This window comes from Rhinoraja longicauda, chromosome 2, assembly GCF_053455715.1.
Source record: "Rhinoraja longicauda isolate Sanriku21f chromosome 2, sRhiLon1.1, whole genome shotgun sequence".
Taxonomy (NCBI): Eukaryota; Metazoa; Chordata; class Chondrichthyes; order Rajiformes; family Arhynchobatidae; genus Rhinoraja; species Rhinoraja longicauda.
Window position 1 is genome coordinate 51766784 of NC_135954.1, and position 59097 is coordinate 51825880.

General features: G+C 41.5%; 1 protein-coding gene across 9 annotated transcripts; it reads right to left on the bottom strand.

The window, feature by feature from the left end:
* Nucleotides 1-435: 435 nt before the first annotated feature.
* On the bottom strand, nt 436-55813 carry LOC144604584 (regulation of nuclear pre-mRNA domain-containing protein 1A-like). 9 transcript variants are annotated; one of them, XR_013548742.1, is made up of 9 exons: nt 55539-55813; nt 39070-39199; nt 35452-35558; nt 35263-35360; nt 20480-20606; nt 20190-20365; nt 19964-20051; nt 18706-18849; nt 2549-2659 (listed from the first exon to the last, which is right to left on the bottom strand). XR_013548742.1 is itself a non-coding variant. In XM_078419204.1 (7 exons), exons 1-7 carry the CDS (start codon nt 55687-55689, stop codon nt 2510-2512), a joined length of 939 nt encoding a protein of 312 aa, XP_078275330.1. In that variant the 5' UTR covers nt 55690-55813; the 3' UTR covers nt 436-2509. The 9 variants fall into 9 exon arrangements, 4 of the variants coding, with proteins under 4 accessions (XP_078275330.1, XP_078275360.1, XP_078275353.1 ...); XR_013548744.1 differs by lacking the exons at nt 18706-18849; nt 19964-20051 and adding an exon at nt 446-844 and having other exon boundaries at nt 2419-2659; XR_013548748.1 differs by lacking the exons at nt 18706-18849; nt 19964-20051 and adding an exon at nt 16237-16373.
* Between the last annotated feature and the right edge of the window lie 3284 nt (nt 55814-59097).

Sequence of the window (59097 nt, forward strand, 5' to 3'; positions counted from 1 at the left end):
ATTGCAAAATTACTAACCATGCCAACTACATTCTCATCCAAAATGTTAATATAGACGATGAATATCGTGGACCCAGCACAGCCCCCTGTGGCACACCCTTTGGGGAAGTTGGATTTTGGGAGGAGAAGAGGTAGAATAGGAAGACAGAAGATCTTCCGAGCCCAATCATCCATATAAAGGGAGCATAGCTAACAGCACTGACCCATCCACACCAAATTTGTGCTAAACCCAGCAATAATTGCCTGAAATTTACTGTTCACCAGAATTTTTTCACACAAAGGTTTTTTCAATTCTCTTACAATGTGAAATTGACATTTTCCACATTTAACTTTATATACTGCAGCGTTAAATGTGTGGTCCCTTATAAACAAAGAATTTAATTGAAATCAGTCAAACATTCACAAAGTACACCTTGCAAGATGCTCTTTTATTTTAAAAGTTTATTCATAGAATACTATAAATAAAATCATCTGTAGTTCTATCATTCTATAAATATTATACTTTGAAGAACAGTTTGAAATGCATGTAAATGCACTAATACAGAAATCATAATAAAATGTGAGTGGCTATATACCGGAGAGCGAGAGGTCCAGCCCATCCAGCGGTCACTTTGAGTGTTTTTCTTCTTTTCCCAGTACAAGCCATTTGGACTGTAGCAACGTTGTTTCTGGAAGCTGATTTTGTTAGCAAAACAATTCTTTTACGTTTTTGTCTCCTTTCTTTGCTAGGAATTCCTTCGCTCACACATTTCTTGACTGAAAGGTGCACTCATACACTTTGTTTATGCTTCCATCAGAAAGAGATCGCATTAGAAAAGTCTGAAGAGTTACAATTCACAACATACCTATATTTTGAAAGATGCAAAAGAAATTCAGCTTACAAAATATTAAAGCATCATGTTTGCAGGACTTGGAACAAATGTTTGTAACACAAAGTTGCCAGATTCACCTGAAGTGAATATATACAAATATTTTACAAATCTATCATTAACTGAAAGGGAAAGTTTAGAGAGCAATAAAATACATTAGGGCATAAAAGCACACTAACACTGTGATGTTTGTCTGAACTTACATTTTTCATTATTTTTACAGATGCATTTTAATACATTTAAACTAGGTAGGATGATACCTAAAATCAAGACAGCAGGAGATTTCAATCAGGCAATTTAAGCATTCATTTATCACCGTCCCTCAGTGTAATTTGAAGACCCGATTAAGTATAGGGATATACTTGCCTCAGATAGAATGAACTTTTTAATCCTGAAATATTTTTTTACGGTTTGAATTTCAGCAACTATATGTGTGTGCAGCTGAGAAATATGCACCCACCCTCACTCACTCCATTTAAAGATAGCCATGTCTATAACTTGAGGAGTTACATTCTGGCTGTGAGGTCCAATAGGAGTTAGCCCTCTCACTAACAATACTATAATCTTACCTTTCCGGCATTTTTGAAAACTCTTTCTCACTGATCAAGTTACACCAAAATTTATTTACATTTCCGCCCAGTGTCATTACACATAAACAAAATAGAAAAATGAAACTGCTAAGAAACAGAAGTTTATGCACATTCACAATAATCATACCTTAGGACTCAAAACATTGCATTCAAATATCACTAATCATGTTTTATTTTTAATATTTTGTTCTACAAATGGTAGTCACATTAAAATGTAAATAAAAACAACTTTATTACATTTTATAAACTAACAGATTGTGAAGGAGAGAAATTAATGCTTCTTATGGCATTCTTAACCCAAACTCTGCTTTGTGTACTCAATAAAGTTAAGTTGTAGTATAAACACATGGCATAGAAGCAAAGTCCACCAACTCCAACTAAATTTAGGAGGCAACATTTGATGCAAGCTGACCCATAGTGTCAAACATTAAAGAAAATTGCATCCAATCCATGCTGTATGTCCCTTATAGAAATCTAATTTGTTGCTCTGCATTTGGTTAGAAAACCCCTGCATTAGCTTTGTTTTCAAAGGGAGCAGGGACAAAGATTGTTGAGTGAAAGTTTTATTGTGAGTAAACATTCGGAAATGTAACTTTAAAGGTGCTTAATGTGTATTCTTGATGTGATGGATTCTTTTCGTATGGAATGAGTTGGCAACACCTGGCCAAATTACTTTTGAAGGTAATTATACACTAAGCAGCCTCTTGATATGGTCTTGATGATCCAAATCAAAATTAATTCTTTCAAACATCTGAAATACTGTTGGATTTATCAATTACATTTACTCATCAAATAAACAGTCACAAATAGACATAAACTGTGTACAGGTAAATGGTCAGTCTCCTCTGTGATCAAACAGCAGATCTCTTTTTAAATACCTTTATTTTTATTCATATTTTTGCTAGCATCACAACCCTGTAGATATACAAAAATATCACTGCAGCAAAATAATTTTCTGACCTTTTAAAACAAGAAAAAATATGGGAACTCTGAGAATTGCTCACTCCTTCCTTGATGCTCTTTAAAAGTCTTTTAAGTAGAAGAATCCATATCAATCAGTCGAAAAAAGATCGCCTGCAGAGGGCAATGGGGCCAAGCCACCTGTCACATTGGGAAGCTGAGACAGATCTGGTAAGCTCTGGATATGGGACTTGAGCTCTTTTCGCACTTGAGTCACCTTGGCCAATTTGCGCTTGTACTCCTGTGAAACACAGAAAGTTGCACATGATCACTCAATGGAAGTACTTGCAATTTGTTAAAGTCAGGATGAATTTCCTGACCATCCAAAGGGGTCAGTGATGACCCTACTGATCTCCACAACTTGCATCTACATACCATCAGAACATCCCTTGCAATGTCAACGGGGCACTTTTACTTGCTTTAATAGGGAGGGTGGAAAAAGCATCTCAACAAAAATGGAAAGTTTGCCACACAAGCATGAAACTAAAGATAATCTTGTGGTCAGGGATTGAGTTTGCACTCATTTGATTAAAGACCTCACACCACAGAGGAACTATCACATTGCCAGGAGAGTCCATCTGTGCTGTAGGTTATAAAAGCAATGAAATAAATTAGATTTTCTTTGCATCAACCAAGGTATCAGGACTGTAGGTTTTTTCATTGTATCTCAGTGCATATGACAATAATAAACCAATACCAATAAGATTACATGACTAGAAAAAAAATGAACTGCAGATGCTGGTTTACACATAAGGACACCGCGCTGGAGTAACTCAGCAGGTCAGGCAGTATCTTTGGAGAACATGCATATGTGACGTTTTGGGTCGGGACCCTTCTCTAGACTGATTGTGGAGCGGGTGGGTAGAAGGGGTGTGGAAGAAGGCTGGGAGAGAGTAGGGGCAGGCCAATGTGCGGAGGGTAATAGGTGGACACAGGTGAGGGTTTTTAAAATCGCTGATTGGTTGGAACAAAAGCCAGAAATTAAAGCAGAAAGTGTGAGACAGACTGAACAATGCAAATTGAGGGTGTTGGGGAGAGAAAAGGGAGGGTGAGTGAGGTGGGTTGTTAGAAGTTACCTAAATTTGGAGAATTCAATGTTTGTACCTTTGGCTTGTAAACTACCCAAGTGGAACACGAAGTGCTCTTCCTCCAGTTTGCATGGGGCCTCACTCTGGCAATGGAGGAAGCCCAGGACAGAAGGTCAATATGGGAATGGAAAGGGAAGTTAAAATGGTTAGAAACCCAAAGATCCACTTGACCTTGGCGGACTGAACGCAAGTGTTCGGCGAAGAGGTTGCTAAATCTATGCTTAGTCTTGCCGATGTACAGGAGGCCAAATCGGAAACACTGGATGCAGTAGATGAAGTTATGAGGTGCATGTGAACCTCAGTCTCACCTGGAAGGATTGCACGAGACATAATTGTAACTCTTCAATAAGTTCGCCTTCTGCTTTAAGACAAGGGTTTTTTTGAAAAGCAAATGGTCCTTTGTTCCATTGACCATTTGCTTTTCAAAAAAACCCTTGTCTGTGTCCATCTATCACCTACCACGCTCTGTCCTGCCTTTCCTTTCTCCCAGCTTTTTTACCCTCCCCCCATTTCCCCACAATCAGTGTGAAGAAGGGTCCCAGCCCGAAATTTCACCTACCCATGTTCTCCAGAGATACTGCCTGACCTGCTGTGTTACTCCAGCACTTTGTGTCCTTTTGGCTAAATGACTACCTTATTTCAGCAAGTGAATGGGCTTCCTCCCATTGCCAGAGTGGGGCCACAAGCAAACTGGAGGAAGAGAACCTCGTTTTCCACTTGGGTAGTTTACAAGCCAAAGGTATGAACATTGAAGTGAACACGAAGTGAAAACCACCACCACGAAAAGCTGCCAATCCCAACCAAGGAACAGCTACCACCTGGTCACAGGTGTGACTGGAACACCTGGAAGTCCCTCAATAGGCTTTGTACAGGGATGGGCCGATGCAAGACCAATAGGGGCTGTGAAGATGCGGCAGACACAGAATGTGAATGTGGAATATTTCTACGATCCACGTTACACCTACTAAGATGCCCACTTCTTGGTGAACAATGCTGCCTGGAAGATCTAGCGGTGGCAAACGAAAAGGCAGTCCACTGTGCAAGAGCCTGGCCGAACATTTGAAACATAGATGATGGACACGAAGAAGATTTCAGCAACGCAATAGTTCCCATTGATCCCCATGTTGGACTCACCAATTCCCCCAGCCAATGTTTTTGCTATGCTATTAAAACCTGCTGTTAATGCAAAAATATTCACAATAACAGAACTAAATAAGTCTTTCTGAAATATTATTTCTTTATAAAGGCAAGATTATTCCTTGAATATTCCCTGACAATACTATTGTTTAGTTTAATTTAATTTAAAGATACAGCTTGGAAATAGGCTCTTCGGCCTACCAAGTCCACACCAACCAACGATCACCTGTACACTAGTTCTATCCTGCACACTAGGGACAATTTACAGAAACCAATTAACTTACAAACGTACATGTCTGGAATGTGGGAGGAAACCAGAACCCTGTTGAAAACCCACCGGCTCACAGCGGGAACACTCAAACACCGTACAGACAGCCCCTTATTCAGGGTCTCTAGTGCTCTATTGCTGCGCCACTGTGCCACCATATTAGAGTCATAGTGATACAATGTGGAAACAGGTCCTACGGCCCAACTTGACCACACCGGCCAGCATGTCCCAGCTACACTAGTCCCACCTGCATGCGCTCCAAACCTGTCCTAACTGCTTCTTAAATGTTGGGATAGTCCCAGCCTCAAATACCTCCCCTGGCAGCTTATTCCATACACCCACCATCCTTTGTGTGAAAAAGTCAGCCTTCAGATTCCTATTAAATCTTTTCCCCTTCACCTTGAACCTATGACCTCTGGTCGGCAATTCCCCTACTCTGGGCAAGAGATTCTGTGCATCTACCCGATTTATTCCTCTCATTTTATACACCTCTATAAGATCACCCCTCATCCTTCTGTGCTCCAAGGAATAGAGACCCAGCCCTCTCAACCTCTCCCTAATGTACAGACCCTCCAATCGTGGCAACATCCTTGTAAATCTCTGAATCCTTTCAAGCTTGACAATATCTTTCCTATAACACAGTGCCCAGAACTGAACATAATATTCTAAATGCGGTCTCACCAACGTCTTATACAACTGCAACATGACTGACCTCCTAACTTCTATACTCAATACTCTGACTGATGAAGGCCAATATGCCAAAAGCCTTTTTGACCAACTCATCTACCTGCGGCTCGACCTTCAAGGAACTGTGCACCTCCTAGATCCTTCTGTTCTACACTCCCCTGAGGCCTACCATTCACTGTGTCGGTCCTGTCCTAGTTAGACGTCCCAAAATTCACCACCTCACATTTCTCAGTATTAAATTCCATCAACCATTCCTCAGCCCACCTGGCTAATCGATCAAGATCCTGCTGCAATCTTTCACAACCATCTTCACTATCTGCAAAACCACCCACTTTTGTATCATCAGCAAACTTGCTAATATAAGTATAACAAATTATGAGAGGCATAGAAAGGGTAGTCTGAACCTTTCTCCCAGGATGGAAAAATCAAATACTAGATGACATAGCTTTAAGGTTAGAGGAACAAAGTTTAAAGGAGATTTGCTGCGCAAGTTGTTTTACTCAGAGGATGAGTGCCTGGAACGTGCTGCCAGAATTGTGATTGAAGCAGATAAATTAGTGGCATTTAAAAGACTTTTGGATAGACATATGGAGATACAGGGAATGGAGGGATATTGATTATGCACTGGTAGATAAGAGATGGTCTTGGCAACATGATTGGCACGGACATTGTGGGCCGTAGGGCCTGTTCTTGTGCAGTACTGTTTTGTTCTTCATTCTTCCTGCCTGAACTCTCATCTCTAAATTAATATTCAATCTCTATTAAACACATGCAGAATGCTATCCCCATTTCCCACTCATTTTCACCCACGTTCCCACCTTTTTTGCCCAAAAGTTTTCTTTTCCTCCAGTACCCAATCCCAACATCTTCCTGTTCCATCGTCCTCCACCCTGATGTTATTTCCAGTTTCCTTTTCTCCATCTGGGCTCCATCACTTAGTTTCAATCTTTAAATGTTTTCTTTACTGATTTCATTTCCAGTCTCCAACACCTAGGAGCTCCCTTTGCCTGACTAATTTCCAGCCTATTTTTCTCATTCTTTACCCCAATGTGCACAATCTATGAACCCATAGCTCTTGTGAAGGCTCACCCTCTCCCCAATGATCTCATCATTCTATTATCTTTCAGACTTCCCATTCTCTGAGCCTTCATTTATTTCTCCCCCCTTTCCCCTGTTCTTCTGGAGCTTGCACTTTGGCAGTTTCCTTACTTTGTTTCAAACATAAATTCCTTGACTATGCTATCCGTAGAATGCCTCCAGGAGAACCAAAATGCTTATGACAAAATTATCTGTTGTGTATTAAATAGTGCTGTCAACTTTAATGTGGAATTCATTCATTGCCACAGAAGGCTGGATGGATATTTTTTTGGCAGAGATTGATAAATTCAGTTAGGTTATGTTTAGTTTAGTTTAGAGATATGGAGTGGAAACAGGACCTTCTTACCACAGAGTCCACGCCGACCAGCGACCATCTGTACACTAGTTCTATCCGACAAATTAGGGACAATTTCCAGAAGCCAATAAACCTTCAAGCCTACATGTCTTTGGAATGTGGTAGGAAACCAGAGCATCTGGAGAAAACCCATGCAGTCACAGGGAGAATGTACAAACTCCATACAGATCGTACCCGGATTGAACCCAGGTCTCTGGCGCTGTATTCCACCGCTGTGCTACTCCGCTGCCCTCATGGATCAGCATTACCTTATTGAGAGGTGAAAGAGGAATGATAGCTATTTGCCCAATGTACCATTACTGGTAGAATGGCCAGTGTAACTGGGATTGATCTCCTCAGCAGAGAAAATTTGGCAGAGATACGGTGTGGAGAGGTCAAATATTGTTGATAATCCAAAGACAAAAGGCTTTTGAAAAAAATCCACAAAGGATAGCAAAGTGGCGCGCAGTGCCAGAGAGTGGGCTTGAACCTAACCCCAGCTGCTGTCTGTCCATGCAGAGTTTGTACAATGCCTGGGTTTCTCCGGTTCCTCCCACATCCGGGTGTGTGGGTTTGTAGGTTAATCGGCCTCTGTAAATTGCCCCCTGTGTAGGGATTGGATGGGGAAGTGGAATAACAAACCGTTGGCGAGTAGGAAAATTCAATGGGACAGTTCTTAGGCCAGGATCCACCCAAATTCACACCCAGATGAGACTATTCAAAGCAGTTAAGTCAGCCTTGCTCAAGAGATTGCATGTCCTGGGAGGGGAATCAAGAGCCGGAGGACATTAGTTGTAGGTGAGAGAGGCCAAGATTTAATAAAAACCTTTAATAGAAACCTGAGGGGCCACTTTTTCACTCAGAGGGTGGTGGGTATATGGAATAAGTTACCAGAGGAGGTAATTGAGGCAGTACAATAACATAATTTAAGACACTTAAGGCATTAAAGTTGGATCTTACTTAAGACTCAAGCTCCAACATTGTTTTATTGTAGCTGTATAAGAATGTTTAGTCATAGATTCAGTCATACAGCCCAGAAACAGGCCACGTGGCCTAGCTTGCATGTACCAAGATGCCCCATTTACACTAGTCCCACCTGCCCACATTTGGCCTATATTTCCCTAAACCTTACCTAGCCATATACCTATCCCAATGTGTTTTAAATGCCACAATAGTACCTGCCTCAACTACCTCTTCTGAGCCAAAAAACACAGATAGATGCCTTGCAGCAAAAATGACCAGGTCTGATACATATAGAAATAACGCCTTATCTAAATGTGGAGAAGGCCGCAACATGCCCTGGTTGATTCATTTGAATATCGCAAAATTATCAACTGCACCCTGGCATTAATTTTATAAAACAGAATATCTAATATAAGTGACAAAATTATCAACACAAATGCTAGGTGCAGGAAAATTGTGCCCAATGTTGGGGAAGTCCTGAACCAGGGGCCACAGTCTAAGTATAAAATGGGAGACCATTTAAAACTAAGGTGAGAAAAAAACTTCTTCATCCAGAGAGTTGTGAATTTGTGGAATTCTTTGCCACAGAAGGCAGTGGAGACCAATTCACTGGATGAATTTAAAAGAGAGTTAGATAGAGCTCAAGGGGCTAGCGGAATCAAGGGTTATGGGGAGAAGGCAGGCACGGGTTACTGATTGTGGATGATCAGCCATAATCACAATGAATAACGATGCTGGCTTGAAGGGCCTATTGGCCTCCTCCTGCACCTATTTTCTATAAACTCCCTAATTTAAAACATTGTAGTGATACTGTGATATTATTCCTTGTTGGGTTATGGGTGTCACAGTTTTCAAGAGAGTTAGATTTAGGTCTTGGGGTTAAAGGAATCAAGGTAATGGGAAAAATGCAGGAAAGGGGTACTGATTTTAAATGATCAGCCATGATCAGATTGAATGGCGGTGCTAGTTCAACGGGCTACTCCTGCACCTATATTTTTATGTTTCTATGTGTTATGGGTCACACAGGAATATATTGCCACTAATATTTTTAGCTAAAAAAGCATTAGATTTTTCAATTCATGAAAAATTGAGTAGGAACTACTAACATTAATGTTAATGAAACTACATTACAGAGATAAAATCACTGGTGGACTGCACCATTTCTTTTTAAAAGCACGTGGAGAATACTTGTTAGGCTTTGTGGAATTCCATTTAATATCTCTATAGACTTGCAGTATTATCTAGATGGCGCTGCAGTGGGGGCAACACTATGTTAATGATGTGAAACATGCATCACTTGTGCTGTTTTGTCTCCCAAGAAATTGCGCAGTTGTACTACAAGGCCTCTAAAGAACCTATTAGCTCAAATCAACATCACCGTGGCAATCAACATTAAACTCCAGTAGTGTTGCTCATTAAGTAAGCAATGTGGACCTGTGGAAAAGAACAAGCCAGGATCCCACTGATTTACAAATTTGAAGGAGAAAATGGAGTTGGATTGGACACACCCTCAGAAAACCTGCCACAAACATCATCTGGCAAGCCCTGAAATGGAACCCGCAAGGAAAAAGGAAAAGAGGTCGCCCCAGGAATAGCTGGAGAAGAGGTGGTCAGGCAGAAATGTCTGGGAGTGGGCTCAACTGCGGAGATCTCGAAAGAACCGCCAACAACCAAGTGAAGTGGAGGACGTTTGTCAATGGCCTATGCTCCCTAAAGGATCAAAGAGCTTAAGACGAAGAAGTGTAGCTCATTCTTATACAAAGTTGCCGTTGTTTCAGCCACCAAGTAATGCGACCTAGTGGGGTGTCCACATACTTCATCACTCTCAGGTCATGTGTGTCTTGCCCACTTCCATCATTTCATTCTTTCCACTGCTCTCTAGCTGCTGATCACCCTTCCCTGCAACACTCTACCTCAGCTCCATGGAGTCCAATAGCCACACTGTCTGAGACTTGCAGCCACCTCCTCTCACCAGAAAATCTCATAGGATTACTCACATACTCACTCAATGTTAAATGAGGAGGTTAAATGAGGAGGTGATGAGTGGTAGTGCTCGGTAGTGCTCTGTTGCTGAGGTAGGATTTGGGTTGTGCACGTCATTTCAAGAACCTGATAGTTATAGGAATGTGGGACTTCAAGCATCTGTGCCTTTTGCCAGATGGCAGCAGCTTCAAGAGGCATGGCATGGATGGTGGGATCCTGCTCCCTGAGGCAGTACCTCAAATAGATGCTTTCCATGGTGGGGAAAGCAGAGCTGGGCCATCCAGGCTGATCCACCACCTTCTGCAACCTCTTGCATTTGAATTGCAGGAGACTCCCAGGATGCACTGCACAGCAGCAGAAGACGTCTGGGCTACCGCACGGAAACAAATGACTGAGGGGGGGTAGATGCCAAGAGCAGAGAGGAACTTGGCACGGGGCCGCAGAGAACAAACAGGGACCTGGCAGGGAGCTGCTGAGAACTTAGTGGGACCACGTGGAGGGGCGCCTGCAACCAAGTACGGCGGCAGGTCTTGTTCGCCATTGTGAGAAGATAAAGATATACTAAGACCTTTTGAAACTTCGTCGGCACCAGAAACATGGCGACTCTTTGTGTACTGCCTAGGTGAATTTTCTGCTGTATGATTTTACTCGATTGCAAAAACAAAGAATTTCACTGTACTTGCGTACATGTGACAATAAAGTATCATTGATTCATACAAGGCCATGATGCAATAAGTCAGTATAGATTCGATAGTGCATCTGTAGAAGTTTCTTAAGTGCATTCGGTAACATACCAAACTTCTTTAAACTTAAGTAGAGGCATAGGTGTGCCTACATGATTGCATCTATCTTCTTGTCCCAGGACAGGTCATCTGAAATGTTAACGTCCAGGAACTTGAAGCTGCTAACTCTCCACTGACCTACCAATGAAAATTGGCACATGGTCTCCTGGTTTCTTCTTGAAGTTAACGATTAGTTCCTTGGTTTTGTTGCCAAGATGTCTTTGTTGCAGCATCACTCAATCAGATGTTTTATCTCTCTCTCTCCTGTACATTGATTCATAGCTACCTGTGATTCAGCCAACCAGTGGTGTCATTGGTGAATTTATAAATGGCATTGGAGCTGTGCTCAGTCATACAGTTGTATGCAAAGAGAGAAGCACCTTTGAGATGTAACTGTGTTGATGGTTAGAGCAGAGGAGACACGACCAATCTGCACTGAGGTGCGCTAATGAGGAAGTCAAGGATCCCATTGCAAACAGTGGTACAGAGGCCTGGTTCTTGGAGCTTAGAGATGAATTTGGAGGAATTGATTGTGTTGAATGCCAAAGGTCAGCATGGTGGCGCAGCAGTAAAGTTGCTGCCTTACAGTGCCAGTAGACCCGGGTTTGGTCCTGAGTAAGGGTGCTAGCTGTATGCAGTTTGTACATTCTCCCTGTGACCACGTGGGTTTTCTCAGAGATGTTGTTTCCTCCCACATTCCAAAGACATACAGGTTTGTAGGTTAATTGGCTTGGTACAAGTGTAAATTGTCTCTAGTGTGTGTAGGATAGTGTTTATGTGCGGGAATAGCTGGTCAATGCGGACTCGGTGGGCCGAAGGGCCACTTTCCACGCTGTACCTCTAAACTAAACTAAGGTCAATGAACAGTAGCATAACGCATGTGCTCCTATTATCCAGATGGTCCAAAGTAGAGTGGAGAGTCAATGAGATAGCATGTGCTATTAACCTGTTGCAGTGAAGGGAAAATTGAAACAGATCCAGTCGTTTCTGAAGTGGTAGTTGAATCGTGCCATAACCAATCTGTTGAAACACTTCATGATGGTGGATGTTAGTAGTTATTGAGGTAGGTCACCATGCTCTTCTTGGGCACCACTACATTTAATTGCCCTCTTGTGGCGAGAACCTGAGATTGCAGAAGCGAGAAGGTTGGAGGTGTCCTTGAGTAGTCCAGGTAGTTGATCCGCACAGTTCTTTAACACACTGCCATGTATGCTGTCTGGGCCAAATATGTGCAGGATTCTTCTTCTTGGAGGGTGCTCTGACATTGGCCTCATAAACTGAGATCATCGTGTCGTCAGGAGCTCGGGTAGCTGTGCTCTCCCACTGTTCTTTCTTTGAAAGGGTGCATATAAAGGAGTGAACTCATCTGGAAGTGATATATATTGCCAGCTATATGGCTTTGCTTTGTAGCTGGCAATATCATGCAAGCCCTTCCACAGCTATTAAGCATCCCTTTTCGACTCCAGCTTAGTCTAGAAATGTCTCTCTGCTCGTAATGGTCTACAAGAGATCACAGCTGGACTTCTTATATGACTATGGATCACCATTCCTAAATGCCACAGATCAGGCCCTTGGTAGATTATGAATCTGCTATTTGCAGAGCTTGTTGTTGGGCAGAACTATTTTTGGATAGAAATGTTTTTGCCCATAAAAAGGCACAATAAACTTGATTATCACTGAAGGACAATGTGCAGAAGGCATCAACGTTTTATAAAGTATGCAAATGGAATACAATGGATCGTTTTCAGATTTGTTTTTCCCCAGAATCTATCCCCACCCTCCATAATGACATGCAAGCTCCAATTGTCAGTATTAGATCCACCTTCAGCCCAGTTGCAGGGCAGTCTGGAGTGAACCAAAGCATTTTTTTTGCTCCAACACTTACATCACCTCCAACCAGCTCCCTCAATATTATGGGGCTAATCCACAGAATAAGAAACAGTCCAAAATTATTCGCCTCCAATCTACAACAAATATCATGCCAATTACATTCATTGACATATAGCACGCAGGCATTGCTTGCTTATGTGCACAACAAGAAACCGCATTACATATCATTCTCAATAGCTTCATGAAAGCTTATGAGGATGGATGGATCTAGCCTGAAAATTTCTGACTGACCATGGTGCTTCACCAACCTACCTCCATGACAGAACATGATCCCCCAGAAAACATGAACTATCCCTTTGTGGCACTGGTCAATAGACAATAGGTGCAGGAGTAGGCCATTCGGCCCTTCGAGCCAGCACCGCCATTCAATGTGATCATGGCTGATCATTCTCACTCAGTACCCCGTTCCTGCCTGGTCAAAGAGATGACATCAACAATGAAAAAATCAATGCCTCAAATATGTTAGCTGAAAGTGTTTGAAGACCAAAATTTCAAACCATGTCAAGCTCATGGTCTACCAAGTAGAAGTGATATTTTCTCCAGTTTTTGTTGAAGGAACAAGGAACTTACAGCACTGCTGAAGTACCATCGAACAGTTTCTGCAAAATCCTATGAGTATGCTGGGAGGACAAATAAGTGAATGTCAGCAATCACCTCAGTCCCCAGCCATACAAAGGGATGGAAGGAGGCTCTAATCATACTGAAGGGTCTCGACCCGAAACATCACCCATTCTTTCTCTCCAGAGATGCTGCCTGTCCTGCTGAGTTACTCCAGCTTTTTGTGTCTATCTCTAATCATACTCAATTGGTTTCCATGGTTAGGGTACATTTACTCCATTTTCATTTAAAACCTCAAAACTAGCAGTCTCCTCTTACCTCTGTCACTAAGCAATTTCCCAGACGGAGAAGATACAAGTCCTCCTGAAAATCTAAGTCTTCCTAAAAAAAATATCCTCAATGACATAAGACTGCATGATAAGTATTCGAAAGGCACAGAGTACAGAGTACTAATGCCCAAGTGTGACCAGCGGAATGGAGAAGTGAAAACCCAATTCACCCACCCATCTAAGCTGCAAGTTCTACCAGCTCTTCCTGCATTAGAATCTGCAGATCACATGCTGGACTTCATCACCAGAGAACTCACTGAAATGTAGTTTAAAGCGATTATTTATTCTAATTCACTGCATAAAAAGTGTAACGGTTAAGCCTCAAGGGTTATGATAGGCCTTTTCAAAGTTGCAACTGATATTAGGCAATGATCCTCTGACAACTCTAATTTTGCATTGGCTTTTAATTTCATTTAATCTTTACACCTCATATTTGAACCACAGAATATTGCCTTAGATGCTGTTCACACAGCTGATTGCACTAGCTTTTGTTAGGATTGTTGCAAGTCAGATGGTTCAAATCTCATTCCACAAATCTGACCAAAAGATAAAGACTTGCTCCAATGTTGTTCTGAGAGAGTGCTGCACTGTTGGTGGTACCATTTTTCAGATGTCAAACTGAGATCCTGCTGCTCTCAGATCCCAAAGATCCCAAAGTGCAGCTACAAAGAGCAGGAATTATCATTGATGTCCTGGCTAAATATCTAGCACCCAAATCAACATTTTTCAGATGGGTTATTTGGTCATTATCAGACTAGTTTGTGGGATCTTGTGTTTAACCTGGTTTCTGTTTCCATCAGTAAAACAACTATATATCAAAATGTACTTTATTGTCTACGAAGCATTTTGACATGGCCTGAAATATACGTGAAAAGCACTAGGTAAAATATATGCTACAGAACATAAAGAAAATCAAAAATTAAACTAAAACTTAAATGACTACTTCCATCGTCCGTTTAATTTAGTTTATTGTCACGTGTACTGAGGTAAAGTGAAAAGCTGTTTTGTTGCCTACTACTCAGTAAGCGGAGACTATACATGATTACAATCATGCATCTGTGGGAAAAAAACTTAGTGACCAAATGTAATGGTTGGACTGACAGTCATTCACCCAAGTCATGCATCTCATTTCAATCAATAGATTTAATTGAAATGCAATTAATATAATTCATTAATTGAAAGAGACATGCAACCTCTTTTAGCTGAAATTATAACAAATATTAAATTTGGCAGTGCAGCCAGTAGCTTTTATTTTCCCAATTTGAGTGAACACCTTCTGCATTGTCAAGTGACAAAAATCCACTTAGAAAGTTCAGGCAAAGAAATTGATATTACAAAATTTAAAGGAGATATTGAGAAGAACAAACTAAAAGTTTGGAAAAAAAATTCAAAACTCAGGGTCGAAATGACTAAAATAAATAGTCACCAAAGATTTAAAAAATGCCAAAACTGAGGCTTAAAATGCTGGAAGGTGAAAGAGCTGAAAGAGGAATGATTGTAGTAACTTGAATGGACTTTATGATGTAGGAAACAGTTTTGGATGTATTTGCTTTCAAGTTTGACAGGTGCTAACCAAAAAAAGCTTTGGAATAGCTACAATCAGAAGAACAAGTTGTTGAGTTATGAACTGTGATACAGCCACAGACACTGATGAGTGTAATCAGTAAGCACAGAATGGACTCAAGTCCAAAGATAACAGCTGCAGTAATTCTAATGTAATTCATTAGAATAAAATAACATGCAACTTGTCATTGTATGCAACAAATTTCTAAATTGAATTAAGTAAAGATAATTTGAGTTTGAATAGTTAAACTTTATTTGTTAAGTGATACCACAGTACACCATTGCTTCAAGCTTTTGATCTTGGATTTTTCCTTCATGGTAAAGGATTCTCTTTGATAAGTCTTCACATGGAACATCATTTAGTAATCTATGACAAGAAATCAGAAGAGCTGGGAAAATATTTTGAAACATCGCAGAACACAAAATCCAGGTTTTGCAGTGAACAAATGGAAGTATATAAAATTGAGGGGATAAGATAGTACATGTATTTTTCCATAGTGACATGGAAAATACAAGAGGGCATGGTTTTATGTGGACAAATTTATGTTTAGGGGGCATCTGAGTTGGCATTTTATCCACACTGAGGGTATCTGGATTGTGTTGCCTTATGAGGTGCTAGAGGCAGATGCTCTTGTGATACTTAAGAAGCATCGAGTACCTGAATCATTAATGTACAGAAGGCCATAGAGCTAATGCAGGTAAATGGGATTAAACAAGATTCTGCAAAACCTGCAGCAGTTGATAGCTCCAATGTACAAGTGATTCTGGATGAATAGAAACATAGAATAATAGGTGCAGGCGTAGGCCATTCGAGCCATTCATAATGATCATGACTGATCATCAAAAATCAGTACCCCGTTCCTGCTTTTCCCCCATATCCTTTGATTCTTGGTTCTTGGTTCTTTGTCCTCCAAAATATTCCAAGTGGAATTTAAACTGGAGATGGAGCCCTAAGAGCTAAATCTAACTCTCACTTGAAATTATGATGACTTGTTAGGAATATTTCTGGAAAAGGAAACACAAAAGTACTTTTAAAAGTGTGACCAGGCAGTTAAAATTGACCTTCCCAAAAAACACCAAGGTGTAATGATGACACAGCCTCATATTTCTAGCAGTGATGATTGAGTAGAATGATTACCATTTAATTAGTAATATCCAAAGCTGTATGAATAAACTGTGACTTTCACTTCAGCTGCTAAAGATGATATGAATGAGCAGTTAACAAAGGGACTGCCGATGCCGGAATCTGAAGGACCTCAGCGGGTCAGGCAGGATCTGTGGAGGGATGGACAGACAACATTTTGAGTCAGTACCCTTCCTCAGAGAAGGGACAATTCTATTACGGAAGCAAAACATCTACATGGTCCTGTTTAACCTGCTTTGAACAAAAATACACTGGGAAACTTAATTTAAGCTATGCTAATGACTTCTCACAGACATCAACATTTTGATTCATTGGAAGTACACATATATGTGGAATTAAAACAAAATATTCTTGTTAATTCTGTCACAAGAAGCATCCAAGAGTAGCAATTGATATGTCAAAGTTGCAATTTAAAGTGACCAATATGCATTTGATAGTTTACAGTTGTGATTAGAATCATAAGCATACCAAATGGCATAAATGCACAAAATGGAAGATTTATATTACGCCAATCTGAATGTTCAGGCTACCACAATCTGCTGGTCAGACCCAGCAGTATCTGTGGGGGAAAGAATTGTCGATGTTTCGGGTTGAAGCTCTTGGTTTTGACCCAAAACATCATCAATTCCTTTCACCCCAGAGATTCTGCTCAATTCCGTTGAATTCCTCCAGCAGACTGTTTATTGCTCCTAATTCCAGCACCTGCAGATTTATCTTTAAATGTTGAGGCTTCTTTCAATGTCAAGCTACTGAGCAATGCCAAGTCGGAACAAAATGATCAAAAGGGAGGGCAGTTAGCCACAGGTAAACGTTCCTACTGTTTTGTAGGTAGAGACTGGCAAGTGTAAGAGCTGGAGTAATATTCCCCGTCTCAGAAAAAATAAATGTCACCCCAGGGCTGAGCTGATGAGTAAGAAATTTCAAAAAATTGTTTGCAACGAATCACTGGAGCTGGTAAATGATGGGCAATTGAGAAGGGACATACTCAGAATTGTAATGTTCTTTTTCCAACATGCATAGACATTTAATACTTTCTAAGAATTCTAAGAAAGTTTTAAGTTCTGAGACTCACAGGGCTTTCAAAAGCTTTACAGCCAAGTACTGTTGTCAAATGTTGTCATTGTTGTAAGATGGGAATTATGAGCCAGATTCACACAAACACTTCTGTAATAATGACCAGATAACCAATTTTCACTAGTTGAGGAATAAACATTGGCCAGAACAACATAACGCTCCCACTCTTCTATAAATAATGCATAGTATCTTCTGCATCCACTTGAGAGATCTTAAGTTATTTTGGTGTTAATGATTTATCTAAAAGAGAACACTCATCATAATTTGGCACAAATTCAATAACACACTGGAAAATCAACCTAGATAATTATGCTCAAGTTTCTTGACCACTTAACTTTCCATCGGAGATATGGTTATCATAAATGTACATAAAGAATTAAATATCAGGTAACTAATACACAGACTACATTACTGCCTGTATTCCTTTCTTCTCCAATTACTTTATAAATTACAGCACAGTGGATCAATATAGCAAATGACATTCATACTATTTCTATGACAGGACCATCCCAATAGTCCTATTTCCTTTCACTTAGTCTACAGATCAGTAAATTCTTTTTCCCCCCTCGAACATTAGTCCAATTGCCTTTGTAAAGGTGCAAACAGATGTCTCACCACTTGTTACGGCAGTGCATTCTAGGTCATGATGCTGTACTGTATAAATACATTTTCATAATCACCATTCTCTTATGCCAATCATCTCCAATTACATGCCTTCCAGCAAATTACGTTTTTGTATAGTAGCAAACATTACCCCCAATCGGTACATGACGTTTCTGAATCCAGGCCAGAGTCCACAAAATATGCAAGGTTTGGTTTAATTGTCTCCTTATACTGAAGGACTGTGGAGGTTTGATTCTCATTTTATTAATCTTTTGTTTTAAGCTTTAGAGATACAGCGCATAACCAAGCCCTTCGGCCCATCGAGTCCACACCGACCACCATTCCCCATACACTGACACAATCCTGCATGCTAGGGACAATTTACAATTTATACCAAAGCCAATTAACCTACAAACCTGGACAACTTTGGAGTGTGTGAGGAAACTGGTGCACCCCACGAAAACGCATGCAGTCATGGGAGAACGTATTAACTCCATACGGACAGCACCCATAGTCAGATCAAACCCGGGGTCTCAGGCACTATCAGGCAGTAACTCATGACGTCACCATCCCCCCTCTCTTGACAATTTTAATAAGCCTGCAGACACAGGTTATTTGGCAAATGGACACAGATACATTTGAAGCTAAATGGTAATTCCAAAATCAGAAACCAAATACTGTCATTTCTGTAAGATCTGGACATTGGAGAAGCAGGTTTTGCTGCTTCATAACATGTATTTTGTTATCCTACCAGCTGTTTAGTAAAAATATAATTATTATATGTACCAGAAAATCCAGGTAACTGCTTCACGAATTTAATCTGAGATGTAGTAATGAACCAACAATCTTATTTTAAAAATTGCTTCATACCGCCTTCATCCTGTAAGAGTTGCCTACCCCAGCTGTGAAACTGTAGGTAGATTTCAAAAACTAGAAATGAAACAAAAATTGAGGAAATAATAAGATATTCTAAACTATGCACACATCAGTTGGAAGACAAAGCAGTCAGTCCACAAATTATGATGTCAAGAATTAACTTTTGGTGAAAGAGGGAACAATGTTGGTTAGAGCTTGAAAAGATGACACCGTTCTTTGAACAATGCACATGATTTTCAACGCTCATTTAACGGGCAGGCAACATGTTAGCTTAATACCACATAGCAGGGATTTCCTGTAAAATCAGGAGTCAGTCGTACAGCACAGAAACAGGCCCTTCCACACAACTTGTCCATGCCGACAGATGCCCCACCTGAGTTAGACCCATTTGAGCTTCTAAATGCTCAGCATGCACTACAGGAAATAATTCTAATGCTCTAAAAGCTATAGCGAAAGTAACACATAGCACCCAGGTAGAAAAACAATTTTCATGCTGCATTGTTTCTACTGCTACAAAGGATTAACATTTCTGTAAATGCTTGACTTGAAGGTTAAAAGTATTAATATTTTATCAGAAGCAAACCAATTATATAGCAGCACGCAACCACATTCCCCAGTTAATATAGTTATATTACCATACTGTTTTCATGAACTTACAGGAGTATAACATGGCCATTCAATGAGGATTCTTCAATTATTTTCCCACCTCTTGAAAATGGTCCATTTACAGGAATATCTACAATTAGCAGTCCCCTGGCATCTCACTTAAATGGTCACTATTCTCCCGAGCCTGGATGGTGGGCGTCGACAGGCTACCTGACTGTAGGAAAGCATCACTGCCGATTTCAAATAAGGTCTCATATGGTGTCCATACTTATGAGTCGAAGAGCAAACGGGGAAGAGAAACTTGCCTGACCATAGCATCGCTACCCCAGAGGTATCAAGATTGTTTATTGGCCACTGTCACTGCCCTGACTATTACTGAAAAGCTTCCATGGAAAAATGAAAGTTATCCTGCTTTTTTGGAAAATAGGTTCATTGAAAGGGCCTGAGAACAACAAAGGCAGTTTTCCTTTGGCTCTAACTTTCTTTTGGCTCCAGAAGTGTTAATTATTAAAATGGGGTCTGTACTGGGCTATCCTGCTCAAAATGAGAACACAACACATACTGTTTCTTTGTGGTTTGTTTATTTCTTTAATCAGAAGACTGTCAAGAGACTGAAGACCAGCAATGAATGGCATATCCACGCCCACCATCTGTAACAGAAGCTATGGATAGTTAATAACATCAACTATGGAAGCAAAAAAGGCAATAATATTTAAGTACTTACCCCAACATCCTAAAAATGTGGATGGCTTTAAAATAAAAAAAGTAAGTTAAAAGAATTTACGCACTTCCAGTTTACGTTCTTTCTCTGCTAGGATTTCGTTTTGACTACGGATGAAATCAGCCAGCATACGTGCCAACTGCTTGCGGTCTTCCAATTCTGCAGCCAATCTGCCATTGTAGTCTGCCAAGAGCATGCAGGCGTCATCAACTGTTTTTGAAAGTCTGTCTGCAGAGTCTTTGTCTAAATTAGAAATCATAAATCACATATCATTATACTCATGATAAATTTGAACAACTGGTCCTTTAAAAAAAATCAAGCAATCAGTTATACATTCTTAACAATTTTTCTACTTACCAGTTATTTTGTCTAATAGAGAAACATCTTGAACTTCCGGTGGCAACGAAGCAATCTTCTGACGAACAGCTGCATCACCAGAAGCTGCATTTTCCAGTTCTTGCAATGATTTAATTAGATCTTCAGTCTGAAACCAAACAAAAATAATAATGAAATGAAGGATAGTCTTGCCAGAATATCATTCAGACTGCTATTTTTTGTTGACAGCACACTTTTCCAAAGTTCAATGTGGAAAACCTACTTATATTTGTTCAGAGGAATATTGATGGGATTGGCATACATTTATTGTTACATAAAATTGAAAGTCACACTCTGCATCAACTAGATTATAGGTTTATAATATGGACACTTGGCAACATATAAAGAACAAAAAGGTTTAGAGAATGTGCATTGTAAACCAAGTAAACATTGGCTAAATTCAAGGTTTACTTGATCACGAGTGCTCAACAAGTTAGAAGTATCAGCCAAGTGTCATATTACAGTGTAGTATTTTTTGATAATTAAAAAGGGGCATATGGGGAGTGGGACATACAGTGAAAACGGACATACCTGAAATATCAGTTTAGTGAAAAGAATATCACGTGTCAGTCAGTAAACATTGCTTAGTGATGAACCTTATAATTCCAAGGCTGGACATATCAGAAATGGCAATAGTCACAAAATAGATTAAATATGCCATAGGTAGTTAATCTTCATAAGTGTAATTGAGCATTTGCTAATATCAAGTTTGATTGGTTTTGGCAAATAATATACAAAGCAATATTATTTTAATCTAAAATACTGATATTAAACTAATGGAATAGGCACAAAATTACCACCAACACATTTTAGTATGTAGGCAGCATATCTTGTTTTGGTCTAAAATTGCCGTGAAGGGAATAATGAACCTCAGAGTATTTGGAAAGTAACATCACATTACTCTACAGTCAATGGCTACAAATTGTGGTTTTTCCTTCCCAGCATCCATCTAAATCTAAGAAAAAAACAGGATTTTGAAATTCTTTTTCTGTGGTTTTACGCAGCATTGGCTGAGTTTGCAAATGGAACCATGCAGAAATTGATTGCATTCATAAACATTACATTGTGATGCATGACAGCTCAATTCTCATGTGCATGAGAATAAAACATCAGTTGTCAAGAAATAACTTGCAGTACACAGCTGGGAAATTCTGTGGCCCAGTACATGTGGTTACATATTTATCTTTTAAGATTCCAACACAATGGTTCAACCCTGAGGAAAACTATTCAAATAATTCATCTTTTCTCAACTTTTAAACTTTGAAATAAATCTTAGAGGGATTGAAACAAATTTAAGGGTATAAAGCAATTCTCCAGAAGCATTTTCTATGAAACAACAATGGAAGTTTTGTAACAGCCTCAAATTTAATGTTTCACGTACAAAAAACGATTTCAAATTGATAACAATTTATCTGTGACTAAATAATAACATGCATGTTACTTTGAATACAATGGGTTTCAAGGAAGATGGTTGTGAAGAAACATACAGTTCTACAGCACCAGACCCTTCTGCCCACAATGACTGTACTGGGCATGATGCCATTAAACTAATCTCTGCCTACGTTTGATCCCTCTGTTCCCTACACATCCACGTGCTTATCTAAAAGCCTCTTTTGCACAATCATACCTGCCTCCACCCCCACCCTTGGCAGCATGTTCCAGGTCTCCATGTTTAAAAAAAAACTTACCCTGCACATTATATTTATACTTTCTTCCTCTGCCCGAAAAGCTATGCCCTCTAATTCAATTTTTCCACCTAATTTTGGTGTCATCTGCAAACTTACTAACCAATCCATCAAAATTTATGTGTAGATTATTTATAGCAGCAGGCGAACACAAGCTTGCTTTGCTATTAGGATCATGATTCAGGGCAGCAGTGGCACAGCTGGGTGGTCGATGATTAGCATGGACTCAATGGGCCGAAGGCCCTGTTTCCATGTTGTATTTTTAAAAAACACCACCACCCTCCTGGCAGCATATTCCACACACCCACCACCCCCTGCGCAAAAAATAATGTCTTGCACATCTCCTTTAAACTTTGTCCCTCTCGCCTTACAATCACTTCTTTATAAAGACTAGTAGATCAAACTCGATGACTCTATACTTTTGGTTCACACATTTTGTTTCAAATGCTTGCAAATGACTTAGGTGACAATCCTGAAGTTACCATCCAATGTCCATGTTGGAATCTCGTTGAGTCTTTCAACCACTGTTGTCGAGAATAGTATCTATTCTCCAACTTACTTATCCTCTACCATTACTATGGCCCAAGTGTACTTACCTTTGGCAGGCCCAGGAATGCCCTCCTTGTGAAGTCATCTGATTTCTGCACCTGACTACGCATTGCAATGCAGAAGTCAGAAACCAATTGGAAATCAGATGCCAGTAACATCTAACTTGCTGTTCCACCAAAGAACTCAGCTGCGATTCTGGGGGCAGAGAAGAAATGTCCTGAGCTGATGCACCCCTTGTTATCAATGGCATATAAGAAAGGTTCAAGAAACTGACAGTCAAAAGGCTCAGGACTACCTATCTGAGGACTAGTTATTCCTTGGGGGTGGGGGACATACAACTGCAATGGCCAGCTCTTAAATGCTCAATGTCCTAGAGTTACAAGAAGTTCAGCCAGGGGGACAGTTCAGGGGTGAGCTGGAACAATGATGAGTGCATCACGTTCGATGAACCACAATCTTGCTGGATATTAATTTTCACTCCTCTCCCCTTAAGTGGTTTCCTGTACCATGGCACCACGATCAGGTTTCCCATTTCACACCTCGCCACTCTTCACCTCCCTCCCCAGACAGAAAGTTCATCGGAAACACAAGGGGCTGCAGGTGCTGTAATTCAGTGAGTTGAGAAGCATCTGTGGGGGGGAATTAAATTGACGGTGTTTTTCAGTTAAAGTGTGCACCAGGACTCATCGTGTTTCAGGTATGAAACTGTGGTCAGGACGAAGAATGGAGAGGGTGGCCAGCATACGGAGGAGATGGGGAGTTGTGAGGCAGGGATTGATGGGTGATCGGTGGGCTGAAGAATGATGGGCAGATGTAGCCAGAGAGGGGTTGGGCAGGCTGGATTTGGGAGGCAGAGGCAGGTGGATGATAGATGACGATAAATTAAAGAAAAAGCAGATTGAGCCAGGTAAGGCCAGGGGTGAGTGAACGTGGAGACAGCTGCTGGAATGAACACAAAGGCTACCAGAGCTGAAATCTGATCAGATTACTGTAATGGTTCCCATTATCATCTGAGGTGTATGGCAGATGGTACCAAAGCCATGTGGATAGAGGGGCGCGGGAGGAGAATCTGTGGATCAAATGTGTATGGTGTCGTGGGTGGATAAATACAACCAGGGAAGGGAGGCCAATGAAAATAGCTGATGGTGGGAGGAGGGGGTTTGCTGGAGTTAGAGACTACCCAAGTGGAATAAGAAATGTTGTTCCCTAGTAGCTACTGTTGCTCCTTTATTTAAGAAGGGAAGTACAGATAAATCAGGGAATGAGGCGAGTGAGCCTCACGAATGGTAGGGAAGATATTGGATAAGGATTATTCGGGATAGAATTTACAAGCATTTGGAAGAGAATGGGCCAATAAGGGACAGTCAGCAGGTTTTTGTCTGCAGTTGGTCATGTTTTACAAACTTAGAACATAGTACAGCACAGCTCAGGAACAGGCCCTTCGGCCAACAATGTATGTGCTGAACAGGATGCAAATATAAATTAATCTAATTTCTCTTTGCTGTCTTCCATATTTCTCTTTCCCCTGCAACTCTATGTGCATATCAAAAAGTACCTTAAAGACTTGTTTATCAGCCTTCATCACCGCTGGCAGCATGTTTCAGGCACCAACCACTCTGTGTGAAAAAAACAACTTGCCCCACGCATCTCCTTCAAACTTTGCCTCTCTCACCCTAATGCTCTGCTCTCTATTCTTTGACATTACCACGCTGGGATAGGATTCTCACTGTCTACCCTATCAATGCATCTCATAATTCCATACACTTCTATTCGTCTCTCCTCAAAAGCTGGTATTCCAGAAAATAACTGTCCAAGTTACTCGAACCTCTCCTATTCAAACCTCAGAATCCAGGCATTATTCTGGTAAACCACTTCTACCTATCCAAAGCCTTCACGTTTCCTGTAATGGGGCGTCCAGAACTGCATACAATACTCCAAATGCGGCTGAAGCATAGTCCTATTAAGCTGCACCATGACTTTGAGTCTTATACTCAATGCCCCAAACGATGAGATCAAGCATACTGCCATACACCTTCTTTACCATTATCTACTTAAGCAAGTGATGATGATTTAATGATGGCAGAGCAGTGGATGTTATCTACAATGGATTTCAGTAAGGAATTTGACAGAGAGCCTTGTGGTAGGCTGATCCAGAAGATTAAGGTGCATAAGATGGAATTTTTTGAGGATGTGACAAGTAAAATGGATGAAGGGGAGCCAGTGGATGTAGTGTATCTAGACTTTCAGAAAGCCTTTGATAAGATCCCGCATGGGAGATTGTTGACTATAAAATTAGAGCACATGGTATTGGGGGTAGGGTGTTGACATGGATAGAAAATTGGTTGGCAGATAGGAAGCAAAGAGTAGGAGTAAACGGGTCCTTTTCAGGATAGCAGGCAGTGGCGAGTGGAGTGCCGCAAGGCTCGGTGTTGGGGCCGCAACTGTTTACCATATATATTAATGATTTGGAAGAGGAAATTAGAATCAACACTAGCAAGTTTGCAGATGACACAAAGCTGGGTGGCAGTGTAAACTGTGAAGAGGATGTTAGGAGGTTGCAGGGTGACCTGGACAGTTTGAGTGAGTGGGCAGATACGTGGCAGATGCAGTATAATATAGATAAATGAGGTTATCAACTTTGGTGGCAAAAACAAGGAGGCAGATTATTATCTCAATGGTGTTAGGTTAGGTAAGGGGGAGGTGCAGTGAGACCTGGGTGTCCTTGTACACCAGTCACTGAAAGTTGGTGTGCAGGTACAGCAGGCAGTGAAGAAAGCTAATGGCATGTTGGCCTTCATAACGAGAGGATTTCAGTATAGGAGTAAAGGGGTTCTTCTGCAGTTGTATAGGGCCCTGGTAAGACCACATCTGGAGTATTGTGTACAGTTTTGGTCTTGTAATTTGAGGAAGAACATCCTTGTAATTGAGGCAGTGCAGCGTAGGTTCACGAGATTGATCCCTGGGATGGCGGGACTGTCATATGAGGAAAGATTGAAAAGACTAGGTTTGTATTCACTGGAGTTTGGAAGGATGAGAGGGGATCTTATAGAAACATATAAAATTCTAAAAGGACTGGACAAGCTAGATACAGGAAAAATGTTCCCAATGTTGGGCGGGGCGAGTCCAGAACCAGGAGCCACAGTCTTAGAATAAAGGGGAGGCCATTTAAAACTGAGGTGAGAAAAAACTTTTTCACCCAGAGTTGTGAATTTGTGGAATTCTCTGCCAGAGTGCAGTGGAAGCCAAATCACTGGATGGATTTAAGAGAGTTAGATAGAGCTCTAGCGGCTAGTGGAGTCAAGGGATATGGGGAGAAGGCAGGCACGGGTTAATGATCGGGGACGATCAGCCATGATCACAATGAATGGCGGTGCTGGCTCGAGGGGCCGAATGGCCTCCTCCTGCACCTATTTTCTATGTTTCTATGTCTATGTTTCTATAGTATCCAGGGTGACTTGGTAATTTGGATTCACAACTATCTTACACAAAAACAGAGGATAAGTCTCAAAGGAAGGGAATGGTGAAAGAATATGGTGACACTAATGGGCTGATATAGGTTTATTTCATTACAAGGAGTGTTGTGGAGAAAGCAGATAAACTTGGAGCCTGGATTGATGATTTTGTGGCCATTGTGGAAATGTGGTTGCAGAAGAGTCATGACATGCAGCTCAATGTTTTGAAGTATTCAACGTGATCGAGAGGGAGGCAAAGGAGGTGGAAGAGTTGCGCTATGATCAGGGAGATTGTCACGGCAGCACTCAGGACAAACTGGAGGGTTCGTCCACTGAGGTGGTATGTGTGGCGCTTAGAAAGGTGCAAGCACTAAGATTGTACCATGTCCCATGTGTGTCCCTCCCTCCATCCATATTTCTTCATCTGTGCACAATTCACAGCTCTTCAATCCTTTTGTCTCACATCTTATTTCTTTTGACAACTCCCATATCAACGCCCCCCCCCCCCCTTGCCTACAAATCAGTCTGAAGAAGGGTCTAGACCCGAAATTTCACCTATCCATGTTCTCCACAGATGCTACCTGACCCGCTGAGTTACGCTTGGACTTTGTGTCCTTTTTATTAAAAATAGAGAAACAGACATGTAGACAGATTATCGAAAGATGCCAAAGCAACAGTGTTGTCTTAGTGGGTAATTTTAACTTTCCCAATGGGACTGCTCAGTGCCAAAGACTTAGACGGGGTAAAGCCATGGGCATTGCCGATCTGGACTTCAGCAGGACATTTGATGTTTGTGGTTTATATATACAATTTGGAAGAAAATATACAAAGCTTGATTAGTGAGCTTGCTGATGACACTAAAGTGGGTGCTTTCGTAGACAGCAAAGATAGTTATCAAAAATTACAAGTGATTTTTAAATGCTGTTATAGTATCTGCCTCAACTACCTAATCTAGCAGCTCGTTCCATATACAGTGCCTTCCATAATGTTTGGAACAAAGATCCATCATTTATTTATTTGGCTCTATATTCCACAATTTGAGATTTGTAATAGAAAAAAAATCACATGTGGTTAAAGCACACATTGTCGGATTTTATTAAAGGCCATTTTTATACATTTTGATTTCACCATGTAGAAATTACAGCTGTGTTTATACATAGTCCCCCCCATTTTAGGGCACCACAATGTTTGGGACAAATGGCTTCACAGGTCTTTGTAATTGTTCAGGTGTGTTTAATTGCCTTCTTAATGCAGGTGTAAGAGAGCTCTCAGCACCTCATCTTTCCTCCAGTCTTTCCAGTCACTGAAAGTATGCATGCAGGTACAGCAGGAGCAGGCAGTGAAGAAAGCTAATAGCATGTTGGCCTTCATAACAAAAGGAGTTGAGTATAGGAGTAAAGAAGTCCTTCTGCAGTTGTACAGGGCCCTAGTGAGACCACACCTAGAGTATTGTGTGCAGTTTTGGTCTCCAAATTTGAGGAAGGGTATTCTTGCTATTGAGGGAGCACAGCGTAGGTTCACGAGGTTAATTCCCGGGATAGCGGGACTGTCGTATGTTGAAAGAATGGAGCAACTGGGCTTGTATACACTGGAATTTAGAAGGATGAGGGGATCTTCAAGTCAAGTCAAACAAGTTTATTTGTCACATACACGATGTGCAGTGAAATGAAAGTGCCTGCAGATTGTGCAAAAAAAGAATTACAATTACAGCATATAAATTAAAATTAATACAGAAAAGAAAAATTTAGCCCTGGAGTTATAATAGTTAACAATCCTGATGGCCTGTGGGATGAAACTCCGTCTCATCCTCTCCGTTTTCACAGCATGACAGCGGAGGCGTTTGCCTGACCGTAGCAGCTGGAACAGTCCTTTGCTGGGGTGGCAGGGGTCCCTCATAATCTTGCTTGCTCTCGATCTGCACCTCCTGATGTATAGGTCCTGCAAGGGAGCGAGTGTAGTTCCCATGGTGCGTTCTACTGAACGCACTACTCTCTGCAGGGCCTTCCTGTCCTAGGCAGAGCTGTTCCCAATCCAGACTATGATGTTGCCGGACAGGATGCTCTCTACAGCCCCAGAGTAGAAGTATTGAAGGATCCTCAGAGACACTCTGAATTTCCTCAGCTGTCTAAGGTGGTAAAGGTGCTGCTTTGCCTTACCCACCAGTGCGGCAATGTGTGTTGTCCATGTCAGATCCTCTTTGATGTTGACCCCCAGGTACTTAAAGCTGCTCACCCTATCCACAGCAGACCCATTTATTTCCAGTGGTGTGTACATCCTTGGATGTTGAGCCCTTCTAAAGTCCACAATCAGCTCCTTAGTTTTTTTGACATTCAGGAGGAGGCTATTGTCCTGACACCAGAGTGCCAGATCAGCCACCTCATCGTTGTTGGAGATCCGGGCCATCACCACAGTGTCATCAGTAAACTTGATGATGGAGTTTGAGCTGAACTTAGCCACACAGTCATGTGTGTACAGGGAGTACAGTAGGGGGCTAAACACATAAGATTAGTAAAGGATTGCACATGCTAGAGGCAAGAAACATGATCCCGATGTTGGGGTAGTCCAGAACCAGGGGCCACAGCTTAAGAATAAGGGGTAGACCATTTAGAATGGAGATGAGGAAAAATATTTTCACTCAAAGAGTTGTGAATCTGTGGAATTCTCTGCCTCAGAAGGCAGTGGAGGCTAATTTTCTGGATGCTTTCAAGAGAGTTAGATGGAGCTCTTAAAGATAGCAGCCTCAAGGAATTGTAAGAAAACAATTGCAGATGCTGATACAAATCGAAGGTATTTATTTCACAAAATGCTGGAGTCACTCAGCAGGTCAGGCAGCATCTCAGGAGAGATGGAATGGGTGACGTTTCGGGTCGAGACCCTTCTTCGGCCTCAAGGAATATGGGGAGAAGGCAGGAACGGGGTTCTGATTGTGGATGATCAGCCACAATCACAGTGAATGGCGGTGCTGGCTCGAAAGGCCGAATGGCCTTCTCCTGCACCTATTTGTCTATTGTTTCCATCACTGTTGGAAACTTTTATCACTGTTTATCAACATGAGGACCAAAGTTGTGCCAATGAAAGTCAAAGAAGCCATTATGAGACGGAGAAACAAGAATAAAACTGTTAGAGCCATCAGCCAAACCTTCGGCTTACCAAAATCAGCTGTTTGGAACATCATGAAGAAGGAAGAGAGCACTGGTGAGCTTACTAATCGCAAAGGGACTGGCAGGCCAAGGACGATCTCCACAGCTGATGACAGAAGAATTCTCTCAATAATAAAGAAAAATCCCCAATCACCTGTCCGACAGATCAGAAACACTCTTCAGGAGTCAGGTGTTGATCTGTCAATGATCACTGTCCACAGAAGACTTCATGAACAGAAATACAGAGGCTACACTGCAAGATGCAAACCACAGGTTAGCTGCAAAAATAAGATGGCCAGGTTACAGTTTGCCAAGAAATACTTAAAGGAGCAACCACAGTTCTGGAAAAAGGTCTTTTGGACAAATGAGACGGAGATTAACTTGTATCAGAGTGATGGGAAGAGCAAAGTATGGAGGAGAGAAGGAACTGCCCAAGATCCAAAGCATACTACCTTATCTATGGAACACGGTGGTGGGGGTGTTATGGCCTGGACATGTATGGCTGCTGAAGGTACTGACTCACTTATCTTCATTGATGATACAACTGCTGATGGTAGTAGCATAATGAATTCTGAATTCACATCCTATCTGCTCAAATTCAAATTCAAACAAATGCCTCAAAACGCATTGGCCGGCGGTTCATTCTACAGCAAGACAATGATCCCAAACATACTGCTAAAACAACAAGGGAGTTTTTCAAAGCTAAAAAATGGTCAATTCTTGAGTGGCCAAGTCAATCACCCGATCTGAACCAAATTGAGCATGCCTTTTATATGCTGAAGAGAAAACTGAAAACTAGCCCCCAAAACAAGCATAAGCTAAAGATGGCTGCAATACGGGCCTGGCAGAGCATCACCAGAGAAGACACCCAGCAACTGGTGATGTCCATAAATCAGTCTTCAAGCATTCAATGCATGCAAAGGATATGCAACAAAATACTAAACATGACTACTTTCATTTACATGATATTGTTGCGTCCCAAACATTATGGTGCCCTGAAATGTGGGGACTATGTATAAACACTGCTGTAATTTCTACATGGTGAAACCAAAATGTATAAAAATGGCCTTTATTAAAATCTGACAATGTGCACTTTAACCACGTGATTTTTTTCTATTACAAATCTCAAATTGTGGAGTACAGAGGCAAATAAATAAATGATGGGTCTTTGTCCCAAACATTATGGAGGGCACTGTACCTACAAACCTCTGTGTGGAACAAATAGCTCCTCGGGTTCCTATTAAATCTTTCTTCTATCACCTTAAACCTGTCCTCTGGTTCTTGATTCCCCTTCTCTGAGCAAAAAATTTTTTTTTTTTAAATGTATACACCTCTATAAAGATCACCTCTGTCTTGTGAGCTCCTGGGATATGACCTTGAAAAGGCCATCAAAAAGGCTAAAAGACAATTCTGTTCTAAACTGGAGGATGAGGTGGAAGACAAAAGCAGGAGGCAGCTCAAGCGATAGCAATGAATCACTCCCAGACGAGCTCAATGTATTGTATCCACGCTTTGAGAGGGAGAACACTGATGTGCCTTCCCAGGCCCCCATAACCCCTGATGGTATTACAATCTCAGTCACAGAGGCAGATGTCAGATGATCCTTCGGGAGGCCAAACCCTTGAAAACACCTGAACCAGATGGTATACCTGGTCCTGTCCTTAAAACCTAAGCAAACTGGCTGGAGTTTTTAAGGACATCTTCAACCTTTCATTACTGAGGTTTGAGGTTCCCACCTACTTTAAAAGGTAAATACCTGTTCCCAAGAAGAGTAAGGTGACATGCCTCAATGACTTCTGACCAGTGGCACTAACAGAGGATATGACCGCACTAGCTCTCCACTCTACACTGAACCACTTGGGCAATAAAAACACATATGACTGTTGTTCATAGACTGCAGCTCAGCATTCACCATCATTCCCTGCAAATTGCTTACGAAGATCACGGAACTGGGTCGCTGCACATCCCTCTGCAACTGACAATTACGCACCATTGAACTGGACCCTCGATTTCGCCATCAACAGAACAAAATCTACTCAAATTGGCAGCAACACTCTGAGTGCAGAGGTGCCTCCCACATGCAGCTTGTGGAAGCTTCAGGCATGTGTTTGTATTTAATTCGTGTTTTGACAGTTTAAAAATAACAGCGGACCTAAACATAATTCTAGGGTATAGACATTAATTTTTGATGGATAATAACTCCACAAAAGCCACATCTACTGTCAATTGTGCAAACCGAGAAACTTAAGCTCAGATAGACACAAACTGCTGAAGAAGCGGAACATCACTCATTCCATCTCTCCAGAGATGCTGCCTGTCCCGCTGAGTTACTCCAGCATTTTGTGTCTATCTTCGATTGAAACCAGCATCTGCAGTTCCTTCCTACACAACTTCTCAGAGTTGTTGGTGTCGCCATGTTGGGTCTGTTCCAATGCTGTGTGACTCCATGAAAGTACATATACCTTGGAATATCAGTTCTGCGGCAACAAGATAAATAGCGGATTCTGGAATCCTGAGCAAAATCAACCTGCTGGAAGAACTCAATAGGTCAAACATCATCCGTGGAAGACAAGGAATGATCAACAGATGCAAGATGACGAACGGAAACATCAACAACGCTTTTGCCTCCACAGATACTGTATGACCTGCTGAGTTCCTCTAGGATTTTGATTTTTGTAATAGTTCTGCAACCACTGGTGGCTCTCCATTTAACCATTCTCTCAAGTGTGAGTTAAGAATAAGTTCCAAGCTCTTCCACATCTGGTGTCACTTTCCTCTTATTCTGGCAGTGCCCAAAGTTCACAAGCTAAATGGTGCCTGGCGTCTGACAACACCAGGTGCTACTGATGACGATCGAAAGCCTAATGCTTTGGATATCTTGGTTATATATTTAAATATTTTTTTAAAAAGGTCAGCATCATAAATGTTCAATACAGGAATGAGAACAATGCTTCAGAAATAAAGCAATTTGAAAGTCCTGTGATCTTTAGTGCTTCTTCCTACTCAAGATCTGATTCTATTTTATAATTGGGCAATATTATTTAAACTCTATGTCATACAGCTTTTTAAGGACTCATTATACAGGTGTTCAAGATTGCTAAAAAACTTTCAAATTCTAAACAAAAACATTAGCTTTCATCGTGATATTACCTGCTGATAAAATATAAATTACTTGAAAGCTATAGTAATAAGTTCAGTCTTCTGCCAAATCACCTTTACTATAGAGACACCAGAAACTGCAGTTGCTGGAATCTTGAGCAAACGACAATGTGCGGGAGGAACTCAACGGGTCAGGCAGCATCTGTGGTCGGAATGAACAAACAACGTTTCGGGTCAGGACCGGTCAGACTGAAAAGACGCCGCCGAGTTTCTCCTGCACTGTTTTATTCATCTTTACTCCATGCCTCACTTCATAAGTGCTACGAAGGGCAGATGAAATGAAAGATATCACAATCTTTTTAACCACATAAGAAGCAATGCTGCAACTCTGCCTATGCCACTTGGTAAAGAGGTATCCAGCTTCGCACTGCTTTCAAACTCCGGTTTGTTGGAGAAGTGCAGCGTGTAGGGGAAGTGTGAATCTTTGGCTTGGGAGTCTTCGGCGAGGAAGCCAAGGCAAAGAGGTTAATACAGAGGAATACAGGAGCATACGGTACAGTCTACTCTTGTGTGAGTCTTGTGACATTTTTTCTTTCTTGGTTTAGGGCAGTGGTAATGGCAGGTGCACCTCCTGCAGGATGTGGAAGTCAGGGAAACTGCTGGTGTCCCTGATGACTACACCCATGGGAACTGTATTCAGGTGCAGCTCCTGACAGGCCATGTTAGGGAACTGAAGCTGCAGCTAGATGACCTCAGGACCATCTAGGAGAATTAAGTGTTTTTTTTTTGGATTTGACACACGTATGGCCCAGGAAGGAAAATAGACAGGGAGAGCAGGTGACCCCTGTGATCATCCCTTTTTAAAACAAGGCTGTGTATCTGAGGCACAGTGAGGAAGGGTGATGTCAGAGAGCCATAGTGGTAGGTGACGCTTTAGTTAAGGGGGTTGATCTAGTCGTGGGAAAGTGGTTGAAGTGTTCATGGATGAGCCTTTCGGGACTAGCGACCATTGTTCTATTAGCTTTATTCACAAAATGCTGGAGTAACTCAGCAGGTCAGGCAGCATCTCGGGAGAGAAGGAATGGGTGACGTTTCGGGTCGAGATGAGTCATGGATAAAGACAGGGCAGGCACATAAGTAAAAATTCTAAATCGGGGCAAGGCGAACACTGGTGGTATTAGACAGGAACTTGCTCAAGTTTATTGGAGCAGGTTGCTTGCAGGAAAAGGAACATCCAGAAAGTGGGATGCTTTTAAAAGTGTGGTGACTAGAGTTCAGGGTATCCATGTTCCTGTTCCCAAAGGACAAGGCAGGTGGGTGTAAATAAGCTTGGGTGACGAGAGAAATTGAGGCTTTGGTCAAGAAAAAGGTGGCAGCATGGGACAGGTGTAGGCAGCTGGGATCAAGTGCATTCCTGAGTAAATTTGGAAACTGAGCACGCAAAAGGAGGAAATCAGCAGGGCCAAAATGGGACAGGAGATAGCCCTGGAAGATAATATTAAGGATAATCCAAAACGATTTTGTAAGTACATTGAGGGGAAAAGGGTAACCAAAGGGAATTGAGCCTCTCAGGAATCAAAATGGTCATCTCCCACAGGAGATGGACAAGGTTCTCAATGAGTATTTATCCCCTGTTTTCATCGTGAAGACATGAAAACTGGGAAACTTGGGCAGTCAATGAAAGCAGCTCGAGGGCAGTCAGTATTATGGTCGACGAGGTGCTGAATGTCCTAACACATACGGAAGTAGACAAATCCAGGCTTGATCAGATATATCCAAAGACATTGTGGGAAGCTGGAGAAGAAATTGCAATTGAGGTGATCTGACAGAGGTGTATAAGACCATGAGGGGAACAGATAAGGTAAATGCATAGTGACTTTTACCTAGGGTAGGAAAATCAAAAACCAGAGGACATAGGTTTACGGTCAGAGGCGAGAGATTTAATAGGAATCTGAGGGGCAACCTTTTCACACAGGGGTGGTGGGTACATGGAATGAGCTGCCAGAGGAGCTAGTTGAGATAGAAACTATAACAACATTTAAAAGATATTTGGACAGGTACATGGATTGGAAACGTTTAGAGGGATATGGGCCAAACACAGGGAGGTGGAACAAGTGTAGATGGGGTATGTTGATCGGCAAGATCAAGCTGGGCTGGAGGCCCCGTTTCCATGCTGTGCGACTCTACGACATCACAAATAAGTCATTCAGTTTCCTTTGTTTTAAAGAAAACAAACACTGTCCAATTTTGCCTCATGGCTAATATCTTTGCAGTCCTGTTGCCTCTTCATAACTCCCTTCTGCATCTCCTCCAGTACCAGCTCGTCTTTTGCACATTTCCTGCAATGTGACGACTAGAATTGTATGTTATGCTGAGCTGTGGTCTAACTAATATCGACATGGCATGCAGAAGTATATCTTTCATATGAAAACCTACCAAAAGGTTTGTTGCCAGAAAAATACGGTCTACTTATTGAACCTATGTACTATTGTAAATTGGACACAGAATTTCCTGATAATGACCTGTAAATTATTTTGCGACAAACTGCTAGTCATTACATCACAACGGGCAATCCTCTCCTGCGAGGCATTCATCCTGCAACGACACAAAAAGCATCTTCACCAGCATCCACAGCTAACAGTGAAATTAACTCAAAATAACAGAACTCCCAAAGTGACAATAAAATTATTTGAATTTCCAGGAATGATTACATTTAATTTGAATTATCCCGAGTACAGATGAAACCTGCTTTTGGACTTTTAAAAATATTAGGTACGCATAAACACTATGTAATTTGAATGTTGAATATTTTGTAATTTTCTTAGAAAATCTGGTATTACCTCTGGTGGTTCTTTAGGTGTGCTGTTGGAAAGATAGTCATCATCTTCCTCCTCCTGTATTTGTTCAAAGGTACGTTTCTTGGCCTTTTTCTCGGTTGCTTATAGGAAGCAAAAGAAAATTAAAAATTAAAAAGCAGTAAGTTAATAAAATATGGGTGATCTTGCTGGCTAAAGATTATTTATACGTACAAAGAATCTGCTTAAGTTGGTCAATGAAATTGTTCTCATAAACCATCCTCTCATGCCAAATAGCTAATACTCTTTCCAAGTGCTTCTTGCAATTCTCATCAGATTCACTGTCAAGCAAGGAAAAGAAACATTGAATTAGAGTAAATTTGACCCCAAGGACACTAATCTACATCTAGTGCAGCTAGATACATTGGCCTTCAACACACTCATTTCAATGGAGATGACCAAATTTGGAAATTGTAGATAGTATCATTTCAATGTTGGATAGATCACACTTGCTACATGGTTAAAGACAAAGGATTTCCCATTGTTTTCATTAGAAAACAGTAAAATGTCAATGATCAGTTTGTTCAGAATTAGAGATTGAGATTACAAGTGATCCAATGATGCAGGAAGTGTGGTTTGTAATCCTAGAGATTAGTCTGTACTACGATTTTCTTTAATGCAAAGCTTTGTCACCAAATGCGAGTTGAAGAAATGAATATTATATCTCTCTACTTTGCTTTAAACATATTTATTTCATGAGAGCAAACATTATTCTGCATCTCAAATTTGTGGGAGGTGTTTTGTGATATCTTTGAGGGTGATTTCTGTTCTCTGAATGGCCATAATGTCGAGCTCATCTGTAGTAATGAAGAAACATACAAAAACTTTGATTTTACCTCATCATTAAAAATTTAAATCTGATGGCCTCCTATTTACATTGCCTGCATATTTTGAAATTTAATCTCAGCCATTATAACTTGGATTCTATTCTGAAACTGATCAATAAAAATAATTGGCAAGACCAATTTTTCGCATTTTCCCAAATTGAATTGCCAACAAATTTGAAAGCATTGGAAAAACAAAAAAAATGTTGCTGGAATCCTGAAGGAAACACAAAGTGTTGGAGATGCTCAGAAAGTCAGCTAGCATTTATGGAAAAATGGTTAATGTTTCAGGTCAATGGTCCATAAGAAAACTGACAAAGATGTGGGAGCAGAGAAGGGGAAGGATGAAGAGAACAGCAGAAGTTGTCTATGATACATATAAAATTATAAAAGGACTGATCAAGCTAGATGCAGGAAAAATGTTCCCAATGTTGGGGGTGTCCAGAACCAGGGGCCACAGTCTAAGAATAAAGGGGAGGCCATTTAAAACTGAGATGAGAAAAAACTTTTTCACCCAGAGAGTTGTGAATTTGTGGAATTCTCTGCCACAGGAGGCAGTAGAGGCCAATTAACTGGATGAATTTAAGAGTGTGAGATAGAACTCCAAGAGCTTGCGGAATCAAGGATTAGGCGGAGAAGGCAGGCACGGGTTACGGTTATGGATTATCAGCCATGAATTGCGGTGCTGGCTCGAAGGGCTAAATGGTCTCCTCCTGCACCTATTTTCTATGTTTCTATGATAGTGCAGAAATTAGATTGTCCAACTAACATAATTGCCTTCAGTGCCATCTCAGAGAGAGAAATGAATGCATGATAACAATGGCTGGAGGCAGTATGGATTAAAGAAAATAATCCTGGAACTCTGTTCTTACACACAATAAAGCCCAAAGCAAGTACAAAAATAGGGGCTTATCTCCTGCCTAGGCATGTGGCACTATTCAGGATACTATATTGAATTCAACTATTTCTGATGACCAAAGAAAGACACAAAATGCTGGAGTAACACAGCGAGACAGGCAGCATCCCTTATATCCAGAGATGCTGCCTGTCCTGCTGAATTACTCCAGCATTTTGTGTCTATCTTTAGTTTAAACCAGCATCTGCAGTTCCTTCCTACAATATTTCCGATAACCTGTATTTTTCAGTTTGTGTCAGAACAGGACTATTCTGCATATTAGTCAAAGAAGCATCCTGCAAGGCATAGTGTCCTGTACATTTTGCAGGCTTTGGATCTCAAAGCCTTTGGAATGTCCTGGTAGTTTGTGAAATCCTGCCACTGTGAAAAACTCTGGAATTGTTTCAATTATATCTAACAGACATTGACAAACTGTTTACATGAATTTAGTCAAAATAATTTGGAAAAAGTGAAAATGTCTCATCTAAATAGCTTTTTATGACAGTTGAAGTTAAATAGGTAAACTACCACCACTGTGACAGATAGCCATTGATGTCAATACAGATAGTGAGATGCATGTGACCTTTCGGCTCAGCAGATCAGTCATACAGCATGAAACAAGCCCATCGGCCCAACTTGCCCATGCCGACCAACAAGCCCCATCTACTCTCGTCCCACCTGCTTAGTTCTGGTGCACATACTTTTAAACCTATTCTATCCTTGTACCCGCCCAAATGTTTTTTAAAAAATTCCAAGTTCGTAGCTCCCTGAAAGTGGAAGCGTATGTAGATTGAGTGGTAAAGAAGGCTTATGGTATAATGTAAGAAAAAAGAACGGTAGCTTCTGGCTTATACCAAAGCTAGACACAAAATGCTGGAATTGGTTTACCGACCTTTAGTGGAGGGAGCGGGGAAGGTGGGGGTGGGGGGGGGGAGGAAGAAGGAGGGGAGGGGGGTGGGGAGTGATTCTGGAAGTTACCTAAAACCAGAGAAATCAATATTCGTACCGCTTGGTGAAATATGAGGTGCTGTTCTGCCAATTTAAATGTGGTCTCATTCTGGCAATGGAGGTGGCCCAGGACAGAAAGGTCAGTATGGGGAAAGGGGAGTTAAAATGTTTAGCCATCAGGAGATCCAGTAGGCCTTGGCAGACCGAGCGCAAGAGTTCAGCGAAACAGTCGCCGAATCTACGCTTTGTCTTGTCAGTGCACAGGAGCTCACGTCGGGAACACCAGATGCAGTAGTTGAGGTTAGAGGAGGTGCATGTGATCCCCCGTCTCATCCGGAAGGACTGTTGTAGTCCCTGGATGGAGCCAAGGTAGGAGGTACAAGGACAGGTGTTTATATCTCCCACAGTTGCAGAGGAAAGTACCTGAGGAGGGGGTGGTTTGGGTGGGAAAGGATGAGTGAACCAAGGAGTTGTGGAATTTTAGCTAATTTCTACCAACGCTCCCTTCCCCCTTCCACCAAAAGTCAGTTAACCTGTTCCACTGTTCGCAACGATGTATCCTTCTTGGGATTACACCATCCGTAGGCATCAATCAGCTGATCAGGGAATTTCCCTGTCAGTAATCATCTGTTGCTGACCCAGACTTATCCATTTTTTCCCCTTGCTTCGTCATTCCCCAACCACCCCCCCCCCCCCCCCCCCCAATTGCTATAATCAGTTTAAATAAAGGTCCTGACCCAAAACGTCACCCCCAGAGATGCTGCCTGACCTGCTGAGATACTCTAGCATTTTATGTCTATCATGGCCTATGGTATGTTTGCCTTAAAGTACAAGAGTCAAAGTCATAATGTGTTTTTTTAAAAGATCTGGTTAGGCTCCATTACTTCACAATATTTCAGGTTAAAGTATATAGGGAAAGATTGAAAAAGTTTCTGCAAGTTTGATGTTTCACAATTCACAGAAAGATTCTTTGGAAAAGATTACGTTAGTCATTTCACAATGGAAAAAATCAAGCTCACCTTTAACCATATCTTGCCACATTGTCAAATAAACTTTAATGTCGTGGATTTTACCTAAAAGCAGGCAGGTGTCATTGAATCACATTTTTACTGAACACGATGGTACCTTGAAACATGTGAAAATGAATCCACCAAAACTGGTGCAAAGTCCTTGGTAAATTCTGGTCCCTTTTTCTTGCTATTCTGAATCACATCATTTGCCAGATAAAGGAAGGTCAGTTTTCTACTTGGTTTAGCTGTGGACAAAATAAAGGTAAACGACCTTTAGTTCAAACAAACAATTTCTTTAACATACAAAAATGTCCAACCTGCAACAATAACTAATGCCATTATTTTGTATTTAAAGTTTTGATTTTTTGACACTGCAACAAACCAGCATACAGAATAATGGCAAACTCAAAGAGCATTTGGCCAAGTGCTAGAAATCAGGGCAGTTCCGGTGTATAGTTATTTTCTCATTCTGGAAGGAAATGTTGTACCCTTCCTCCCCCATGTGGCATTTTATAAAAAGCTTTCAGAAAGTGCCAACACATATCAACTGTTTTACCATTAACTATCCTGTCAGCTACAATATCCTCAATAATAGATTCTAGTATGCTAGATCAATGATTCTGTCGTCCTTTCTTTAAAATAAGGTTACATTTCTTGCATTGCAAAGTGGGAACTTTTCTGCAATCACTGGAAATGTGAAAGATGATAACCAATACATTCATTATTATCATAGCCATCTGATGACATGAATCCTAAGGATGCACATCATCAGGTCCAGGGATTTATCAACTTTCCGTGCCATTTAGTTCTCTAATAATATTTCTATCAATATGCAAGTTCTCCATTATTTCCCTGTGCCTTCTTCCACTTTATTTCCTTATTTCCCAATTTGTCCCAAACCAAGGACCATACTAACCTTCCTTTTCACAAATAAATTCTTGAGCCTTTTGTTCCTGATTATTCACATATTCTACATTCTTTATCAGCGCTGGTTTCGCTGAATTTTGCTATTTTCCTAATCATATCATATCATATCATATATATACAGCCGGAAACAGGCCTTTTCAGCCCTCCAAGTCCGTGCCGCCCAGTGATCCCCGTACATTAACACTATCCTACACCCACTAGGGACTAGCATATCATATCATATATATACAGCCGGAAACTTACAGGTCATTTTGGAAGCAACATTTTCAATAATCCAATACTTTGTAGGCCATTAATAGCACATTTTTCCTCTTGGGTTTTAACAGTTTAAAGGGACATACAGTATATTATTTGTAAACAGTTTATTAATTGTCATTGCCTGTTACTGCTGCATTTTTATTGTAGGTTTACTAATTTACCATAGCCATATTGCACTTCACACTTTCATAGTTTACTATGTTTGGATTTTAAACCCAGGTTTCAGGGCAAACTAAATCACAATCGTTTGAGTACATTTTTAAAAATAAATGATTATTTTTCCTTAAAGGTCTCTTAATCACTCAATTAATCACTAAACCTTTCACAATGGACAATATGAAATTTAAAATGGCTTGTTCCTTCATTGGCTCCTCCACATACTGATCTGGAAAACCATCTGTTATGCAATGGAGATATGTCCTTCACACAATTATTGTAATCTGATTTGCTCAGTCTATTTGTAGATTAAAATATTCCATAATTATCCCCATCAATTAACAAGCCACTCATTTCCTGGTTCATATCATCACTACTGCTTGGGGAGTTGTGATTCCCACCAACATTTTCTGTTCCTTCCTCATTCTGAAATTTGATGTGGGATTTGACTCCCTTTATCTCATTATCAGGGAAAATCGTTTCCATTCTGCCTTTTTCCTAAAAGTATCTCAGAATATTCAAATTCCCCAATCATAATCTTTGTAACGGCACTCATTTCCATTTGACCATTAAGTTACCTGTATTCTTGTGTATATTCAGATAAAAAGCTTTTCAATTTTAACTTAATTGCCCTTTAATGGCAGTTAATAAATATTCTTTCATCCTAAAGAAATGACCATTGCTCCACCTATTGCCCTCCTTACGTTACCTACCAGATAAAACCCTTAGATTTTTAGTTGTGCTGAAGAATGTGACCTGAAACTTGAACTGTTTCTCCTTCCAAAGTTCCTGACCTGCTGAGTTTTTAACGGCATTGTTATTATTTCAATTTTGTCTTTTAATATCTTTCCCTGGCCTGACTCTAATGGGAGGCATATGTTAAGCCATTACAATGGGTAATGATAGCCAGAGATTGTTTTGTTTATTTTCTTTCATTTTAAATTTCCTTCCGCTAGAACGCCCTTCCCGACCATTTAGGTTAAAGCCTAAACTCTTATTCAATTCACACGAGTCCAACAGTTATGTGCAAGTGCAGCCTGTCCAAAACAATTCCCTCTTTTTCAAACAATAGACAATAGGTGCAGGAGTAGGCCATTCGGCCCTTCGAGCCAGCACCACCATTCAATGTGATCATGGCTGATCATTCTCAATCAGTACCCCGTTGCCTTTGACCTATGCACCTTGAAACACATTTATACCACACCAAACTTTGAACCATGCATTCATATCTGATCTTATAGTGCTATGCCAATTTGCACTTGACATCAGTAGAAATCCAGCAAATATTATCTTAAGGTTCTATTTTTTGATTTAATATATAAAGTCACACCATCGTCTTTATTCCAAAGTCCCTTGTTCATTAAAATTCACATTCAGTACACTCCATGCTACAATAAAACACATTGCACATTGGTAGATCCCACATTTTTATACGTAGGTACCACAAAATCCAAGTCAATTCATTTCAGTTCACCGGTTCTAACTAGTTAGAGCAGGGGGACGGCAACCTTGTTCTGCATAGGGGCCAGGACCCATGCATGTGAGCGGATGGCAGGCCACATCTATCGCCCCGGCTTGTCGGGCGGGCTACTGAAGCGCACCTTGCTGAGGATCTGGCCGTCGATCGCCTCCACCCGCTTCTTCTTCATGTGCTCCATGTCCACGGTGGTGCAGGTGGAGTGCGGCTGGCCCAGCAACACAGCATCCAGGGCGAGGAGCAGCAGCCGAGCGCGCATCGTACACCGCACAAAGACCAACATGAAACGTTAGTGTCTAGATGACGGAAAAAAAGTGGCGGAAGTCTAGATGACAAGGAAAAAAAATTGCCAGCGGGCCGGATGATTTTGGGTTACGGGCCGGATGCGGCCCACAGGCCATAGGTTGCCGACTTCTGAGTTAGAGCTACCTGTGAGACAATCAGGCTAAAGGCTATTTGTTTACCACTCACTGTTGCTTTCCCACGGCAAATAAAAACTACAAGATGAAGAAAATCTTGTAAGAAAAGAAAACAAATGTATAAAATCAATCACCCCGTTTACATATCTCACAGATGTTTGAGAAGCCAAATCCTGGGAATTGTGAACACAGCCCTTCAATATAGAAGCATATTAAGGTAAATCTTTTTTTTTTAAAGTGATATTGTTCTCAACACACAAAAGGCAGATATCAAAGCCTTGGTAAAGGTGCATAATAGATTTGCTAAGATGGGTGAAAGATTAAGCTATGTGGTAAGATATGGGGATATGGTATCGTTCTCCTCAGAACAGAAAAAAATAACAGATATTCAAACTTATGAAGGGTTTTATGAAACAAAGATAATTATTTTTGACCAGCAGCAACCTGAGGATTTAATGGCCTCCATTTCACAATATTTTAATGACCTCCATGTAGTAATATGTAAGAAATGGAATGACAAACAAAACCTGGCCTCCAGTCCTCACAAAAGATCTTCAATCCACAATGTAAATATCAGATATACTATACATAAATACAATCAAGTTAAACTGAAGTACAATCGATAGAGCAAAGAGGAAGATACAGAGTGTAGAATGGAGTTCTCTGCATTGTAACATATCAGTACCAGACAAAATTATATGTCCACAATGGGATAGTGATGAAGGGGATAGAATCTGAGCTTATAGAAGGACCATTTACAAGGCTGATAACAGAGGAGACGAAGCTGTTCCCGAGCGTGGTAGTGCGCACTTTCAAGTTTCTATACCTTCTGCTGGACGGGAGCAGGGAGAACGATGAATCACTCGGGTGGGACAAGTCTTTGATTATGTTGGCTGCTTTTTCGAGGCAATGTGGTGCAGATGGAGACAACTAAAAAATTATACTTCATTGCATAGCTGCTGCTTGACCTACTTAGCATTTCCAGCATTTTCTGTATTTACAGTGCCCTCCATAATGTTTGGGACAAAGACCCATCATTTATTTATTTGCCTCTGTACTCTACAAATTTAGATTTGTAATAGAAAAAAAAAAGAAGGAAAAAAAATCGCATGTGGTTAAAGAGCACATTGTCAGATTTTAATAAAGGCCATTTTTATACATTTTGGTTTCACCATGTAGACATTACAGCAGCGTTTATACCAAAGATAATAGAGCGGAGCAAGATAGACCACTCCGTCGAAATCACCTATACTGAAGTGTAGTACGCAAAGGGGTCATTTTAGTAAGCAAAACCTGCCATTCGCTATGCCTCTCGCAGTGTAATCAGTGTTTTGGGGGAACAGTATGTGTGATGATACCATTAAAATGCAGAATATATCTCATCTATCAATTCACAGATTTTTGTTATTTTTCTTTTAAAATGTTTCTGCAAGTTTCTGCCTACTAAAATCGTGCCATGAAATACTACGGTTTTAAGGGTCGAGTGGTCTATCTTGCTCCTCACGTATCTTTGGTTTATACATAGCCCCCCCCCCCCTTTCAGGGGACCATAATGTTTGGGACACAGGGCTTCACAGGTGTTTGTAATTGCTCAGGTGCGTAATAATAGCCTCCTTAATACAGGTATAAGAGAGCTCTCAGAACCTATTCTATCCCCCGGTCTTTCCATCACCTTTATCAACATGAGGCCCAAAATTGTGCTAATGAAAGTCAAAGAATCCATTATGAGACTGAGAAACAAGAGTAAAACTGTTAGAGACATCAGCCAAACCTTCGGCTTACCAAAATCAACTGCTTGGAACATCATTAAGAAGAAAGAGAGCACTGGTGAGCTTACTAATCGCAAAGGGACTGGCAGGCCAAGGAAGACCTCCACAGCTGATGAAAAAATAATTCTCTCTATAATAAAGAAAAATCCCCAAACACCTGTCCGACAGTTCAAAAACACTCTTCAGGTTTCAGGTGTGGATTTGTCAATGATCACTGTCCACAGAAAACTTCATGAACAGAAATACAAAGGCTACACTGCAAGATGCACACCACTGGTTAGCCACAAAAATAGGATGGCCAGGTTACAGTTTGCCAAGAAGTACTTAAAAGAGCAACCACAGTTCTGGAAAAAAGGTCTTGGGGACAGATGAGACGAAGATTAACTTATATCAGGGTGATGGCAAGAGCAAAGTATGGAGGAGAGAAGGAACTGCCCAAGATCCAAAGCGTACCACCTCATCTGCGAAACATGGTGGTGGGAGTGTTATGGCCTGGGTATGTATGGCTGCTGAAGGTTCTGGGTCACTTATCTTCATTGATGATACAACTGCTGATGGTAGTAGCATAATGAATTCTGAATTCACATCCTATCTGCTCAAATTCAAACAAATGCTTCAAAACGCATTAGCCGGTGTTTCATTCTACAGCAAGACAATGATCCCAAACATACTGCTAAAGGAACAAAGGAGTTTTTCCAAGCTAAAAAAATGGTCAATTCTTGAGTGGCCAAGTCAATCACCCGATCTGAACCCAATTGAGCATGTCTTTTATATGCTGAAGAGAAAACTGAAGGGGACTAGCCCCCAAAACAAGTATAAGCTAAAGATGGCTGCAATACAAGCCTGGCAGAGCAGAGAAGTTACCCAGCAACTGGTGATGTCCATGAATCGCAAACGTCAAGCAGTCATTGCATGCAAAGGGTATGCAACAAACTACTAAACATGACTACTTTCATTTACATGACATTGCTGTGTCCCAAACATTATGGTGCCCTGAAATGGGGGGGGGGGGGGGACTATGTATAAATACTACTGTAATTTCTACATGGTGAAACCAAAATGTATAAAAATGGCCTTTATTAAAATCTGACAATGTGCACTTTAACGACGCGATTTTTCTATTACAAATCTCACATTGTGGAGTACAGAGGCAAATAATTAAATAATCACAATCACACTTTATTAACTAAATATGTTTTGCAACATATGAGGAATTTCATTTGCCAAACAGTCCTAACAATAAAAAGTAACAGGACACACAAAATCCATTTTAACATGACCATCCACCACAGTGACCCCTCCGCATTCCTCACTTTGATGGAAGGCGAAAAAAAGTTTCATCTCTCCCTTCTTTGTCCTCCAGCGGTCGGGGGCCTCTAACCTTCCATTGACAGGACGATCTTGATTGCCATAGCTGGCGGCGGGCCTTCCTCGTCGGGGCGATCAAGCTCCTGCATCGGGGGCTTGTCGAACTTTGTGCGGCTTGGAGCTCCCGACTTCGGTCCCAACTCGAGACTGCAGTGAGTGTCCTGCATGGGGTGGGAGTCGTTGTCCAGCAGCGATGTTATCTTTGCCACCATCCTCCTCTCTCTCACCGCCTGTACTGAGTCGAGGGGGCATTAACTAGGTTTTAAAAGTTTGCATATTTCAAACAATGAACACGTTTTATAATTGTTCTTTGATGAGTGTTATACTTTGCACATTCCCATTTAATCTTCATGAAGTTATATTAGAAGCATTTTCTGTAGCATATTTCAAATGTTAAGCCTCTGCATTGAATTTCCTTTGAATTAATGAACACATTTGTTTCCATGTAGAGGACAAACAATTAACTTGGTCCAGAATGAGTTAATTCTTTATGTAATGAACAGTTCATTACTTTTCTAAATTTTAACAATGGCAAAAAGCTTAAGCCTTTTGCCAATGTCTGGCCACTCTAAACCACTATGCACCTTAAGAAATTGTCTGTATGCATTAATTAGCTGCAAGCAACTTGCTTTGCAAGTTCAGGATTACAATATGGGTCTGCAACATTCAATTTACGAGGCTATCCAAAGTGGACTGACAGTATTGATAAGTTGGGGTGTACCCATGACATGCAGCAAGGTGATTATAAGGCAAGACAAGAACTGGCTGCTCTAAACAAACAAGAAACATTAATGTAACTCAATTAAAAAAGATGTCCGTGCCAAAAATGCCTAATAATGCACTTCCTCGTGACTCATCAGTATCTTGCATTTGTTCGTTTAGGCAGTCGCAAAGACCCACAGCGATATTTTGATTAGTTTTAAATATATAACGTGGAAACAGGCCCTTCAGACCACGGGTCCACACCAAGCAACAATCACCCATACACTATCCCAGATTTCTGCAAAGAAGATTGTGCAAGGTCATAAGGATGGCTGTGCCTTTGGCATATTAGCAACCAATCCAAAGATTGATAACAACGGTTCATCTAGTTCTAATCTTTCTGTGAATCTGAATTTGATGCAACCTAGTGGATTGTTAAGAGCATTTCAAAGGGCAGTTAAAAGTCTACTACATTGTTATGAGCATGACCAGAAAGAATATTTCCTTCCTTGAAGGACATTAGTGGACAATCTGTTAGTTTTACAATTACAAGATATAATCTAAGACCCTGGACCAGCACTCTAGATTCTCAGAACTCACTGTTAATTTCAAAACTGTGCAATTCTAATTATCGGAGGTAGGGAAGAGCTAGGGAATTCAGACAGGCAACATTACATTTGGTAAAATATGCCTCTGGCCGTCATCACCAGCACAGGTCAATTTTCTGATTAAAACAAATGGGATGGAACAGTGGTGTAATTAGCAAAGAGACTACCGGCTCACGGCACAAGTGGTCCATGTTCTAATTTGAACTCATTTATTATCCAAGGGAATTTTGTATATTCTGTATGGGTTTTCTTGGATACTGCAGTTTCTTCATACCAAAGACGTACGTACTGGTAGATAATTGGTCACTTGAAATTGCTTCTTGCGTGCAGGTGAGTGGGAGAAAAGGGATTTTTGGGGAATGTGGGGTGAATAAGCTGGGGTGGGGGTGGAGAGTATAGATGGATAAATGATGGTTCCACTGTGTCTGTGGCCTATTTCTGTATGACGATGAGTCTCAAGACCCTCAGGCCCCTCCAAAATGCTAGATCAATGTGAATGGTGCAGATGGATTATGATATGCACACAGCATAAGGGTCTCAAAAATGGGGATTAGTAGTCTGAAGAAGGGTCTCGACCCGAAACGTCACACATTCCTTCTCTCCCGAGATGCTGCCTGACCTGCTGAGTTACTCCAGCATTTTGTGAATAAATTGGGGATTAGTAGAGTTCTTCTGGCCCTGACTCCTAACAGCTGGGACCAAATAACTTTTAAACTATGCATGCTGGATATCTGAAATAAAACTAGAAAATGCTGGAAGACTAAGCAGGTTGACATCACCTATGGGAAGGGAAAGAGGGTTACGTTTCAAGTTGATAAACTTTCATCAAAACTGGAAGATATTTAATGCACTTAAGTTGATCTAAACAATTTTGCCTCATCTTTTATCGTGTTTTTTTTAACCTGATGATAGTGTCCTGCAAATTATATTTCACAATGTTTGGCTCAAGGTTTTAATCGGCAATCGGTAAATTATTCATTCAATGAAGCAAAGAAATAGCTCAAATCAAAAACAGTAAAGATTACCGATTCCCGTCTATTATTTCTCTGTGGAAAAGGGTATAATGGATTAGGAATGATCGCTCAACTTCAACCATCAACACAATTTCAAAATAAAAAGAACAAATTTTATATGTTGTTTCCTTGAAGATTTTTAAATATCAAATTATAATGCATTTCATTATTATTGTCTGCAGTCAAAAATGAGATTAAAATTAAGTGGAAATGATAACCATTTTGTAATATAATGATGAATGGAAGAAATAGAACTTGCTAAGCATTTTCACATTTTGAGTATGCCCGCAAAGCACTTTAAGGTCTATGAATAACTTCTGGGGTTTTAGCGTCTCAGAGAAGTCCCCTGCGCACAATGGAGTTCTCAAATGGATGAACAATTGGTTAAGCTGTTCTTAGTTGAAAGATAAATTCTGGAAAGGACACTGAATATACCTACATTTTGAATACATCTACATTACATCTACATTAATAATCTGACTGCTTCAATGTTCACCTGAAAGATAATTCTGAAAATGCAACATTTTGATTGGCAGCTCGATTGTGTCGTCAAACTGTACTGCATGGATTGAGGTAATAAACTACTGATTTAATTGAAAAAATATTATCTACTCATGGCTGTCAAGTTAAATTAATTTTTGAAAAGGTAGTCAGGAAGTCATGATGCAGCTCCAAAGGACTTTGGTTAGGCAGCAGTTGGAGTAGTGCATGCTGTAATGGTTGCCCCATTTCAGGAAAGATGTGGAGGCTTTGGGGAGAGAGCAGAAGTGGTTAATAATAATAATAATATATTCCTTTATTCGTCCCACACCGGGGAAATTTACAGTGTTACAGCAGCAAAGTGGATAGCAAGAGATCAAGATGGTAGTGGAGGCAGACCGATGCGAGCCTGGTAGGCGAACTGCAGCAGATCCATTGATGGTCTCACCAGGGGGCAGGGATGGGCGAGGACCAGACGCTCCAGTGTCTTCATCTGGTGTGATGTCAGTGCCACCGGCCTGTAGCTGTTGAGTTCCTTCGGGTGCGGCGTCTTTGGTACCGGTACCACGCAGGATGTTTTCTACAGCTGTGGAACTCTCCCCTGTTTCAGGCTCAGATTGAAGATGTGCTCCACTATTCCGCACAGCTGGTCTGCACAGGACTTGAGGAGCCTCGAGCTGATGCCATCCGGACCAGCCGCCTTCCTCGCATTGATCTTTCTGAGCTCATTTCTCACCTGGGCTGTGGAGAAAGACAGATTGGAGCACAGGAACTGGGTGCTCAAGGGTGTGGGAGGAGGAGGGGGTGTGGGGGGGGGGGGGGGGGAGGGGGTGGTGTGGGCGGAGGAGGTGGGGGTGGTGTGGGCGGAGGAGGTGGGGGTGGTGGGGTTGGAGCAGGAGAAGCAGAAGCAGTGGGTGGTGACTGTGACCCAAGTGCTGTGGGAGGGGAGGTGGGGCAGCGTACTGGACGTGCAGACAAGGGTGGGCTGCAGCAGGGATGACTGGACCGGGGGAGGGGTAGGTGACTGATTGAACCTGTTGAAGAAAAGGTTCAGATAATTCACCCACTTCTGGTCCCCCACGGCCCGGGAGTCCGGTTCCTTGTACCCAGAGATGGTTTTGAGGCCTCTCCAGACTCCACTGATGTTGTTCCTCTGCAGCTGGTCCTCCATCTTCTTCCTGTAGCTGTTCTTCCCCTCTCTGATCGTCCTCCTCAGCTCCTTTTGCACAGCCTTCAGCTCCTCCTTATTTCCCGACTTGAAGGCCCTCTTTTTCTCCTTAAGGAGAACCTTATGGTTGACCATAATGCTGCCTGGATTAGAGGGTTTCAGCTACAGTGAGAGGATGGACAGACTCGGATTGTTTTCTCTAGAACATCAGAGATTAAGTGGATACTTAACAAAACTATATTAAATTATGAGTGGTGTAGATACAGTCAGAACCTATTACCCACGGTACAAATGTTCAACACTAGAGGGCATAGCTATATGGTTGGAGGGATAATGTTTAATGGAAATGTGTGGCACCAGTTTTTATTTGTACAGACCATGGTGAGGCGCCGAACAGCAGACCAGCCTCATCTATCATGGAACTGGAAAGCCTGCCATTGAGTGGGGAGCCGCTGAGCCCGGCCACTGCTCATCCCCGAGGATCAGGGAAACAGAGAGAAGGGTGGAAAGAATCAAGATGGTAGTGGAGGCAGACCAAAGAACAAAGGTAGGCAAAGAGGAACTGGGGTCTTGATCCTGGCAACACCACACAACTTAATAGCATCATTCTTTTAGCAGGATGACCAAAACTGAACAAAATACTCCAAGTAGAGCTCTATCGATGCCTTGCATAACTGTAGTATGGCATCCCAACTCCTATACTGTTCCCTGACAAATGAAGGCCAACGTGCCAAGTGTTCTTCCCAAATAAGTTTGACTTCCCAAATTGCAACACCCCATCGTTCTCTGTAATTAAACTCCATTTGCTACCCCTTACCCCAATTGTCCAGCTGATCAAATTCCATCTGCACTTCACAACTTCACTGTCTACGATACCACCTATTTTAGTGTCATTTGCATATTCTTCAGGCTTTGTACATTATTATCCAAATCATTGATATAAATGACAAACAGCAATGGGCCTAGTGATTCCTAAGGCCTCAGACCTCCAGTCTGAAAAACAACCTTTCACTATAATCCTCTGCTTCCTCCTATTAAGCCAATTACGTATCCAGTTAACTGGCACTCCCTGGGTCCCATATCAATCTAACCTTCCAAAGCAGCTTACAAGGCCCTGCACTTGTCAACTTCTTGGTTACATATTCAAAACATTCAATAACATATCTTATCTCTTAGAATCCTTTCTGGTAACTTTTCTACCACAGAAAACTAACTTAATGGTCAACAAATTTTACTTTGCAGCCCTTCTTAAATGAGGCACAAGATCGACCACCCTCCAGTCTTCTGGCACCTTACTTGTGTCAAATGGTAATTCATATATCTCAGTCAGGACTTCTGCAATTTTTTTTCTTACTTTTCAGTGACCTTCCTCATCGCATGCTCACAGTGCCACCCAGCTTTGTGTCATCCATAAACTTAGAGATGTCACGCTTAATTCCCTTGTCTTAATCATTAATATATTGTTGGGGTCCCAGCACCGAGCCTCGCGGCACACCACTAGTCACTGCCTGCCATTCTGAAAAGGACCCGTTAATTCTTACTCTTTGCTTCCTGTCTGCCAACCAGTTCTCTATCCATGTCAGTACCCTACCCCCAATACCATGTGCTTAATTTTGCACATTAATCTCTTGGGTAGGATCTTGACCAAAAAGTTGAAGACAAATTCCACTAGAGACTCAAGAACAAAACATTAGGCTGACATAATTTCTATATTGTCATTCCCATATCCAGAAATGACTCCTAAAATTACTCAAGCATGTTAGAAAATTTTGAATTTTTAAACATCAAGATTAAAGTATATTCTGGAACTCATTTATATGACAATTAAACAGTTCACACAGGAACAGATGAACAAAGGATTTTGTTCATTATCTTAAAGTTACAACCCAGAGTATTTTCTTGATTCTTTTCCTCTCCACCAACAGCACATCAATATTCAGTTGCACATCCAACTTTTAGCTCAAACATCACTTTCCACAAATTAGAAGCAATTTTCATTCTCTAAATATAGGCTTGCAATGTGCATGAATGAATGATAAATGAAGTAAATCAGATCTTCAATGGTAATTAAACAATCCTTTACAAACATGACAAAAAAATGCTGTTTTTCTAATGCAACCGATTAGCAAATCAATTCATTTGGATGGTCTGGCAGAAATATATTAATGCGCTTCAAGTCTTTAAACTGGGCTTAATGAAACTTTAAAGAGGGACATTAACAAGCAAATTCCGTCGTCTCTATTTTTCAAATAATTTAATACATCCATTCTCCTTTTGATCAGGTTTTGCTATTCCTTTTTCAGTTTCTCTTGTGTGGCTTTTCAGGATGAATTTACTTGTATTGCATCCACGGATTAATCTTTAATCATAAAAACTTTAGTCAAGTTAATTTATAAAGTGAAAACAATCTCTCTCAGAATTCAACACCTCTTATGTTTATTTTGTAGAAATTTGCAAGAGTACTAGATTTTCCAGATGGCAGAAGAAATTGTCGATGTCCACATTCACTTGTATCTTGTCCTCAAGGAACAAGCACTCTATATAGTATTTGGTCTAGGGAATGGATTCCTTCCAACCATGGATCAGGTCTTCAATTACTTTTTAATATTTAGTGCTAAAGAATAAAGAGGATATTTCCAAATGTCTTTCCAAGGTAATTTTTTCCTATATGATGAAGTACAGCAGTTTCCATTTTTTAATTAACAAGTGAGTAATGCAAACTATGTTTTTCTTCAAAACCAATGTAGACCTCATGTCAAATGGCTTCCTATTGTGATCGTTATGGATTTCAAATCAAAACCGCATTTTCCACCCCAAAAATTTACACTAACAGATCATAAATCCAAAATTATACAAAAATAACTGTAGATGCTGGTACAAATTGATTTATTCACAAAATGCTGGAGTAACTCAGCAGGTCAGGCAGCATCTCGGGATTGTTGTGTTCCAAAATCCAAAATTGTTGTGTTCTCCAAAGTTGATGGAAAGATGGGTGACAATTTAGTTACCAGATTAAAACTAACCAAGAATTTTATTACTGCTTTCATTTTGGTTCACTAGCTTCAATATTCACAACAGAAAGGCAAAAATACTGAACTTCTTCCTACAACTTCAAATCCGGCCTGCTGTTTAATTGACAGTCAAGTATTGCATAGACAGGAAACTATATTTGAAGAGCAAGGCGAATTTGAAGAGCAAGGCAAAAACTATTTAAACATATGCACTTCAACCCGATTCGCTCAACCTTACTCTCACAGAACTGGCCGACTATCTAGATAAGGGGTCTTAGCTCAAACACTGAACGTTCAGTTCCCCGCTCTGATGCTGCTTGACCCGCTGAGTTCTTCCAGCAGCTTTCCATTTTCTGCTACCCATTCTAGCATCTGCAATTTCTTGCATCTACCTATATTCCTTATCTGGCCCCAAGCTGTCATTAACAGCTCTACTTTTTTGGGGTCTATCACCTTCACCAGTCCCTTTCTTTACTTTGGGGGAGGGGGTGGAGGGAGAAAACCTGATCCTCGCAATCTTCTCCCTAATGAAAGTCCTTGAAACTGCTCTGCGACACAAACTCTTCTCGGTCTTTCTCAGAACACCTATGTGAAACCCTTCTGGTGAACAGCTGCTTTTGGTCCCCCATCATTGCTCACCTGCATGCTGTCACATCACCGCAAAACGATTGGCTTCCAATTGTGACAAAGCCCAGCTCTACCTCACCACAACCACTCTCTTGGGCCCTTTATTTGCCAGCATGTTTATCCCACCTTCAGTAATAAAAGAAAAGAAATCTATGTTTGGAAGATGAAGCTACCATTTCACCCGTCACAAACCTCCAATCCCCAGCAACATAACTCAATCCCTTTCCCTGGAGTCTGTTTGAAATACAAAAGTGTTTGTAACTTGGTTGACGCTTGATCACATACCAGCACTAACATCTTCCAACTTCATAACTTAGAAACATAGAATCACCCAACTCCATTCCTGTTTTAACTCAGCTACTATTGAAATACCAGCACTTTTCTGAATGACATCTTAACTTAATTAGGTAAACACTCACGTTGCTCAATTTCTTTAGTTTAACCACAAATTCTGCAGTCAGTTAAATAAACTGTACCATCCTGATTATTCTCTGCGGAAAGGGGTGGGGATGGGAAGATGGTGGTGGGATCATGTTGATCTGAACAATGAAAGCAAGCGCACCATAACATCGTCTTTACCATTCTATCTATTTGTGTTGCCACTTTCAGGAGTTATGGACTTGTACCCCAAGATCCCACTGTACATCAATGATGTTTAGGATCTTCTTTTAACTATATACTTTCCCTTTACATTTGACTTCCCAAAGTGCAACACCTCAATTGACAATAGACAATAGATGCATTGTTCTGTCTATTTCTCCATTGACCATTTCTATGATCTACATAGGTCATGGTGGTGCAGCGGTAGAGTTGCTACCTTACAGCGAATGCAGCGCCAGAGACCCGGGTTCGATCCTGACTACGGGTGCTGTCTGCACGGAGTTTGTACACTCTCCCCGTGACCTGCGTGGGTTTTCTCCGAGATCTTCGGTTTCCTTCCACACTCCAGATGTACAGGTTTGTAGGTTAATTGGCTTGGTAAATGTTAAAATTGTCCCTAGTGGGTGTTGGATAGTGTTAATGTACTGGTTGGCACAGACACTGGTTGGCGCGGACCCGGTGGGCTGAAGGGCCTGATCTCTAAACTAAACTACATCCTGTTGTATACTTTAAATGCTCTCCACACAGTTAGCAACACACACAAGTCTACAACCTTGCTAACCAATCAATGTACATTAACGATCAAGTCCTTTTTATATATCACAAACAACAGAGGTCCCAACACAAATTCCTTCAGAACCCCACTGGTCATGGACCTCCACACAGTTCTGAATCCAAACAATTATGTTACCATGGATCACATCTATCTTAATCCAATGGATCAGCCTACCGAGATGGACTTTATCAAATCCATGTAGCCAACATCCATTGGCCTATCCTCAGCAATCACCTTTGTACCTCCTAAAAAAACTCAACAAAGTCCGTAAGTCTTGGATAAAGCCATTGCTGATTGTCCCTAATTATCCCATACTTTGCTAAATGTAAGTAAATCATATCCTGGAGTCTGGTTCTCAAACCAAAAAGTCACCAATCCATTCACGCCACAAAATTATGTCTCACCCAATGAGTTACTCCAGCATAGAAACATAGAAAAATAAGTGCAGGAGTAGGCCATTCGGCCCTTTGAGCCAACACTGCCATTCAATATGACTCACAAAATGCTGGAGTAACTCAGCGGGTCAGGCAGCATCTCAGGAGAGAAGGAATGGGTGACGTTTTGGGTCGAGACCCTTCTTCAGACTGATCATCCAAAATCAGTACCCCGTTCCTGCTTTTTCCCCATATCCCTTTAGCCCCAAGAGCTAAATCTAACGCTCTCTTCAAAACATTGATCACATTATACACATAAGCACTTTGTACTTTGCTCAAGATTCTAGCATCATTAGTCAGTCTATTTTAGTGCCTAATTAAGCAACAGCCTACACTAAGAACCTCAGTCTGAGGTCTCAGTCCTCCTATCACAGACCTCAATGACATCTACACTTCAATAATCACTCTCGTACTGGTAGCCACGACTGTAGTTCCCACAAACTCTGGAACTCTTTCCCTAAACTTCATCACTGTTCATGCCTAGTAGTTGAATTTGTAATGTTGTTTAACACTCGTGAGGAGCCCTAGATTTCTACTATACGAAATGAACCATATAAAGGCAAATGTGTTGTAAAAACATAGCGTATTAGAATGAAATACATTTTAACGGAATACTTGAAGACAACTAAAGTGTATCGAAATAAGTGGCTATATTTAGACAACTTAATGGCAGTCAGGCATGGTGCATCGAAATGCCGTGAACTTTAAAAATAAAAGAATGACAATGTAAAGACCAAAATTAAGTGCAATTTTGTAACTAAATGAGTGTGGAGCCGCCGCTGCAACAGATTAAAACACCCAGCAATGTGTATGGATACAGGAAGGCACCGCCTCCAGCTGCATGTGATGTAGGGCTGCTGAGCAGACTCCAGACTCGGCGAGTCCACTGCGGGCAGCTGGCGGGTTACAAGCTGCGGGTAGAGTTGTGTGAACGTCCTGCAGCAGCGGTGCCCTCGTCTTGCGCCGGTGTCCGGGCTGGGCCGGTGTCTGGGCCGGGCCGGGCCGCCTCACCTTTCTTGAGCTCCCGGTGCCACACCAGCACAATGGTCTTGGAGTGCTTGCGGTGGTGGATCAGCCAGAGCGACAGAGTTTGCACGCTCTGTTGCGAGTTGCTCAGCTCCGATAATTTCTTTTCCAGGGCGGACTCGGAAAAGGCTGACATTCTCCCCGGCGGACGCGGGGGTTGTCTCCTCCAGCCGCCCCGCGCCCCAAACACACGAAGACTCGGCGCCAGCAACCCGCACCGGCCAAGATGGCGGCGGCGGCGCCCCCCCTCCCACTGACGATCCCGGCGCCGGCCTGACGTCAGCGCGCTCTCGCCGTCGGCCCGACAACGGCCGACGCTGCCGCCGACCGTGACGTGGCAACTATGGTTTCCGACACCAATGAGGAAGATCAATCAAATAAAATGAGGAAAAGCAATCCAAACAAAACCTCACTTAATGTCACTGTTTATTACTCCCATTTGTCCAGTTGATATGCACTCCTCCAGAAGGAAGCTGATTGGAAGCGAGATGTTGCCTTGTAGTCAGAAAGATTGAGAACAAATTTGAGGAAGGATATTCTTGCTATTGAGGGCGTGCAGCGTAGGTTCACTAGGTTAATTCCCGGAATGGCGGGACTGTCGTATGTTGAAAGGCTGGAGCAATTAGGCTTGTATATACTGGAATTTAGAAGGATGAGGGGGGATCTTATTGAAACATATAAGATAATTAGGGGATTGGACACATTAGAGGCAGGAAACATGTTCCCAATGTTGGGGGAGTCCAGAACAAGGGGCCACAGTTTAAGAATAAGGGGTAGGCCATTTAGAACGGAGATGAGGAAGAACTTTTTCAGTCAGAGAGTTGTAAATCTGGAATTCTCTGCCTCAGAAGGCAGTGGAGGCCAGTTCGTTGGATGCTTTCAAGAGAGAGCTGGATAGAGCTCTTAAGGATAGCGGAGTGAGGGGGTATGGGGAGAAGGCAGGAACGGGGTACTGATTGAGAGTGATCAGCCATGATCGCATTGAATGGCGGTGCTGGCTCGAAGGGCTGAATGGCCTACTCCTGCACCTATTGTCTATTGTCTATAACAGTGTTGCAGTGATGACACAACTTGACACCAACCTGCACAAAGGAACTGCAGATGCTGGTTTAAACTGATGATAGACACAAAAGGCTGGAGTAACTCAGCGGGACAGGCAGCATCTCTGGAGAGAAGAAATGGGTGACGTTTCGGGTCGAGAAGTTTAGTCTCCACCCAAAACATCATCTATTCCTTCTCTCCAGACGTGCTGCCTGTCCTGCTGAATTACTTCAGCTTTTTGTTTATATCTGCACAAAGATTGAACGTGTTATGAACTGGTTGGATAAAATCACAGCATACCTTCATGCAACAGGCACTAGATGGAGATGAATTTCTGGTAGCGTTCAAACTTGATGATGATGTCAAGTTACAAGTTATAGGATTAGAATTAGGCCATTTGGCCCATTGAGTCTATTCCGCCATTCAATCATGGCTGATCTCTGCCAGGGGTGGAGGGAGAGGGGGAGGGAAGGGGGAGGAGGGAGGGAGAGGGGGAGGGAAGGGGGAGGAGGGAGGATAAGGGGGATGGAGTGGGGGGAGGGGAAGGGGGAGGGGATAGGAGCGGGTGCTGCACCAATGCAGGAGAGGTTTGGGCCCAACAGGTCTACTTGGTCTAGTATTCCTCTAAACCTTTCCTGTCCATGTACCTGTCTAAAAGTCTTTTAAATGTTGTTATTGTTTCTGCCTCAACTATCTCATCAAGAGGCAAGAGAGTCAAGAGTGTTTTATTGTCATATATCCCAGATAGAACAATGAAATTCTTACATGCAGCTGAACATATACGCATAGTACACCGTTAATATAATAAATGAGAAAAAAAGTTATATACACAAGCACTGATATAAAAAACAATCAGTAATAGTGCAATAATAGTCTTAGTTCAGAGCTTATTTGAGGTTGTAGTGTTTAATAGCCTAATGACTGTAGGAAAGAAGCTGTTCCTGAGCCTGGACATTACAGTTTTCAGGCTCCTGTACCTTCTTCCTGATGGCAGGGGTGAAATGAGTGTGTGGCCAGGGTGGTGTGGGTCTCTAATGATGCTGGCTGCCTTTTTGAGGCAGCAACTCCAGTAAACCCCCTTTGATGGTGAGGAGATCAGAACCCATGATGGACTGGGCAGTGTTCACAACTTTGTGAAGTCTTCATTGCTCCTGGGCATTCAAGTTACCAAACCAGGCCATGATGCAACCAGTCAATATGCTCTCTACTGTACAACTGTAGAAGTTCAAGAGAATCCTCTCTGACATACCAAATCCCTATAATCTTTTCAGGAAGTAGAGGCGTTGATGTGCTTTCTTTATAATTATATCAGTGTGCTGGATCCAGGAAAGATCTTCAGAAATATGCACGCCCAGGAATTTGAAGTTTTTGCCTCTCTCCACCATCTCATTCCATATACCCACCACAATAGACAATAGACAATAGGTGCAGGAGTAGGCCATTCGGCCCTTCGAGCCAGCACCGCCATTCAATGTGATCATGGCTGATCATTCTCAATCAGTACCCCGTTCCTGCTTTCTCCCCATACCCCCTGACTCCGCTATCCTTAAGAGCTCTATCTAGCTCTCTCTTGAATGTATTCAGAGAATTGGCCTCCACTGCCCTCTGAGGCAGAGAATTCCACAGATTCACAACTCTCTGACTAAAAAAGTTTTTCCTCATCTCTGTTCTAAATGGCCTACCCCTTATTCTTAAACTGTGGCCCCTGGTTCTGGACTCACCCAACATTGGGAACATGTTTCCTGCCTCTAGCATGTCCAACCCCTTAATAATCTTATACGTTTCGATAAGATCCCCTCTCATCCTTCTAAATTCCAGTGTATACAAACCTAGTCGCTCCAGTCTTTCAACATATGACAGTCCCGCCATTCCGGGAATTAACCTAGTAAACCTACGCTGCACGCCCTCAATAGCAAGAATATCCTTCCTCAAATTTGGAAACCAAAACTGCACACAGTACTTCAGGTGCGGTCTCACTAGGGCCCTGTACAACTGCAGAAGAACCTCTTTGCTCCTATACTCAACTCCTCTTGTTATGAAAGCCAACATTCCATTGGCTTTCTTCACTGCCTGCTGTACCTGCATGCTTCCTTTCAGTGACTGATGCACTAAGACACCCGGATCACGTTGTACGTCCCCTTTTCCTAACTTGACACCATTCAAATAATAATCTGCCTTCCTATTCTTACCACCAAAGTGGATAACCTCACACTTATCTACATTAAACTGCATCTGCCATGCATCCGCCCACTCACACAACCTGTCCAAGTCACCCTGCAACTTCATAGCATCTTCCTCACAGTTCACACTGCCACCTAGCTTTGTATCATCAGCAAATTTGCTAATGGTACTTTTAATCCCTTCATCCAAGTCATTGATGTATATTGTAAATAGCTGCGGTCCCAACACCGAGCCTTGCGGTACCCCACTAGTCACTGCCTGCCATTCTGAAAGGGACCCATTTATCCCCACTCTTTGCTTTCTGTCTGTCAACCAACTTTCT

Coding starts and splice junctions, on each gene's coding strand:
- LOC144604584 (XM_078419204.1), bottom strand. CDS start 55,689: ATGTCAGCCTTTTCCGAGTCCGCCCTGGAAAAGAAATTATCGGAGCTG. Junction 35,361..35,451: donor CCAACTTAAGCAGATTCTTT/GTACGTATAAAT, acceptor GCTTCCTATAAG/CAACCGAGAAAAAGGCCAAG. Junction 2,660..20,189: donor AGAAAGAACGTAAACTGGAA/GTGCGTAAATTC, acceptor TGTGTTTCACAG/GAGTACAAGCGCAAATTGGC.